Below are 72,089 nucleotides of genomic sequence, written 5' to 3'. Positions count from 1 at the left end.
AAGGACATTGAACCCATACCGAAGAACATTGAACCCATACTGAAGAACATTGAACCCATACTGAAGGGCATTGAACGCATACTGAAGGACAATGAAACCATACTGAAGGACATTGAACCCATACTGAAGGGCTTTGAACCCATACTGAAAGGCATTGAACCCATACTGAGGGACATTGAACAAATACTGAAGAACATTGTACCTATAACGAATGCATTGAACCCATACTAAAGCACATTGAACCCATACTGAAGAAAATTGAACCCATACTGAATGACATTTAACCCATACTGAAGGACATTTAACCCATACTGAAGGTCATTGAACCCATACTGAAGAACATTGTACCCATACTGAAGAACGTTGAACCCATACTGAAGAACATTGAACCCATACTGAATAACATTGAACCTATACTGAAGGACATTGAACCCATACTGAAAAACATTGAACCTATACTGAAGGACTTTGAACCCATAATGAAGGGCATTGAACCCATACTGAATAACATTAAACCCATACTGAATAACATTGAACCCATACCGAAGAACATTGAACCCATACTGAAGGACATTGAACCCATACTGAAGGACATTGAACCTATACTGAAGGACTTTGAACCCATACTGAAGAACATTGAACCCATACTAAAGGACATTGAACCCATAATGAAGGGCATTGATCCCATACTGAATAACAATGAACCCATACTAAAGGACATTGAAATCATACTGAAGAACATTGAACCCACACTGAAGAACGTTGAACCCACACTGAAAAACATTGAACCCATACTGAATCACATTGAACCCATACTGAAGGACATTGAACCCATACTGAAGGACATTGAACCCATACTGAATCACATTGAACCCATACTGAAGGACATTGAACCCATACTGAATAACATTGAACCCATACTAAAGGACATTGAAATCATACTGAAGAACGTTGAACCCATACTGAAGAACATTGAACCCATACTGAATAACATTGAACCTATACTGAAGGACATTGAAATCATACTGAATAACATTGAACCCATACTAAAGGACATTGAACCCATACTGAAGGACATTGAACCCATACTGAATCACATTGAACCCATACTGAAAGACATTGAACCCATACTGAATAACATTGAACCTATACTGAAGGACATTGAAATCATACTGAATAACATTGAACCCATACTGAAGAACACTGAACCCACACTGAAGAACGTTGAACCCACACTGAAGAACATTGAACCCATACTGAAAAACATTGAACCCATACTGAATCACATTGAACCCATACTGAAGGATATTTAACCCATACTGAAGGACATTGAACCCATACCGAAGAACATTGAACCCATACTGAAGGGCATTTAACCCATACTGAAGGACATTGAACCCATACTGAAGAACCTTGAACTCATAATGAAGAACATTGAACCCATACTGAATAACATTGAACCTATACTGAAAGACATTGAACCCATACTGAAGAACATTGAACCCATACTGAAGAACATTGAAGCCCTACTGAAGGAAACTGAACACATACTGAATAACATTGAACCCATACTGAATAACATTGAACCCATACTGAAGAACATTGAACCCACACTGAAAAACATTGAACCCATACTGAAGGATATTGAACCCATACTGAAGAACATTGAACCCATACTGAAGGACATTGAACCTATAATGAAGGGCATTGATCCCATACTGAATAACATTGAACCCATACTAAAGGACATTGAAATCATACTGAAGAACATTGAATCCATACTGAAGGATATTTAACCCATACTGAAGGACATTGAACCTATAATGAAGGGCATTGATCCCATACTGAATAACATTGAACCCATACTAAAGGACATTGAAATCATACTGAAGAACATTGAATCCATACTGAAGGATATTTAACCCATACTGAAGGACATTGAACCCATACCGAAGAACATTGAACCCATACTGAAGAACATTGAACCCATACTGAAGGGAATTGAACGCATACTGAAGGACAATGAAACCTTACTGAAGGACATTGAACCCATACTAAAGCACATTGAACCCATACTAAAGCACATTGAACCCATACTGAAGAAAATTGAACCCATACTGAAGAAAATTGAACCCATACTGAATGACATTTAACCCATACTGAAGGACATTTAACCCATACTGAAGGTCATTGAACCCATACTGAAGAACATTGTACCCATACTGAAGAACGTTGAACCCATATGGAAGAACATTGAACCCATACTGAATAACATTGAACCTATACTGAAGGACATTGAACCCATACTGAAAAACATTGAACCTATACTGAAGGACTTTGAACCCATAATGAAGGGCATTGAACCCATACTGAATAACATTAAACCCATACTGAATAACATTGAACCCATACCGAAGAACATTGAACCCATACTGAATAACATTGAACCCATACCGAAGAACATTGAACCCATACTGAATAACATTGAACCCATACTGAATAACATTGAACCTATACTGAAGGACATTGAAATCATACTGAATAACATTGAACCCATACTAAAGGACATTGAACCCATACTGAATCACATTGAACCTATACTGAAGGACATTGAACCCATACTGAATAACATTGAACCTATACTGAAGGACATTGAAATCATACTGAATAACATTGAACCCATACTGAAGAACACTGAACCCACACTGAAGAACGTTGAACCCACACTGAAGAACATTGAACCCATACTGAAAAACATTGAACCCATACTGAATCACATTGAACCCATACTGAAGGATATTTAACCCATACTGAAGGACATTGAACCCATACCGAAGAACATTGAACCCATACTGAAGGGCATTTAACCCATACTGAAGGACATTGAACCCATACTGAAGAACCTTGAACTCATAATGAAGAACATTGAACCCATACTGAATAACATTGAACCCATACTGAAGAACATTGAAGCCCTACTGAAGGAAACTGAACACATACTGAATAACATTGAACCCATACCGAAGAACATTGAACCCATACTGAATAACATTGAACCCATACTGAAGAACATTGAACCCATACTGAAAAACATTGAACCCATACTGAAGGATATTGAACCCATACTGAAGAACATTGAACCCATACTGAAGGACATTGAACCTATAATGAAGGGCATTGATCCCATACTGAATAACATTGAACCCATACTAAAGGACATTGAAATCATACTGAAGAACATTGAATCCATACTGAAGGATATTTAACCCATACTGAAGGACATTGAACCCATACCGAAGAACATTGAACCCATACTGAAGAACATTGAACCCATACTGAAGGGAATTGAACGCATACTGAAGGACAATGAAACCTTACTGAAGGACATTGAACCCATACTGAAGGGCTTTGAACCCATACTGAAGGGCATTGAACCCATACTGAGGGACATTGAACAAATACTGAAGAACATTGTACCTATACTGAAGGACATTGAACCCATACTAAAGCACATTGAACCCATACTAAAGCACATTGAACCCACACTGAAGAAAATTGAACCCATACTGAAGAAAATTGAACCCATACTGAATGACATTTAACCCATACTGAAGGACATTTAACCCATACTGAAGGTCATTGAACCCATACTGAAGAACATTGTACCCATACTGAAGAACGTTGAACCCATATGGAAGAACATTGAACCCATACTGAATAACATTGAACCTATACTGAAGGACATTGAACCCATACTGAAAAACATTGAACCTATACTGAAGGACTTTGAACCCATAATGAAGGGCATTGAACCCATACTGAATAACATTAAACCCATACTGAATAACATTGAACCCATACCGAAGAACATTGAACCCATACTGAATAACATTGAACCCATACTGAAGGACATTGAACCCATACTGAAGAACATTGAACATTGAACAAGCCTGAAGATTTGCCATTATTTCTATTTATTTTTATTATGAGTTCATATACCAATTCTAATAGGATCTGGTTTCAAATGTAACTTGATATCTGTAGGCTATTTGTAGAACACATGATATTGTCTATAATTTATTCTGTAGTTGTCATCAATGAGAAGCCCAATAAGAGTAAATGAGTACAATAATGATAATGATATTTTACTGAAAAATAATATGACCACAATAACAATCCCCATTTATATAGGTAGGTTTAATACATATAAATGGTATGTAGTTTAATAAACATAACTGTTGAGGTGGATGTACTATGTCTTCTAGGGTCTATGTTCTGTATGTATTATGTCTTCTATGGTCTATGTTCTGTGTCTTCTATGTTCTATGTGTTATGTCTTCTCTGTTCTATGTTCTGTGTCTTCTATGTTCTAATGTATTCTGTCTTCTGTGTTTCATGTCCTGTGTCTTCTGTGTTCTATGTATTCTGTGTGTTCTATGTTCTTAGAATTCTATGTGTTCTATGTCCTATGTTCTATGTCTTCTATGTCCTATGTTCTATGTATTTTATGACTTCTATGTTATATGCATTCTATGTCTTCTATCTGTTCTATGTTTTCTATGTTCTATGTTCTATGTCTTCTATGTTCTATGTATTCTATGTCTTCTGTGTTTTATGTTGTATGTATTTTATGACTTATATGTTCTATGTCTTCTATGTTCTATATATTATATCTGTTCTATGTTCTATGTATTCTATGTTCTATGTCTTCTGTGTTTTATGTTCTATGTGTTCTTTGTATTCTATATTCTATGTCTTCTATGTTCTGTCTTCTATGTCTTCTATGTTCTATGAATTCTATGTATTCTGTGTTTTATGTTCTATGTATTCTATGTGTTCTTTGTCTTCTATGTTCTATGTCTTCTATGTTCTGTCTTGTATGTCTTCTATGTTCTATATTCTATGTATTATATATTCTATATTCTATGTGTTCTATGTTATATGTGTTCTATGTATTATATGTGTTCTATTTCTTGTATGTTCTATGTTCTATGTCTTCTACGTTCTATGTATTGTGTATTCTATGTTCTATGTATTCTATGTTCTATGCATTCTGTGTTCTATGTTCTATATATTCTATGTTCTATTTATTCTATGTCTTCTATGTTCTGTCTTCTATGTTCTATGTCTTCTATCTTCTATGTATTCTATGTTCTATGTTCTATGTTCAATGTCGTCTATGTTCTATGTGTTAAATAAGAGGCCTGAGTGGTCGTCTTGTCCTGTCCTGTCCTGTCCTGTTGTGTGGCTGTGCCAGGTCAAGAGGCAGCTTGGTGGTCTGTGTGATAGAGGGGGTTAAATATCAAAGGTCAGGAGTCACGAGGAGAGTGTTTATATTTGCCTGCTGAGACTAGGTACAACAACCCTGGGAGAAGTTAGGTACAACACTGTGAACCAACAGAGTGAGAGGCCCTTTGCACACAGTTAGTTTAAAACTTAAAAAGATAGAAAACATTGATGAATAGAGTAGTTGAATCGATAACAAAATTATAGATGTTTCTATACAAGGGAAGCTAAAACTATGTACAGCGTTGGAGAAGAAACAACACAGAATTAAACAGAACTTCGGTATTATACTTGTATCGCAATGAGAACACGTCGACTGGGTGTTGAAAAGGCTAGCTAACACAATTATAAATATTTCTATGCAAGGCAACAACAACAACAACAACAACAAAACTGGAGTGAGAGAAGATGGTCAGAATACACTCTATTCAGAAGAGACACATACATATACATCAGGTGATAACTAGCATTGGTAATAGTTTAGCCAAACTTCTGAACAAAGGCTTCTCCACTCAAAATTGTAGCTTTAAACTAATGTGGATAGATACACAGTTGTCTTTTTAAAGCTGTTGAATGGATAACATCTCTATCATATAATAATAATAATAATAATAATAATAAAGACAATATTTGTTCTGAAATAAATAATAATTCATACATTAATGTAAATCATTTTTAATTAATTCTTTAATTCCTTTATAAAGTATTACAATAATTTGTTATTTGCTAGTTTCTTTATATATTAAATCCAATAATGTATTACTTTATTCTAATAAAAATGTCGACTTGATCTAAATATTTACAATTAGAATAATAATTAACTTCGAATGTTTTGTTGCTAAATAAAAAAATAAAAATTATTCCGTCGAAAAAGCGAGTCATCCCAACAGGATATAATATGCAAATGAGAGGGGTCAGATGGCTCGAGCTGAGGGCCTGACCTCTGATCTCTGATGACCGCTCATTCTTGTCTCCTAATGTCCCGTGCTTGTAAAGAGGCCCTAAGACAGAATGCCCTTCAAAAGCATCATGCTGAAAACAACCTGTCATTGAGGATGGAAATTCTAAATGTTGAGTAGAAGATTTTGTAAAGCCAGCATTTTTATATATATCTAGTAGAAATGTCGACTTGATCTAAATATTTACAATTAGAATAATAATTAGGCTTTACTTTACTCGTGACCTGTTGGCGGTAAACTAGTATAACCAAGACGCATATATTTAAACGTTAACGTTATTAGTCAGACTTGTATGAAATAAAATAGTTGATCATTATTGAAGTTGACTACAAAGTATAACAAACAAGGTGCATTTTTTAAAAACGTATACTTTTTTTCCTAACGTTATTCTACTGTCGCAACTACGTATAGGCTATAGTGTTCTATTCGTTTCATATTAGTTGTCATTATAACCTAATTGTATAGGCGTCATGCTGCACACGTTAAGGACAGTCACATACCTGAATGTGAAGGTTAAATGTATAATGTATAATATTACATGCATAATAAGCTCCAAAGGGAAGAAGTGTACATATTTTGTTCTAATTGTTGCTGTCTTACTACACGTCAATCAATAATTCAATCAAATGTTGTGATTAAAAGACCGCGCGCGCCTGAGGACATTAAATAATCATGGCGTTGAGATAGAAGACTCCTTCTTTCCTCTCCTATAAATGACGACTCCTGTGTGTAGCTGTGTGTATCTGTGTGTATCTGTGTCTATCTGTGTGTGTCTGTGTCTATCGGTGTCTATCTGTGTCTATCTGTTGCGTTTCAAGTGCCGGGCTTTCCTGTATTAAATTATTCACAATCACCATACCGGGATGTTAATTAAAATCATCGGTAATATTACACGAAAGGGTCAACAACAAAATACCACAATTATGGACATTTCTGAATCGTTAATGTTTTCAATCTGACTGACTGTAAAATGACCAATGAAAGTATTTCTGCAAATAACAACTAATTACTCCGCATTCTATGTATTACCTTCCCTGCCTTAGCAGTCACATTCTACTTTTAAATATCAGTCAAATTCATTTGTAATGTGTGTATTGTCAATAAATAAATATACGCAACATGTAAAATAAAAAAATATTACAGAAACAAGAGTGATAAGCTATAATTCATTAACTATTACCATGTTCGAAAATGAAAACGGTCAGAAAGATATCCGTGTAAGATAGTCTGAAACGCTGATAGTTAGCCTATAGTCCAAGCAACAATATATCTCCTCCTTGAGAACAGGGATGTGAATGGAGACGGCATGTGGCCACGATCTGCGGTCAAAACATGAGTTGTGTTCATCTCTCCTTATTGACGAGTAAAACATCTTCTATTGTCCCCTTGTTAAAACAGCTTTCACGCATAACATAGCACGAACAATGAGGCCGCATGTCAAAGTTTGGACAGAGAGAAAGCGAAGAAGAAGAAGAATGGGGCGGCATTTTCTTTCAGTACCTAGAAACTAATAAAGTGTCAGAAAGTTGTTGTTAATGTCGAACTATCTAAAATGGTAGATCTACATGCCGAGGTGTAGGCTACAATATATATATATACTATATATATAACAGATGGGTGAAGGATGAGGCCCACGTGTATCCTGTTGAAAATAGAGGTTATTTGCGTTTTGTATTTAAAAAACAACTTTTGCAGTAATAAAGACAATTCAATAATTTCACTAACCGGTTGTAGGCCTACCAGATGTTAGATATTATTAGTAGCCTATGCATACACTAACATGTCTGGTTGATTAATGCAATGTAACTCGTTTGGCCTAATAATAATAATACCAATAAATGCATAATATCAGGCACCGTAATGATAATAGTATTATAATGAATTACAATTATATTGGTAATAATAACATTAAGACATAAATCAAATATTTATCATCTATTTTAGGACTTCAAGTTGCATAAATCATAAAGTAGCATTAATGCATATTATTTCATGGTTCAAGCTAGGATTCGTTGGACACACACTTTAAGAGTAGCCTATTTGTGATTGAATGGAAATAACTATGGGCGACTACAGTTCAACCAAGCCATTCTAATGATTCTCTCATTTTCTTTGGTATACAATTTTACCAACGACTTTAAATTGAAACAAATACATTTTGAGTATCAACTTGGTTTCTTCACACACATTAGGATACAGCCCACAGAGTGTGTCTCCCGGCCAGTCAGTCAGTCAGTCAGTCAGTCAGTCAGTCAGTCAGTCAGTCAGCACCGTCTGTAGAAAGATTCCCGGCCTACCTATCGCCCTCTCCCCTTCTCTCTCCCGTCACTAGTCTAGTGAAGCTTTCCCTTTTCTGAACCCTTTATTTAAGAGCTGCTCATTAAATGTTTAGTCCACGAATCCAATGACAGCAATAATCATAAGCAACAACCCAGGCTGGTAACAAAGGAATGTGGGCCACTTACCTAACGCCTTCTGAAACAGGGAACAAGGCATGTAGGACGCTGGGTAATGGGCTCACATCGCGGCTAGCTATAGCAGCGTAGGGACAGATGAAAAGCACCAACTGATTGCCAGTAACGGTATAGATTAGCATGGGCTCTGCAGCACAATGATTCTAATCAATACTAGCCTACTGCACTTGCTGAGCAGATGGCAGGAGAGACCAGGACGAACATGAAAGAAGAAAATAAGAAAGAAAAAACGTCGCAATCTCAACCCGGAATTATATATACTTTATTTTTGCGTTTTGGTTAAGAAAGTACCAGACTCAGAGGGACTTGCACATTATGTTTTATTAGCTATAGGCCACCGTGTCTTCCTGATTTTAGATGTTAAGGTTAATTTGTGAGGGGGATTGGATTTTAATTTGTGGCCGACGATATTTGCACCTATCTTGTTTTCAGACAGATTTTAGTGTGTCTCTGCATAGGCATCTAATATTAGACTACTTTATAGGCTAATCGTAATTCATTTGATTAATGTGTTTGGAAACTTGTGGCTTTACAGATTGCTAAAAATGTAATATTTCGCTTCTTAAATTGATATAGACTCAGACTACAAATTAGAAGAAAAAGTCTAGTTTTCACAGACAATGTTACAAGACATGTACAATTAGTTCAGTATTGTGATTTGAATATTAGCTATAAATTACTGTACAGAGTAGTCAGCACACAACCCATGCTTTTGTCTCCATACACTGGGGGAAAATGTAGGCTACTCGGTCATATAAAATAGACTTACGGTCCATATATAGAGTAGCTTAGAAACCATGTTGATTCGGACTCATTTTGGAATAGCCTACATTGATTTGTTGACTACTGGTAAACAATTTCCTGCAGTACGTATTTTGACGCAAAGTCTAGGTTGGAGTCCCAACACGGAAATAATACAAAACCCCATCTCAAAAGATGTGAAAGCAAAAGGAGCCTAAACGTTTGTTGATCATTCAATCATAATATCCGCGGAAGGTAATTGTGTCGGTGCAGTGCACCACGCGTTGTCCAAACGACCAACAAAGGGAGAAAGGCCCCACAGGTACAATACTGTTGTTCCCCCCCAATTTGCGGTCTCGTCTGCTGCTAGCTGGAAGTTTTAGAATAGGCCCGTGCTCGAAGGGACCCCCTGCTCCTCCTTTGACAGCTGATCAAAAGAAAAATAGGACACGCTTTTTCAGACTTCTGTCCTTCTTCCTTAATTACAGTGTCTTCAAACCAAAGCAACATCTGCGCGATTTCCCCCAAAAATAGCCAGCTTCCCAAACCAAAGCAACCGCGGCTTCCGAGAAATCTGTTACTTTTAAAGCTGTTCTGTTCAAACCAAATGTGACCAATGCTGTGTCTTTGTGCCGTCTCTCAGTGCTCTCAAAATACGTTTTTGTGTCACCCAATTATAATGGTGAATTTCGACATCATACCGAGTGTACAACTTGCCTGCCTGCCTTGAAAGACCAAAGAGACAAAGATGTGGAGAATGTATAAGGGTAATCTTGAATAGGCCTGGGTAAGATGGAGAAGAGAGAACGTTTAAAGGTGATATGGTAAACTATCACATGATAGGGTGTATGTGTTTCAAGTTTCAAGTTGTATTTGTGTGTGAGTGTTGATGTGTGAGAGTGGAGAAAAACAGAGAGCGAGAGAGAGAGAGACAGAGAGAGAGAGAGAGAGAGAGAGAGAGAGTAATGTTTACTGTAAAAAAATAAGTTTTATTCACATAGGTTTATTATCTATTTCACTTGCTTTGGCAACGTTAACATATGTTTCCCATGCCAATAAAGCCCTCGAATTTGAATTGAATTGAGAGAGTTTGTTCTAGTTTTCAGAAACGGACCTTGAAAATGTGATGAAATGTGACCAGAAGGTTATCTGCACTTTGTTTTGGTGTAAAGTACTTCAAGTACAACCACTTTTAAGTACAACTTAAGTAATTTTTTGTGGGTATCTGTACTTTACTTTACTATTTATATTTTTGACAACTTTTACTTTTGCTCTACTATGTTCCTTAAATAAAATAATGTACTTTTTAACTACTTACATTTTCCCTGAGAACTAAAAGTACTCGTTACATTTAGAATGCTAAAGCAGGACAGAATTATGGCACCTGTCAATATAACACTTTGTCATCCCTACTGCCTCTGATCTGGCAGACTCACTAAACACAAATACTGCCTCTGATCTGGCAGACTCACTAAACACAACTACTGTGTCTGATCTGGCAGACTCACTAACACAACTACTGTCTCTGATCTGGCAGACTCACTAAACACAAATACTGCCTCTGATCTGGCAGACTCACTAAACACAACTACTGTCTCTGATCTGGCAGACTCACTAAACACGAATACTGTGTCTGATCTGGCAGACTCACTAAACACAACTACTGTCTCTGATCTGGCAGACTCACTAAACACAACTACTGTGTCTGATCTGGCAGACTCACTAAACACAACTACTGTCTCTGATCTGGCAGACTCACTAAACACAAATACTGTGTCTGATCTGGCAGACTCACTAAACACAACTTCTGTGTCTGATCTGGCAGACTCACTAAACACAACTACTGTCTCTGATCTGGCAGACTCACTAAACACAAATACTGTGTCTGATCTGGCAGACTCACTAAACACAAATACTGTCTCTGATCTGGCAGACTCACTAAACACAAATACTGCCTCTGATCTGGCAGACTCACTAAACACACATACTGTCTCTGATCTGGCAGACTCACTAAACACAAATACTGTGTCTGATCTGGCAGACTCACTAAACACAAGTACTGTCTCTGATCTGGCAGACTCACTAAACACAAATACTGTCTCTGATCTGGCAGACTCACTAAACACAACTACTGTGTCTGATCTGGCAGACTCACTAAACACAAATACTGCCTCTGATCTGGCAGACTCACTAAACACAAATACTGCCTCTGATCTGGCAGACTCACTAAACACAACTGCTGTCTCTGATCTGGCAGACTCACAAAACACAAATACTGTCTCTGATCTGGCAGACTCACTAAACACAAATACTGTGTCTGATCTGGCAGACTCACTAAACACAAATACTGCCTCTGATCTGGCAGACTCACTAAACACAAATACTGTCTCTGATCTGGCAGACTCACTAAACACAAATACTGCCTCTGATCTGGCAGACTCACTAAACACAAATACTGTCTCTGATCTGGCAGACTCACTAAACACAAATACTGTGTCTGATCTGGCAGACTCACTAAACACAAATACTGCCTCTGATCTGGCAGACTCACTAAACACAAATACTGTCTCTGATCTGGCAGACTCACTAAACACAAATACTGCCTCTGATCTGGCAGACTCACTAAACACAAATACTGCCTCTGATCTGGCAGACTCACTAAACAGAAATACTGTGTCTGATCTGGCAGACTCACTAAACACAACTACTGTCTCTGATCTGGCAGACTCACTAAACACAACTACTGCCTCTGATCTGGCAGACTCACTAAACACAAATACTGTGTCTGATCTGGCAGACTCACTAAACACAAATACTGTGTCTGATCTGGCAGACTCACTAAACACAAATACTGTGTCTGTAAATTATGTCTAAGTGTTGGAGTGTGGCCCCTGTCTGTCTGTAATTAAAATTAATATATGAAAATAGTGCCTTCTCGTTCGCTTAATATCAGGAATTTGATGTGTGGCATTTGCTTTTACTTTGTACTTTTACTTTGTACTTTTACTTTGTACTTTTACTTTGCATCAACTATTTAGTACTTTTTCTACCACTGTACTTAAGTACATCTAAAACCAGATACTTTTAGACTTTTACTCAAGTAGTATTTTACTGGTTATCTTCCACTTTTACTCAAGTAGTATTTTACTGGTTATCTTCCACTTTTACTCGAGTCATTTTCTGTGAATAAGGTATCTTCACTTTTACTCAAGTATGACAATTTAGTAGTAATTTAGTTTATTTTACCTTTATTTTACTAGGCAAGTCAGCTAAGAACAAATTTTTTTTTTTCAATGACGGCCTAGGAACAGTGGGTTAACTGGTCTAGGAACAGTGGGTTAACTGGCCTAGGAACAGTGGGTTAACTGGTCTAGGAACAGTGGGTTAACTGGTCTAGGAACAGTGGGTTAACTGGTCTAGGACCAGTGGGTTAACTGGTCTAGGAACAGTGGGTTAACTGGCCTAGGAACAGTGGGTTAACTGGTCTAGGACCAGTGGGTTAACTGGTCTAGGAACAGTGGGTTAACTGGCCTAGGAACAGTGGGTTAACTGGTCTAGGAACAGTGGGTTAACTGGTCTAGGAACAGAGGGTTGACTGGTCTAGGAACAGTGGGTTAACTGCCTGTTCAGGGGCAGAAGGACAGATTTGTACCTTGTCAGCTCGGGGATTCGATTTTGCAACCTTTCGGTTACTAGTCCAATGCTCTAACCAATAGGCTACCTGCCGCCCCAGTTACAGAGAGGAGATACAGAGAGGAGATACAGAGAGGAGATACAGAGAGGAGTTACAGAGAGGAGATACAGAGAGGAGTTACAGAGAGGAAGTGGTCACAGAGAGGAGATACAGAGAGGAGATACAGAGAGGAGATACAGAGAGGAAGTGGTCACAGAGAGGAGATACAGAGAGGAGATACAGAGAGGAGATACAGAGAGGAAGTGGTCACAGAGAGGAGATACAGAGAGGAGATACCGAGAGGAGATACAGAGAGGAGATACAGAGAGGAGATACAGAGAGGAAGGGGTCACAGAGAGGAGATACAGAGAGGAAGTGGTCACAGAGAGGAGATACAGAGAGGAGATACAGAGAGGAAGTGGTCACAGAGAGGAGATACAGAGAGGAGTTGATAAGACATTTAGACATTCTGACATTACACTCCAAATGCAAGAGATGCGTCTAAATCTCTACCAACCCTTATATCTGACTGGCACTCTACCCAGTAAACATGGATATGGGAGAGGCAGCCAATGAAATGCCTTTGTTTAAACCAAAGAGCGACTGTGGGTGGTCAGATCAGCCGTCCTTAACAAAGAGCCCTCCCCTGCCAGCGTGTTAGGCTGTCCGTTCAGCAAACCCATCCTGGACAGCTCCAGTGTCCTAAACAGAATACGTAGGAGGAGGAGAGGGCTCGGACATGGATCTAGGAAGACTCAGCACTGGCCCGTCTGATAGAGATCGGTAAAAAAAAAAAAGATTTATATTTAAAATAAAATAAAAACCGAGAGGCCTTGGAGAAAAGAAACCGAAGGAATTAGCAAAACCCATCCCGGCACAAAATATTAAATAGATCAATGGACTGAATGAGGGCTGAATGAAGACTGCCTATAACGCCTATCGATGCCTGTCCAAGGATCTGGATGCCTACGCCATGAACCCAGAGATGACAATGGACAGCATTGGCAATCTGCATGGCGGACTGAGCCATGACCAGGACTTGATGAACAGCCACAGCCCCCATCACAACCGGAACACGGGGGCTTCTTTACGGTTACATCAGGATCTGGCTGCTGCATCGTCGCGGTCCGCCATGGTGTCCAGCATGGCAACGATTCTGGACGGAGCCGGAGAGTACCGACCAGAATTGTCTCTCCCGCTCCATCACGCTATGAGCATGCCGTGTGATACATCCCCACCGGGGATGGGTATGAACGGCACATACACCACGTTGACTCCACTTCAACCTTTACCCCCAATTTCAACCGTTTCGGACAAATTCCACCATCCGCATCACCATCACCATCACCACCAGCGTCTCTCTGGGAACGTAAGCGGGAGTTTCACGCTGATGCGGGATGAGAGGTGTTTACCAGCAATGAACAACCTCTACAGTCCCTATCATAAGGACATGACCGGGATGGGTCAGAGTTTATCCCCCCTGGCCAGCAGCCCTCTTGGCAATGGCTTGGGTTCTCTTCATAATACACAGCAAAACCTCCATAACTATGGCACTCATGGGCACGACAAGATGCTAAGCTCCAACTTCGATGCCCACACTGCCATGCTGTCCAGGGGTGATCAACACCTCTCACGAGGCCTCGGTGGCCCCACGGCAGGTATGATGCCGCATTTGAACGGGATGCACCACAGTGGGCACCCGGGCCACCCTCAATCCCACGGGCCTGTGTTGGCTTCCAACCGGGACAGACCGCCCTCCTCCTCGGGACAACAAGGTAACAACTCTGGGCAGCTTGAAGAGATCAACACCAAAGAAGTGGCACAACGGATCACAGCTGAACTGAAGCGGTATAGCATCCCCCAGGCTATATTCGCTCAGAGGGTGCTGTGTCGCTCGCAAGGCACCCTTTCAGACCTCTTAAGGAACCCCAAACCTTGGAGTAAACTTAAATCTGGAAGGGAGACCTTTCGAAGGATGTGGAAGTGGCTGCAGGAACCCGAGTTTCAGAGGATGTCAGCCCTACGGCTTGCAGGTAAGACAAGGTATCCTCAATAAAACACAACCGTCTCTGCTGCTGTCTGTCTGTCTGTCTGTCTGTCTGCCTCTCTGCTAGTAGTCAGGCTATAGCCCTGCACTAAAATACAGTTCAGTATCTATCTATCTATCTATCTATCTATCTATCTATCTATCTATCTATCTATCTATCTATCTATCTATCTATCTATCTATCTATCTATCTATCTATCTATCTATCTCACTGCTGACAAGCCTAGATTAATGAATTTCGTCCAAATTACAGTAGTAGTATTGTTATCATTGATTCATAATAACAATCGATATCAATGACAAGGTACATTTCTCTGTCTAAAATTATTTCTCTATTTAATAATGAGCTATTTATGTAATATTCTGTGTTTATTGTAGCCTAAACCTTTTGGGGGGAATTCTCTTTTAGTGACGAGCAAGTTCTTCTGATGAAATAGTACTTGTGGTAATATTTTCATTTTTATTTGATATTATTATAAGCATAGATAGATACCACCGCTTTTCAACATGTGCAACGCTGAAAACAGCACCAGTCCCTTAATTTGAAATACCCCTCAAAATTGTATTTTCATGTTTGATTTTATGGGGGAGGCATATTAATTCATTTATTTTAAATTGTATTGTATTTGTTTATTTATTGAATAGACATATTTACACCTGGAGTAAGCAGTTTAAGGAATATTGTGTAAATGTATTGCTTGGACTTTTTCTGTGGGTGTTCGGTCAAGGAGAGGGAGAGAAAGAGAGAGAAAAACGAGACAGGGGACCGTTTCAGACAGAGAATGCCAAAAGGCTGTTGAGTGTGAGGAGCTTTTTTCCAATCAAAGCCAGAGAATGCGTTGAAAACAGGCCAAATATATCTAAGGCTGGTCTATAGTAAGGCTGGTGCCCCCTCTAGCGAGAACGCGTAGAACGACTAGACCGGCTTTCTTTTGTTCGGGCAATGCGAAAAAATGAACCGTTGGTTTCCTTTCAGAAATGATTGTGGATTGTTTTTACTAAGGTTTCTCGTTTTATTTTAGTTCACTATTCTCACCATCCTCAAAAAAATATTGTTTAAATATGTAGTAGACTATATTGACGCAAACGAACATTTGCTATTATTTCAGTAAATGCTATTTATTTATTCTTCACTGATTAATAACTTGATATAGCTACGTAATCCTAAATGTAAACTATTACAGGCGTATAGGCGGTATATTGATGTTTACAAGTATAGTGTGGAAAGTTGACTGTTTTGACTAAAACCGAAGGGGATACTGCCTAATTGAGATGAGATTTAGAGAGGAAGGTAGACCAGCGGCGAATAGTGGATCAATATTTCAAAATTGTGCGCATTTTCTAACAAGGCATTATCAAAAAAAATCCAGCCTGCTATACTGTAAGTCCCAAACAACTACAACATTAGATTTCATTTATATATAAATGGTTAATGTATTGGCGATAATGACATTTGACGAGGCTATAATGCAGTAACTGAGCACATTTGAGTAATTTAACAGATGCTCTTATCCAGAGCGAATTACACTCCTGAGTATATTTATTTTCATTCGTGCTTGTCCCCGATGGGAATCGAACCCAAAAGCCTGGCGTCCTAAAAGCCATGCTCTACCAACTGAGCCACACGGGAAAACATACTGTGTAAATGGAAAGATATTAGGTTGCTCCACATGCTCTCATATATATATATATATGTGTGTGTGTGTCCCTTCTATGATCAGTAAATTGCCTGGACCGGAATCCGGTGAATATTGAATCAGGCCGTTTTAAAACAAATATATATATTCATATTAGTTATGGAACGATTGTAAAATAATTGGCACCATTAAATTATCACCAAATATAGCCTATCACTTGGTAGCCTATTTGACAGAGGAAATGCCTTCCCTTCTTCCCCGCAGCAGAATACTATAGTTTACAGATGGCCGTAACTCTGCGGCCATGCAGCTCGGGGCTTTGGGGGAAGGTATTATGTGATCGGCTCGCGAGGCAGCAGCCAGGGAATTGAATAGAAGAACAGAAGCTGCAGCGCACGGGGCTCAATGAATTATTGATAGAAATCTCTGCGTGACCAACAGCTTGAGCACAAAAAACGTCAGCTTGTCGCGGGGTTAACCAGCCAGGCGAAATGTGGAGACAGGGCGCCCAGGCTTTTGTTCGTTGTTCGTTGTGCTGCAGGTGTAATGACGTAAATAAATATCACTGATTGAAAATGCTGAAGCATAGAATTATGTGAAAGATGTGGTTGTAAATACAATTGGAAATGCGGCATGTTTTTACTGTCCAATGAATCACCTTATATAAAATACATGTATATAGTATGCTTACAGGCGTATTAATAGGGATGTAACCATTAACAACCATTACAGTAGCTGTTGGTCGTATACTAATTATTTGATACAACAGTTTCTACTGGAGGAAATAGAACATCTCCAGGTGTCCTTTTCACTGCCGGGTCTCAGCACAGGGAAAATGGACCCTTCGCCAATTTATTAGTCTGGTCAAATCAAACGTGACACTTGACTCAAGCTTATTCCGCGCGCACTCACATTGCCGCATGCAATCAGGCTGTCCTGGTCCTGCCTGACACCTTGAGGTGCCTGCCACGGACCCGACAACATTCCCTGTTACAGTTAGCCTAGCCTACATCATTGACATGCAACTCACAAGTCCAGCTGAACTAACTTGACCAAATAAATAATCACACGGGATAGTCGTCATGATTGAATTATGGACGGTTGAGATCGACCATGTGGACCTTATAGCCTCCTTAAGAATGAAGGAACGAGTGGATATATATAGGCACAATAAACAAATGAATAGGCCTATAGAGACATAAGAAAACCAACGTTTTATAATAATGCACCACTAGACTATCGAACATTTCCTTGTTTATATTTATGTATACTCTAGGCTATAAGGCTTTTATTTAGGTGTTTAAATAAAATGTCAGATTTATTGAGATTTAGTGAACATTAGCTATGTCATAAGCCTAGAACAATTCTTACAATAGAAACATGGTCAGTAGGTTAATATCTTACCAAATGTCGTGAAAACATCAAAAGCGCCAGTAGACCACGTTTCATAATGTTTCACAATATTCCTCTGGCATCATTGTGAAATTAGACACAAACTAAAAATAGTTATTCAAAATCACATGTAACATTAAATTACATAATTTTAATTCAGTAAAGATGTAACTATGTTAATGTTATATATATATATATATATATGGACACAGAAAAACAAATGGAAACATGATTAACGAACAGAAACACAAGACCAAGCTCAGAATTAAGACAACACACATTCTTGTTTACTGTCACTCCTGTCTTTCAGTTAAGACATGCGGTTATGTCACTTTTTCAAACAAATCTGTTAGGCAGTGGATCAATGGCGATAATCCCCACAAGATTAAAAGGGCATTAATGCTGACAACAATAACATAAACGTGTAGACCCAGATCGCATTGATCTACAGAACCTGATCCGAAGCCGTTCCAGTAATGCTGACGAATCAGGCGGAGTGATACCCTCTTCCCATCACTGGGGCGATCTCTGCAGCGTCTCCTCTCCTAACACCCACATCAACCTATCCTCAGACCGAAGAATGTCTTGTTGGATTGACAGTGCACTTTGAGAAAGACTGAATTTAATCGTGTGTGTAAAGAGTATTATTGCAGCCTAAAATAACATGTTTTAAATGTGAATTGTGATGACAGTGTGTGTGGGGGGTTCCAACTCGGGCCTGTTAGTTAGGCTCGATGTTGGCATATATTCGTATAAAGTGCTCTCATCCAGAAATGGGGACATTATTAATCAATTAATATTCAACATGTTCTCCTGTTTTATTGATTTTTGATATTTTAAAATCTACATTGAAGAGTGAAGTACACTATATATATATAGATATATATATATGTGTGTGTGTGTCGTTTCTATCTCATGTACACTGAAGCGGGAAGTCCTTAATAATGACATTACAAATGCAGAGTAATAATAAATTAGTGTGTATTTATTCCTAATGTTGTAGTCGGCTAAACAAACAGCGGCCAGAGAACAGATCACCACACCAAGCCTTTTCCCTGTGTCCCTTACAGGTACCAGTAGAGAGCACGCCATGATTGGGTCAAATGGGATGCATTGTCAGACACTGACAACATTGTGCACAGGGACTCAAAACTATGGTATGTCAAAAAAACAATAAAGTAAATATGTAGTAATGCTCAACAGATACACATATACCTAGTATTATAGTATTATATACCTAGTATTATATACCTAGTATTATTATATACCTAGTATTATATACCTAGTATTATATACCTAGTATTATATACCTAGTATTATTATATACCTAGTATTATATACCTAGTATTATATACCTAGTATTATTATATACCTAGTATTATATACCTAGTATTATTATATACCTAGTATTATATACCTAGTATTATATACCTAGTATTATATACGTAGTATTATATACCTACTATTATATACCTACTATTATATACCTACTATTATATACCTAGTATTATATACCTAGTATTATATACCTAGTATTATATACCTAATGTTATATACCTAGTATTATATACCTAGTATTATATACCTAGTATTATATACCTAGTGTTATATACCTAGTATTATATACCTAGTATTATATACCTAGTATTATATACCTAATGTTATATACCTAGTATTATGTACCTAGTATTATATACCTAGTGTTATATACCTAGTATTATGTGTAGTTAGTAGATGTGTGTTTAGTATGAAATCCCACTTGAATTGATTGACTAGGATTATTGGATTCATTTCATAAAGAATATATCCGGTATTTAAATAAATGTTATGTTGTATTGGAAAAATCCAATTGTGGATAATAATCTTTAATCTGTGGTTTAAGGCCATTTTAAGGTAAACTAGACCTACTTATGATGAAAACACAACCATTATTAACCCAGACATTTATCAGATTAAAAATGATGAGAGGGTTGTTTAGAAAAAGTAAAGATTTATTTTTATATATATATATTTTTGTCAGTAGGTAACGTGTGCATGGGTTCTTTGACAGTGCTAAATTATCCAATGAGTTGATGAGTTCACATTGCTTTTGACATTAGCCAATTTGATAAACTACAATATAAAGATTAGTTTTTACTGAGCAACATGTGTTCTCTCTATCACAGTGTGTTTTCCAACCCCAGTCTAAGATAACAGAAGGCTGAGTAGCAGTATTTCTCCTCTCCAGTTAAAGCAGTAGTTATTAGATAATCTGCTAGCCTGGTCTGACTGGCCACACAGTCCAACAGTGACCCTCTGTACCGCCTTGTCATCTTCCTGCTGTCAACACACAGCTTGTGTAAAAAGGGCAAAGTTGATCCCCCCCACCCCACCCCTGCTCTCTTCTAAAACCAAAAGTACACTGACTCACTCACTCTTGGTCACATGCAACCCTTGTCTGTCTATAGACAAAACCACTGAACCAAAACCATGCTTGGATATGTGAATTATGTAGTCATCAAACAAATGATGCTTTTCAGAATCTTACTTGGCTTTGTGATTTTTTTAAAATATTAGGATATATTTGTCGGTCATATTCGACTTTGAAGCAACCGAAATGCTGGACACTTATATGTGGTCGATGCAGGTCTTTAATGTGTCAGAAGTATCAGTTATTTCTGTATTATAAGGAGTAATATACATAGTATTTTAGGCAGTATTATAAGGAGTATTATAATTGGTATTACATGGAGTACTATAATTAGCATTATAAGTAGTAATATAATGAGTATTATACAGAGTATTATGAGGAGTATTAGGAGCATTATTTTAAGTATTATAATAAGTAATATTATGAGGAGTGTTATAAGGGGTGTTATAATTAGTATTATAAGGAGTGTTATAAGGGGTGTTATAATTAGTATTATAAGGAGTGTTATAAGGAGTGTTATAAGGGGTGTTATAATTAGTATTATGAGGAGTGTTATAAGGAGTGTTATAATTAGTATTATGAGGAGTGTTATAAGGAGTGTTATAAGGAGTATTATAAGGAGTGTTATAATTAGTATTATGAGGAGTGTTATAAGGGGTGTTATAAGGAGTGTTATAAGGGGTGTTATAATTAGTATTATGAGGGGTGTTATAATTAGTATTATGAGGAGTGTTATAAGGGGTGTTATAAGGGGTGTTATAATTAGTATTATAAGGGGTGTTATAATTAGTATTATGAGGAGTGTTATAATTAGTATTATGAGGAGTGTTATAAGGGGTGTTATAATTAGTATTATAAGGGGTGTTATAATTAGTATTATAAGGGGTGTTATAATTAGTATTATGAGGAGTGTTATAAGGAGTGTTATAAGGAGTGTTATAATTAGTATTATGAGGAGTGTTATAAGGGGTGTTATAAGGAGTGTTATAAGGGGTGTTATAATTAGTATTATAAGGGGTGTTATAATTAGTATTATGAGGAGTGTTATAATTAGTATTATGAGGAGTGTTATAAGGGGTGTTATAAGGAGTGTTATAAGGAGTGTTATAAGGAGTGTTATAAGGGGTGTTATAATTAGTATTATAAGGGGTGTTATAATTAGTATTATGAGGAGTGTTATAAGGAGTGTTATAAGGAGTGTTATAATTAGTATTATGAGGAGTGTTATAAGGAGTGTTATAAGGAGTGTTATAATTAGTATTATGAGGAGTGTTATAAGGGGTGTTATAAGGAGTGTTATAAGGAGTGTTATAAGGGGTGTTATAATTAGTATTATAAGGGGTGTTATAATTAGTATTATGAGGAGTGTTATAATTAGTATTATGAGGAGTGTTATAAGGAGTGTTATAAGGAGTGTTATAATTAGTATTATGAGGAGTGTTATAAGGAGTGTTATAAGGAGTGTTATAATTAGTATTATGAGGAGTGTTATAAGGAGTGTTATAAGGAGTGTTATAAGTAGTGTTATAAGGAGTGTTATAATTAGTATTATGAGGGGTGTTATAAGGAGTGTTATAAGGAGTGTTATAAGGGGTGTTATAATTAGTATTATGAGGAGTGTTATAATTAGTATTATGAGGAGTGTTATAATTAGTATTATGAGGAGTGTTATAAGGGGTGTTATAATTAGTATTATGAGGAGTGTTATAAGGAGTGTTATAAGGAGTGTTATAAGGGGTGTTATAATTAGTATTATGAGGAGTGTTATAAGGAGTGTTATAAGGAGTGTTATAAGGAGTGTTATAAGGGGTGTTATAATTAGTATTATAAGGAGTGTTATAAGGGGTGTTATAATTAGTATTATGAGGAGTGTTATAAGGGGTGTTATAATTAGTATTATGAGGAGTGTTGTAATTAGTATTATGAGGAGTGTTGTAATTAGTATTATGAGGAGTGTTATAAGGAGTGTTATAAGGAGTGTTATAAGGAGTGTTATAAGGAGTGTTATAAGGGGTGTTATAATTAGTATTATGAGGAGTGTTATAAGGAGTGTTATAAGGAGTGTTATAATTAGTATTATGAGGAGTGTTATAAGGAGTGTTATAATTAGTATTATAAGGAGTGTTATAATTAGTATTATGAGGAGTGTTATAAGGGGTGTTATAATTAGTATTATAAGGAGTGTTATAATTAGTATTATAAGGAGTGTTATAATTAGTATTATGAGGAGTGTTATAATTAGTATTATGAGGAGTGTTATAAGGAGTGTTATAATTAGTATTATGAGGAGTGTTATAAGGGGTGTTATAATTAGTATTATAAGGAGTGTTATAATTAGTATTATAAGGAGTGTTATAATTAGTATTATGAGGAGTGTTATAAGGAGTGTTATAATTAGTATTATGAGGAGTGTTATAATTAGTATTATGAGGAGTGTTATAAGGGGTGTTATAATTAGTATTATGAGGAGTGTTATAAGGGGTGTTATAATTAGTATTATGAGGAGTGTTATAATTAGTATTATGAGGAGTGTTATAAGGGGTGTTATAATTAGTATTATGAGGAGTGTTATAATTAGTATTATGAGGAGTGTTATAATTAGTATTATGAGGAGTGTTATAAGGAGTGTTATAATTAGTATTATGAGGAGTGTTATAATTAGTATTATGAGGAGTGTTATAATTAGTATTATGAGGAGTGTTATAATTAGTATTATGAGGAGTGTTGTAATTAGTATTATGAGGAGTGTTATAAGGAGTGTTATAATTAGTATTATGAGGAGTGTTATAAGGAGTGTTATAATTAGTATTATGAGGAGTGTTATAATTAGTATTATGAGGAGTGTTATAATTAGTATTATGAGGAGTGTTATAAGGAGTGTTATAATTAGTATTATGAGGAGTATTATAATTAGTATTATGAGGGGTGTTATAAGGAGTGTTATAAGGAGTGTTATAATGAGTGTTATAATTAGTATTATGAGGAGTGTTATAAGGAGTGTTATAATGAGTGTTATAATTAGTATTATGAGGAGTGTTATAAGGAGTGTTATAAGGAGTGTTATAATTAGTATTATGAGGAGTGTTATAAGGAGTGTTATAATTAGTATTATGAGGAGTGTTATAATTAGTATTATGAGGAGTGTTGTAATTAGTATTATGAGGAGTGTTATAAGGAGTGTTATAATTAGTATTATGAGGAGTGTTATAATTAGTATTATGAGGAGTGTTATAAGGAGTGTTATAATGAGTGTTATAATTAGTATTATGAGGAGTGTTATAAGGAGTGTTATAATTAGTATTATGAGGAGTGTTATAAGGAGTGTTATAAGGAGTGTTATAATTAGTATTATGAGGAGTGTTATAAGGAGTGTTATAATTAGTATTATGAGGAGTGTTATAATTAGTATTATGAGGAGTGTTATAAGGGGTGTTATAAGGAGTGTTATAAGGGGTGTTATAATTAGTATTATGAGGAGTGTTATAATTAGTATTATGAGGAGTGTTGTAATTAGTATTATGAGGAGTGTTATAAGGAGTGTTATAATTAGTATTATGAGGAGTGTTATAAGGAGTGTTATAATTAGTATTATGAGGAGTGTTATAAGGAGTGTTATAATTAGTATTATGAGGAGTGTTATAATTAGTATTATGAGGAGTATTTGTCATAGAAAAGCACAAAACACTGCAAACTGAGTTTATCCTGATGTGTGTGTGTGTGTGTGTGTGGTGTGTGTGTGTGTGTGTGTGTATGTGATGTGTGTGCGTGCGTGTTTGGTGTGTGTGTGTGTGTGTATGTGAGGTGTGTGCGTGCGTGTGTGCGTGTTTGGTGTGTATGTGATGTGTGTGCGTGCGTGTTTGGTGTGTGTGTGTGTGCGTGCGTGTGTGCGTGTTTGGTGTGTGTGTGTGTGTGTATGTGATGTGTGTGCGTGCGTGCGTGTGTGCGTGTTTGGTGTGTGTGTGTGTGTATGTGATGTGTGTGCGTGCTTGCGTACGTGTGTGTGTGTGCGCGTGTGCAAAAACCCTGACGGTAGATAAATGGAACAGGATTTTATTCCCCCAAATCCCTCTGAGACTATTTCCTTATCAGTACAGTGACATCACTAAAAGTCAATGAGAGGGAGCTGTGATTGGTTGTTTCACAGAGCTAATAAATAAGTCTGGTTACGAACCTTTGGACTGTTGGCTGTGTGGACACTGTGATTCCTTGATAGGCTGCCGGGCTCCAACCATCATCCTGTTGATTAGAGAAAGAGGGAGACACTGTGTGTGTATTTGTGTGTGTGTGTGTGTGTGTGTGTGTGTGTGTGTGTGTGTGTGTGTGTGTGTGTGCCTGCGTGCTTGCGTGTGAGGTAAACAACCTCACTATCCATCCTCAGTCTTTGATATGGTTGAATGCAGTGAAATGATGTCAGTTAGACTCTCAATGCAAATGTAAAAACTGAGTAGGAACTGTCTGCCTGTCTGTTGTTAGCAGGAAGTGTCTGCCTGTCTGTTGTTAGCAGGAAGTGTCTGTCTGTCTGTTGTTAGCAGGAAGTGTCTGCCTGTCTGTTAGCAGGAAGGGTCTACCTGTCTGTTGTTAGCAGGAAGTGTCTGCCTGACTGTTAGCAGGAAGTGTCTGCCTGACTGTTGTTAGCAGGAAGTGTCTGCCTGTCTGTTGTTAGCAGGAAGTGTCTGCCTGACTGTTAGCAGGAAGTGTCTGCCTGTCTGTTGTTAGCAGGAAGTGTCTGCCTGACTGTTAGCAGGAAGTGTCTGCCTGACTGTTGTTAGCAGGAAGTGTCTGCCTGTCTGTTGTTAGCAGGAAGTGTCTGCCTGTCTGTTGTTAGCAGGAAGTGTCTGCCTGACTGTTAGCAGGAAGTGTCTGCCTGTCTGTTGTTAGCAGGAAGTGTCTGCCTGTCTGTTGTTAGCAGGAAGTGTCTGCCTGACTGTTAGCAGGAAGTGTCTGCCTGTCTGTTGTTAGCAGGAAGTGTCTGCCTGTCTGTTGTTAGCAGGAAGTGTCTGCCTGTCTGTTGTTAGCAGGAAGTGTCTGCCTGTCTGTTTGCAGGAAGTGTCTGCCTGTCTGTTGTTAGCAGGCAGTGTCTGCCTGTCTGTTGTTAGCAGGAACTGTCTGCCTGTCTGTTGTTAGCAGGAAGTGTCTGCCTAACTGTTGTTAGCAGGAAGTGTCTGCCTGTCTGTTAGCAGGAAGTGTCTGCCTGTCTGTTAGCAGGAAGTGTCTGCCTGTCTGTTGTTAGCAGGAAGTGTCTGCCTGTCTGTTAGCAGGAAGTGTCTGCCTGTCTTTTTGCAGGAACTGTCTGCCTGTCTGTTGTTAGCAGGAAGTGTCTGCCTGTCTGTTGTTAGCAGGAAGTGTCTGCCTGTCTTTTGTTAGCAGGAAGTGTCTGCCTGTCTGTTGTTAGCAGGAAGTGTCTGCCTAACTGTTGTTAGCAGGAAGTGTCTGCCTGACTGTTAGCAGGAAGTGTCTGCCTGTCTGTTGTTAGCAGGCAGTGTCTGCCTGTCTATTGTTAGCAGGAAGTGTCTGCCTGTCTGTTAGCAGGGACTGTCTGCCTGTCTGTTGTTAGCAGGAAGTGTCTGCCTGTCTTTTGTTAGCAGGAAGTGTCTGCCTGTCTGTTGTTAGCAGGAAGTGTCTGCCTGTCTGTTGTTAGCAGGAAGTGTCTGCCTGTCTGTTAGCAGGAAGTGTCTGCCTGTCTTTTTGCAGGAACTGTCTGCCTGTCTGTTGTTAGCAGGAAGTGTCTGCCTGTCTGTTAGCAGGAAGTGTCTGCCTGTCTGTTGTTAGCAGGAAGTGTCTGCCTGTCTGTTGTTAGCAGGAAGTGTCTGCCTGTCTTTTGTTAGCAGGAAGTGTCTGCCTGTATTTTGTTAGCAGGAAGTGTCTGCCTGTCTGTTGTTAGCAGGAAGTGTCTGCCTGTCTTTTGTTAGCAGGAAGTGCCTGCCTGTCTGTTGTTAGCAGGAAGTGTCTGCCTGTCTGTTAGCAGGAAGTGTCTGCCTGTCTGTTGTTAGCAGGAAGTGTCTACCTGACTGTTAGCAGGAACTGTCTGCCTGTCTGTTGTTAGCAGGAAGTGTCTGCCTAACTGTTGTTAGCAGGAAGTGTCTGCCTGACTGTTAGCAGGAAGTGTCTGCCTGTCTGTTGTTAGCAGGCAGTGTCTGCCTGTCTGTTGTTAGCAGGAAGTGTCTGCCTGTCTGTTAGCAGGGACTGTCTGCCTGTCTGTTATTAGCAGGAAGTGTCTGCCTGTCTTTTGTTAGCAGGAAGTGTCTGCCTGTCTGTTGTTAGCAGGAAGTGTCTGCCTGTCTGTTATTAGCAGGCAGTGTCTTCCTGTCTGTTGTTAGCAGGAAGTGTTGGTCAGTCAATCTCATCCAAGAGCTAAGAGCTACAGTACATTAAGGACATCTGCTAGCTAGCTAGGCTGGAGAGCTAAGAGCTACAGTACATTAAGGACATCTGCTAGCTAGCTAGGCTGGAGAGCTAAGAGCTACAGTACATTAAGGACATCTGCTAGCTAGCTAGGCTGGAGAGCTAAGAGCTACAGTACATTAAGGACATCTGCTAGCTAGCTAGGCTGGAGAGCTAAGAGCTACAGTACATTAAGGACATCTGCTAGCTAGCTAGGCTGGAGAGCTAAGAGCAGCAACATTATGCACTGACTGTGTTATTGGCATTCAGTACAGAGTACAGCAATGTAGAACTATTTCTCTGAAGGAATGTGTAAAACTACATATATTTGTATTTATTATGGATCCCCATTAGCTGTTGCCAAAGCAGCAGCTACTCTTCATGAGGTCCAGCAAAATTAATGAATTTTATACCATTTTAAAACATTACAATACATTCACAGGTTCTACAACACACTGTGTGCCCTCGGGCACCTACTTCACCACTGCCACATATCTACAGTACTAAATCCATGTGTATGTATAGTGCGTATGCTATCGTATGTGTGTGTGTGTGTGTGTGTGTGTGTGTGTGTGTGTGTGTGTGTGTGTGTGTGTGTGTGTGTGTCTTTGCCAATGTTTGTGTTGCTTCACAGTCCCCGCTGTTCCATAAGGTGTTTTTTAATCTGTTTTTTAAATCAAATTTTTACTGCTGCATCAGTTACTTGATGTGGAATAGAGTTCCATGTTGTCATGGCTCTATGTAGTACTGTGGAATAGAGTTCCATGTTGTCATGGCTCTATGTAGTACTGTGGAATAGAGTTCCATGTTGTCATGGCTCTATGTGGAACTGTGGAATAGAGTTCCATGTAGTCATGGCTCTATGTAGTACTGTGGAATAGAGTTCCATGTTGTCATGGCTCTATGTAGTACTTTGGAATAGAGTTCCATGTTGTCATGGCTCTATGTAGTACTGTGGAATAGAGTTCCATGTTGTCATGGCTCTATGTAGTACTGTGGAATAGAGTTCCATGTAGTCATGGCTCTATGTAGTACTGTGGAATAGAGTTCCATGTAGTCATGGCTCTATGTAGTACTGTGGAATAGAGTTCCATGTTGTCATGGCTCTATGTAGTACTGTGGAATAGAGTTCCATGTTGTCATGGCTCTATGTAGTACTGTGGAATAGAGTTCCATGTTGTCATGGCTCTATGTAGTACTGTGGAATAGAGTTCCATGTTGTCATGGCTCTATGTAGTACTGTGGAATAGAGTTCCATGTTGTCACGGCTCTATGTAGTACTGTGTGCCTCCCATAGTCTGTTCTGGACTTGGGGCCTGTGAAGAGACCTCTTGTGGCATGTCTTGTGGGGTATGCATGGGTGTCTGAGCTGTGTGCCAGTAGTTCAAACAGACAGCTCAGTGCATTCAACTTGTCAATACCTCTCATAAATAAAAGTAGTGATGAAGTGATGAAGTCAATCTCTCCTCCACTTTCAGCCAGGAGAGGTTGACATGCATATTATTAATTTTAGCTCTCTGTGTACATCCAAGGGCCAGCCGTGCTGCCCTGTTCTGAGCCAATTGCAATTTTTCGAAGTCCTTTTTTGTGGCACCTGACCACACGACTGGACAGTAGTCAAGGTGCGACAAAACTAGGGCCTGTAGGAGCTGCCTTGTTGATAGTGTTGTTAAGAAGGCAGAGCAGCGCTTTATTATAGACAGACTTCTCCCCATCTTAGCTACTACTGCATCAATATGTTTTGACCATGACAGTTTACAATCTAGTGTTACTCCAAGCTGTTTAGTCATCTCAACTTGCTCAATTTCCACATAATTTAGTTGAGGTTTAGGGTTTAGTGAATGTTTTGTTCCATATACAATACTTTTAGTTTTAGAAATATGTAGGGCTAACTTATTCCTTGCCACCAACTCTGACACTAACTGCAGCTCTTTGTTGAGTGTTGCAGTCATTTCAGTCGCTGTAGTAGCTGATGTGTAATAGTGTTGAGTCATCCGCATACATAGACACTCAGGCTTTACTCAAAATCAGTGGCATGTCGTTAGTAAAAGTTGAAAAAAGCCAGGGGCCTAAACAGCTGCCCTGGGGAATTCCTGATTCTAACTGGATTATATTTGATAGGCTTCCATTAAAGAACACCCTCTGTGTTCTGTTAGACAAGTAACTCTTTATCCACATTATAGCAGGGGGTGTAAAGCCATAACGCGTATGTTTTTCCAGAAACAGACTATGATCGATAATGTCAAAAGCTGCACTGAAGTCTAACAAGACATCCCCCGCAGTCATTTGATCATCGATTTCTCCTCAGCCAATCATCAGTCATTTTTATAAGTGCTATGCTTGTTGACTATTCTTTCACTCAAATATATTTCTGGAATTTACAATACAGTAAACAGCCTTTAAGCGATATACAGTATACAGATGTTTTGAAATCAGAGGCGTGGCAAGCCAGTGGCTTTTAGAGACATATTTTATGCCTCCTCTGGAATTTACAGAAACGGCCTTTTAAGGAATATAAAGTGATGCTTTGAAATCAGAGAGAAAAAGCCAGAAGTTTTTTTTTTTTAGATAAGCTATGTATGGTCTTCTTAAAGCTTTCCTGATGCTTGTATAAAAGCTGATAAACGTGACCCTGCTGTGTTGTGTAACTACGCCTGGTCGGTTTTGTGTCTCTCTGTGTGTCCGTGTGTCTGTGAACAAGAGCAGACATCATTACTGCTTATGTTTCGTGGTAGAATATTGATCTATCTCCAGGACACCCTCCATCCTCCCATGTCACTACTCTAGCCATCCTCTCCTTTATGAACTTATTGATTGCGTCCTCTAATGGCACCCTATTCCCTATTTAGTACACTTATTTTGACCAGGGCCAATAGGGCTTAGGGGCTTTGGTCAAAATTAGTGCACCGTATAAGACCTAGGTAAAAGGGTGCCACTTGGGAAGCAACCATACAGCTGATCTCAGGCCTATTAGCTGACTTTACATGGCTGAATCTTAACTGGAATGTAATGTGAAGTAACTCTGACTCGCTGTACCGATATCATGTTTTTATTGTTCTGTTCATCTTACTGTATATAGTTTTAATGGTCCATGTTGAATCTAAGCATCATGTTAATTTGGGAGTCATTCTGAAAATACAGTGTCTTGTTGATGGTCTGAGAACAATAGAGGGATTCTCTCTCTTGTAGCTTGGTAGTAAGATAGACCTTATGAAAGGATAGCATGTCAATTCAAATCAATTTATATAGCCCTTCGTACATCAGCTGATATCTCAAAGTGCTGTACAGAAACCCAGCCTAAAACCTAAAACCTAAAAAATAAAACTCCCTAGAAAAGCCAAAACCTAGGAAGAAACCTAGAGAGGAACCAGGCTATGAGGGGTGGCCAGTCCTCTTCTGGCTGTGCCGGGTGGAGATTATAACAGAACATGGCCAAGACGTTCAAATGTTCATAAATGACCAGCATGGTCGAATAATAATAATCACAGTAGTTGTCGAGGGTGCAGCAAGTCAGCACCTCAGGAGTAAATGTCAGTTGGCTTTTCATAGCCGTTCATTAAGAGTATCTCTACCACTCCTGCTGTGTCTAGAGAGTTGAAAACAGCAGGCCTGGGACAGGTAGCACGTCCGGTGAACAGGTCAGGATTCCATAGCCGCAGGCAGAACAGTTGAAACTGGAGCAGCAGCACGGCCAGGTGGACTGGGGACAGCAAGGAGTCATCATGCCAGGTAGTCCTGAGGCATGGTCCTAGGGCTCAAGTCCTCCGAGAGAGAGAAAGAAAGAGAGAAAGTGAGAATTAGAGAGAGCATACTTAAATTCACACAGGACACCGGATAAGACAGGAGAAGTACTCCAGATATAACAAACTGACCCTAGCCCCCTGACACAAACTACTGCAGCATAAATACTGGAGGCTGAGACAGGAGGGGTCAGGAGACACTATGGCCCCATCCGATGATACCCCTGGACAGGGCCAAACAGGAAGGATATAACCCCACCCACTTTGCCAAAGCACAGCCCCCACAACACTAGAGGGATATCTTCAACCACCAACTTACCATCCTGAGACAAGGCCGAGTATAGCCCACAAAGATCTCCGCCACGGCACAACCCAAGGGGGGGGCGCCAACCCAGACAGGAAGATCACGTCAGTGACTCAACCCACTCAAGTGACGCACCCCTCCTAGGGGCGGCATGAAAGTGCACCAATAAGCCAGTGACTCAGCCCCTGTAATAGGGTTAGAGGCAGAGAATCCCAGTGTAGGGAGGGGAACCGGCCAGGCAGAGACAGCAAGGTTGGTTCGTTGCTTCAGAGCCTTTCCGTTCACCTTCACACTCCTGGGCCAGACTACACTCAATCATATGACCCACTGAAGAGATGAGTCTTCAGTAAATACTTAAAGGTTGAGACCGAGTCTGCGTCTCTCACATGGGTAGGCAGAACATTCCATAAAAATGGAGCTCTATAGGAGAAAGCCCTGCCTCCAACTGTTTGCTTAGAAATTCTAGGTACAATTAGGAGGCCTGCGTCTTGTGACCGTAGCGTACGTGTAGGTATGTACGGCAGGACCAAATCAGAGAGATAGGTAGGAGCAAGCCCATGTAATGCTTTGTAGGTTAGCAGTAAAACCTTGAAATCAGCCCTTGCATTAACAGGAAGCCAGTGTAGGGAGGCTAGCACTGGAGTAATATGATCAGATTTTGGGGGTTCTCGTCAGGATTCTAGCAGCCGTATTTAGCACTAACTGAAGTTTATTTAGTGCTTTATCCGGGTAGCCGGAAAGTAGAGCATTGCAGTAGTCTAACCTAGAAGTGACAAAAGCATGGATACATTTTTCTGCATCATTTTTGGACAGAAAGTTTCTGATTTTTGCAATGTTACGTAGATGGAAAAAAGCTGTCCTTGAAACAGTCTTGATATGTTCGTCAAAAGAGAGATCAGGGTCCAGAGTAATGCCGAGGTCCTTCACAGTTTTATTTGAGACGACTGTACAACCATCAAGATTAATTGTCAGATTAAGACCTCATATAATCACTTTGCTGACCAGGGCAATGTTAATGCTGGGGAAAAATTCAACCATTTAATGTGGTGAGCCAAACAAACAGTCCTTTCTGTTCTCGTTTATACATAAACACTCTTACTTGGCATATAATAATATGTAGAGTCAGGCTCTAAAACATGTGGTTTCCACTACAGTATGTAATGTCAGGCTCTAAGACATGTGGTTTACACTACAGTATGTAATGTCAGGCTCTAAGACATGTGGTTTACACTACAATATGTAGATTCAGGCACTAAAACATGTGGTTTACACTACAGTATGTAGAGTCAGGCTCTAAAACATGTGGTTTACACTACAGTATGTAGAGTCAGGCTCTAAAACATGTGGTTTCCACTACAGTATGTAATGTCAGGCTCTAAAACATGTGGTTTCCACTACAGTATGTAGTCAGGCTCTAAAACATGTGGTTTCCACTACAGTATGTAGTCAGGCTCTAAAACATGTGGTTTCCACTACAGTATGTAGTCAGGCTCTAAAACATGTGGTTTACACTACAGTATGTAATGTCAGGCTCTAAAACATGTGGTTTACACTACAGTATGTAGAGTCAGGCTCTAAAACATGTGGTTTACACTACAGTATGTAGAGTCAGGCTCTAAAACATGTGGTTTACACTACAGTATGTAGAGTCAGGCTCTAAAACATGTGGTTTACACTACAGTATGTAGAGTCAGGCTCTAAAACATGTGGTTTACACTACAGTATGTAGAGTCAGGCTCTAAAACATGTGGTTTACACTACAGTGTGTAATGTAGTAAACATACATAATATACAGTAAAGTATGTCATGTCAGGCTCTAAAACATGTTCGGACGAGACCAAAAATCAATGTCCGTGGACGTGGAAATCAAGGGTGGTTCGGACCAGACCAAAAATAGACGTCCAAAAGGCGTAGGCGTCGGTCCGTGCTTAATGAGGTGTAGCCTACAGTGTTGCCTAACTTTTCATTGTATGAATGCCTGTCTACGTGGTGGGCCTCGTATTTGTAAAACAGGCCGTTGTATTGACTTTATCAGTCCTGATTCCCGTGACTAATCATTTTGTCTATTTAAGCTCTGAATACCAGCTAACCAACTTTATCAGGAGGTATCGTGACTCTATTTGTAATGTGTTTTACACAGCGGGAAATGTAGAAGTATTTATTTTTTGTTGCTATGATCATTTACATTACATTTACATTTACATTTAAGTCATTTAGCAGACGCTCTTATCCAGAGCGACTTACAAATTGGTGCATTCACCTTATGACATCCAGTGGAGCAGCCACTTTACAATAGTGCATCTAAATCTTTTAAGGGGGTGAGAAGGATTACTTTATCCTATCCTAGGTATTCCTTAAAGAGGTGGGGTTTCAGGTGTCTCCGGAAGGTGGTGATTGACTCCGCTGTCCTGGCGTCGTGAGGGGAGTTTGTTCCACCTTTGGGGGCCAGAGCAGCGAACAGTTTTGACTGGGCTGAGCGGGAACTGTACTTCCTCAGTGGTAGGGAGGCGAGCAGGCCAGAGGTGGATGAACGCAGTGCCCTTGTTTGGGTGTAGGGCCTGATCAGAGCCTGGAGGTACTGAGGTGCCGTTCCCCTCACAGCTCCGTAGGCAAGCACCATGGTCTTGTAGCGGATGCGAGCTTCAACTGGAAGCCAGTGGAGAGAGCGGAGGAGCGGGGTGACGTGAGAGAACTTGGGAAGGTTGAACACCAGACGGGCTGCGGCGTTCTGGATGAGTTGTAGGGGTTTAATGGGACAGGCAGGGAGCCCAGCCAACAGCGAGTTGCAGTAATCCAGACGGGAGATGACAAGTGCCTGGATTAGGACCTGCGCCGCTTCCTGTGTGAGGCAGGGTCGTACTCTGCGGATGTTGTAGAGCATGAACCTACAGGAACGGGCCACCGCCTTGATGTTAGTTGAGAACGACAGGGTGTTGTCCAGGATCACGCCAAGGTTCTTAGCGCTCTGGGAGGAGGACACAGTGGAGTTGTCAACCGTGATGGCGAGATCATGGAACGGGCAGTCCTTCCCCGGGAGGAAGAGCAGCTCCGTCTTGCCGAGGTTCAGCTTGAGGTGGTGATCCGTCATCCACACTGATATGTCTGCCAGACATGCAGAGATGCGGTCGCCACCTGGTCATCAGAAGGGGAAAGGAGAAGATTAATTGTGTGTCGTCTGCATAGCAATGATAGGAGAGACCATGTGAGGTTATGACAGAGCCAAGTGACTTGGTGTATAGCGAGAATAGGAGAGGGCCTAGAACAGAGCCCTGGGGGACACCAGTGGTGAGAGCACGTGGTGAGGAGACGGATTCTCGCCACGCCACCTGGTAGGAGCGACCTGTCAGGTAGGACGCAATCCAGCGTGGGCCGCGCCGGAGATGCCCAACTCGGAGAGGGTGGAGAGGAGGATCTGATGGTTCACAGTATCGAAGGCAGCCGATAGGTCTAGAAGGATGAGAGCAGAGGAGAGAGAGTTAGCTTTAGCAGTGCGGAGCGCCTCCGTGATACAGAGAAGAGCAGTCTCAGTTGAATGACTAGTCTTGAAACCTGACTGATTTGGATCAAGAAGGTCATTCTGAGAGAGATAGCGGGAGAGCTGGCCAAGGACGGCACGTTCAAGGGTTTTGGAGAGAAAAGAAAGAAGGGATACTGGTCTGTAGTTGTTGACATCGGAGGGATCGAGTGTAGGTTTTTTCAGAAGGGGTGCAACTCAGCTTTGTCAAAAAAAAATTATAGGCTACACACTTGAAACCACTGATCATAACCATTTAGCGCACAGGATGAATTTCCTGGACAGCAGTTGTGAGTAGACTGATTGTCCCATTCCATATTAAAACCACTAGTAGACTGATTGTCCCATTCCATATTAAAACCACTAGTAGACTGATTGTCCCATTCCATATTAAAACCACTAGTAGACTGATTGTCCCATTCCATATTAAAACCACTAGTAGACTGATTGTCCCATTCCATATTAAAACCACTAGTAGACTGATTGTCCCATTCCATATTAAAACCACTAGTAGACTGATTGTCCCATTCCATATTAAAACCACTAGTAGACTGATTGTCCCATTCCATATTAAAACCACTAGTAGACTGATTGTCCCATTCCATTTCCATATTCCATATTAAAACCACTAGTAGACTGATTGTCCCATTCCATATTAAAACCACTAGTAGACTGATTGTCCCATTCCATATTAAAACCACTAGTAGACTGATTGTCCCATTCCATATTAAAACCACTAGTAGACTGATTGTCCCATTCCATATTAAAACCACTAGTAGACTGATTGTCCCATTCCATATTAAAACCACTAGTAGACTGATTCCATATTGTCCATTTTACTTTGACCTGTTGTGTTTTTAGGATATGTTGTTTGTTAACATGTCAGCACATTTTGGCCACCATCCAGGTTAGGCTATTTGATTGGCCACCATTCAGGTTAGGCTATTTGATTGGCCACTATTCAGGTTAGGCTATTTGATTGGCCACCATTCAGGTTAGGCTATTCGATTGGCCACCATTCAGGTTAGGCTATTTGATTGGCCACCATTCAGGTTAGGCTATTTGATTGGCCACCATTCAGGTTAGGCTATTTGATTGGCCACCATTCAGGTTAGGCTATTTGATTGGCCACCATTCAGGTTAGGCTATTTGATTGGCCACCATTCAGGTTAGCTATTTGATTGGCCACCATTCAGGTTAGGCTATTTGATTGGCCACCATTCAGGTTAGGCTATTTGATTGGCCACCATTCAGGTTAGGCTATTTGATTGGCCACCATTCAGGTTAGGCTATTTGATTGGCCACCATTCAGGTTAGGCTATTTGATTGGCCACCATTCAGGTTAGGCTATTTGATTGGCCACCATTCAGGTTAGGCTATTTGATTGGCCACCATTCAGGTTAGGCTATTTGATTGGCCACCATTCAGGTTAGGCTATTTGATTGGCCACCATTCAGGTTAGGCTATTTGATTGGCCACCATTCAGGTTAGGCTATTTGATTGGCCACCATTCATTAGGCTATTTGATTGGCCACCATTCAGGTTAGGCTATTTGATTGGCCACCATTCAGGTTAGGCTATTTGATTGGCCACCATTCAGGTTAGGCTATTTGAGGCCACCATTGATTGGCCACCATTCAGGTTAGGCTATTTGATTGGCCACCATTCAGGTTAGGCTATTTGATTGGCCACCATTCAGGTTAGGCTTGATTGGCCACCATTCAGGTTATTTGATTGGCCACCATTCAGGTTAGGCTATTTGATTGGCCACCATTCAGGTTAGGCTATTTGATTGGCCACCATTCAGGTTAGGCTATTTGATTGGCCACCATTCAGGTTAGGCTATTTGATTGGCCACCATTCAGGTTAGGCTATTTGATTGGCCACCATTCAGGTTAGGCTATTTGATTGGCCACCATTCAGGTTAGGCTATTTGATTGGCCACCATTCAGGTTAGGCTATTTGATTGGCCACCATTCAGGTTATTTGATTGGCTATTTGATTGGCCACCATTCAGGTTAGGCTATTTGATTGGCCACCATTCAGGTTAGGCTATTTTTTGATTGCTATTTGATTCACCATTCAGGTTAGGCTATTTGATTGGCCACCATTCAGGTTAGGCTATTTGATTGGTCACCATTCAGGTTAGGCTATTTGATTGGCCACCATTCAGGTTAGGCTATTTGATTGGCCACCATTCAGGTTAGGCTATTTGATTGGCCACCCAGGTTACCATTGGCCACCATTCCGGTTAGGCTATTTGATTGGCCACCATTCAGGTTAGGCTATTTGATTGGCCACCATTCAGGTTAGGCTATTTGATTGGCCACCATTCAGGTTAGGCTATTTGATTGGAGAAACCTGCATGATGTAAAATGCATGATGTGTCCGTCTCATTCCATTGTCATCCATTTTATCTCCAGCCTGAAGGCTACAGAAAAGGCCACAGTCTTTCTACCACATCCTGTATCTGCTACATGATTGATGTTAGATGATATTATTTTGACGGACTGTTAGTGGAGCGCAGCAGCGATGGATCCCTCCAACAGCACAGAGGCATGCTGGGAATGGACAAGATTCCTATTTTGGGTCCCTTTGACAAAGTGGGCACTGCTTACCACAGGGCGGCATTAGTGCTCACCTAAAAAGCCCATATGGTTGAGATAAATTCTTATTTTGGGGCAGAATTATGTTTATAGTTAATAGGTTATATGTGTTTTTTGGAGGTGTGTCTTGGTTCAGTTTAGCTCAGAAAATGTCGCCCTCGTCATTCTGCCACTGTAGGCAGCCGCCTAATCCTGACTGATAATGCCTGTTCCAACTTCAACCGGTGGATCTCGCTATGCGCTTGGCAGTGTGCCAGTAGAAATGCATCACATCCTGATATACACTGGGTGTACGAAACCTTAGCAACACCTGCTCTGTCCATGTCATAGACAGACCAGGTGAATCCAGGTTAAAGCTATGATCCCTTAATTGATGTCACGTGTTAAAACCACTTCAATCCATGTAGGTGAAAGAGAGGAGACTAAAAGGTTAAAGAAGGATTTTAAAACCTCAACAGTTTCCTGTGTGTATCAAGCAGGGGCCTCAAAACAAAGGACATCCAGACAACTTGACCACAACTGTGGGAAGAATTGGAGTCAACATGGGCCAGCATCCATGTGGAACGCTTTCAACACCTTGTCGAGGTCATTGTAAATATGAATTTGTTCTTAAAGGTTAAATAAAAATAAATTAAATAAAAATAGAATCCCATGCCCTGACGAATTGAGGCTGTTCTGTGGGCAAAGGGAGGGGTGGGGTGAAACTCAGTATTAGGAAGGTGTTCCTAACCATGAGTAAGAAGGGCCGTTATCCTTCCGATAAAAGAGAGGGGAAACACTACCTTATCGATCATAGGCTATTAATTGAACCTTATAAAGAAAACCCCTAAGTTAACGCCTAATTTTCCTCTCCTCTGGAAACGGTAAACCCTTCTCCCTGAATAATATAATTACGTTTTTGATCCTACTGTAACCTGTCCTCCGTGGAAAGAAACCTTGATTGAATCACTGGAGTGTGGACTTTCATTGTCAGAGGTGATTTCTCCTTTTACACGTAGATGTGTAGGCAGCTTTGGTGCGTCCTGGGTTAGCAATTGCTCGGGGGTTCGGCGACTGTAGCCTAAGCGTAATAGAAAATTATGAGAGATAATTTCATCATCACACAAAGGTGTTGGCCTTGGTGTTGTGGTTATATCAGGAAGCCTTGTTGATGTTTTTTAAAAAAAATCAGTAATCTGAAGGAAACCTAGGCAACAGTAGCCTATTGTGACATCATTTACGGCCATGAAATGTAAATTGAGATTTGTTTGATGCGATAGTTAGAATAGCAATAACAAATAGGCTACGCTCCCATTTCTAGTATTCAAGATGAATCACAAAGACGAAAGTTTGCATCCACAGTGTGAATAGCCTTAGTTTTATTTTTATTTATTTCACCGTTTAGTAAAAAGGAATTGAAAGCCTTGACACTCGTGAGGCAGTTGTGTTAAAAAAAATTGCCCAAGAAAAAAATGTAAATACATAAAATAATTTATCTTTCTAACTGTCTGTGTTTGATCATTTTATTTTCAATTTGCAAGAGACTGAATGTATCTCTACCGGAGAAAGCATCTGAGCGAGCGAAACAGCGCCCCCCTCTGTCTCAGTATGTGTAGGACATCTATCTGATGCTGTCTGGTCCAAAAGAGTAGGACATTGTTGCAGCCCGTAGCATTGAATGCAAGGGAAGCCAGCGAGCATTTGACTTTCCTTGATAAAAAAAGTATAAAACATTTGCCAATCAGCATTGAGCTAGCTAAAACTGTCCCTTTCCTGAATTAGCCATGGTTGGAGATAGGGATTTGGACTTGGGTTTTACTTAATTCTCCACACTGGCCAATGATTATAACGGAGATTCTGATCCAACCATTAATTCATACATTGTTGTGCCCCTGACCTGAGAGGATGGAAGTTCAATATGTAACTAGATGTAAAAGGCTAATGTTAACTAGCTAACGTTGCCCATAAATGGAAGTTAGGCTAGCGATCAAGCATTTTAGCCAAGTGGCCTAGGACAACAACAAATACAAGCATGTACTGTATGACAGAGGGATAGACTGTTTCCTCAACATGAAAGATGGGAGGATGGAATTGGCGTTTCTCTACATGTTTTTTACTTGCCCGAACAAGCACGCACGCACGCACGCACGCACGCACGCACGCACGCACGCACGCACGCACACACGCACACACACACACACACACACACACACACACACACACACACACACACACACACACACACACAGACACAGACACACACACACACACACACACACACACACACACACACAGAGAGAAATCAGAACCACGGATAGCCACATCATATTTAGCGTACGTTGATTGGACTAAATCGTTTTGGGTGTATTTTAATGGTCACTGTATTAGACTAAAGCAGAGGTGATTTGATGATGTTGAAATGTTGAAGTCGAAATGTTGCTGGAATAAGTGAAGGCAGCTCCTGTTGTTGAAATGGTGCTGGAATAGTGGAGGCAGCTCCTGTTGTTGAAATGGTGCTGGAATAAGTGAAGGCAGCTCCTGTTGTTGAAATGTTGCTGGAATAGTGGAGGCAGCTCCTGTTGTTGAAATGTTGCTGGAATAAGTGAAGGCAGCTCCTGTTGTTGAAATGGTGCTGGAATAGTGGAGGCTGCTCCTGTTGTTGAAATGTTGCTGGAATAAGTGAAGGCAGCTCCTGTTGTTGAAATGGTGCTGGAATAGTGGAGGCAGCTCCTGTTGTTGAAATGGTGCTGGAATAGTGGAGGCTGCTCCTGTTGTTGAAATGGTGCTGGAATAGTGGAGGCTGCTCCTGTTGTTGAAATGGTGCTGGAATAAGTGGAGGCTGCTCCTGTTGTTGAAATGTTGCTGGAATAAGTGAAGGCAGCTCCTGTTGTTGAAATGTTGCTGGAATAAGTGAAGGCAGCTCCTGTTGTTGAAATGTTGCTGGAATAAGTGAAGGCAGCTCCTGTTGTTGAAATGTTGCTGGAATAGTGGAGGCAGCTCCTGTTGTTGAAATGTTGCTGGAATAAGTGAAGGCAGCTCCTGTTGTTGAAATGTTGCTGGAATAGTGGAGGCAGCTCCTGTTGTTGAAATGTTGCTGGAATAAGTGCTGGAATGGTGCTGGAGGCTGCTCCTGTTGTTGAAATGGTGCTGGAATAGTGGAGGCTGCTCCTGTTGTTGAAATGGTTCTGGAATAGTGGAGGCTGCTCCTGTTGTTGAAATGTTGCTGGAATAAGTGAAGGCAGCTCCTGTTGTTGAAATGTTGCTGGAATAAGTGAAGGCAGCTCCTGTTGTTGAAATGTTGCTGGAATAGTGGAGGCAGCTCCTGTTGTTGAAATGTTGCTGGAATAAGTGAAGGCAGCTCCTGTTGTTGAAATGTTGCTGGAATAAGTGAAGGCAGCTCCTGTTGTTGAAATGTTGCTGGAATAAGTGGAGGCAGCTCCTGTTTTCTTTGCGACTTGCAGTAACTCTCTGTGGTTCGTAATCAATAGTTGTTTAGTGGTCCGATAATGTCTCAACCAGTAACTTGTTTGACCAGGCTGTAGATCATGTTACTGTCTGTTACTGCACATGCAATATGCTTTGTGGACTTCACTGGACAGAGGTTGCTATCCGGTTTTGTCAGAAAACAAAGGTGCGGTTGAATTCATTCTGCCACTCTGTTTTCCTATTGTCTCGGCCTTTAGGCCTATAGTACATATATATATATATATCACTGTCGAAAGGCATATGAATTAGTAGGTTAAAGAGCAAACCATGCAATTATCACAACACAGACAGAATGCCAAGAGGGTGTCGTCAGGGCAAAGGGTGGATACTTTGAAGAATCTCAAATATAAAATATATTTTTTATTTATTTAACACTTTTATGGTTACTAAATGATTCCATATTGTGTTATTTCATAGTTTTGATGTTTTCACTATTATTCTACAATGTAGAAAATAGTTTTTAAAAAATAAAGAAAAACCCTGAAATGAGAAGGTGTGTCCAAACTTTTCACTGGTACTGTAGACTGTAATATGTCTATGGGGGGGGAGGGGTGTAGACTGTAATATACCTATGGGGAGGGGGTAGACTGTAATATGTCTATGGGGGGGGGTAGACTGTAATATGTCTATGGGGGGGGTGTAGACTGTAATATGCCTATGGGGGGTGTAGACTGTAATATGTCTATGGGGGGGGTGTAGACTGTAATATGCCTATGGGGGGGGTGTAGACTGTAATATGTCTATGGGGGGGGTGTAGACTGTAATATGCCTATGGGGGGGGTGTAGACTAATATGTCTATGGGGGGGTAGACTGTAATATGTCTATGGGGGGTGTAGACTGTAATATGTCTATGGGGGAGGGGGATGTAGACTGTAATATGCCTATTGGGGGGTGTAGACTGTAATATGTCTATGGGGGGTAGACTGTAATATGTCTATGGGGGGTAGACTGTAATATGTCTATGGGGGGGTAGACTGTAATATGTCTATGGGGGGGGTAGACTGTAATATGTCTATGGGGGGGGTAGACTGTAATATGTCTATGGGGGGTGGGGGGTAGACTGTAATATGTCTTATTTTTTATTTTATTTTTTTCTGGGGGGGGGTGTTACCCATGCACCGCTACTGTTGTCATGTTATGTGCCCCTTTATACAAATCTATACAAAAATATGTAGCTTGAACACAACAATTAAAGACAACAATCACTGAAACAAGCGTAACACTGAAACAAGCTTAACACTGTGACAAGCGTAACACTGAAACAAGCTTAACACTGTAACAAGCTTAACACTGTAACAAGCTTAACACTGTAACAAGCTTAACACTGTAACAAGCTTAACACTGCAACATGCTTAACACTGTGACAAGCTTAACACTGAATCAAGCTTAACACTGTAACAAGCTTAACACTGAATCAAGCTTAACACTGTAACAAGCTTAACACTGTGACAAGCTTAACACTGTGACAAGCTTAACAATGTGACAAGCTTAACACTGTGACAAGCTTAACACTGTAACAAGCTTAACACTGTGACAAGCTTAACACTGTGACAAGCTTAACACGGAATCAAGCTTAACACTGTGACAAGCTTAACACTGTGACAAGCTTAACACTGTGACAATCTTAACACTGCAACATGCTTAACATTATGACAAGGTTAACACTGTAACAAGCTTAACACTGTGACAAGCTTAACACTGTGACAAGCTTAACACTGGATCAAGCTTAACACTGTGACAAGCTTAACACTGTGACAAGCTTAACACTGTGACAAGCTTAACACTGAATCAAGCTTAACACTGTAACAAGCTTAACACTGAATCAAGCTTAACACTGTAACAAGCTTAACACTGTGACAAGCTTAACACTGAATCAAGCTTAACACTGAATCAAGCTTAACACTGTGACAAGCTTAACACTGTAGCAAGCTTAACACTGAATCAAGCTTAACACTGTAACAAGCTTAACACTGTGACAAGCTTAACACTGTAACAAGCTTAACACTGTAGCAAGCTTAACACTGAATCAAGCTTAACACTGAATCAAGCTTAACACTGTAGCAAGCTTAAAACTGTAACAAGCTTAACACTGAATCAAGCTTAACACTGTAACATGCTTAACACTGTAACAAGCTTAACACTGTAACAAGCTTAACACTGTAACATGCTTAACACTGTAACAAGCTTAACACTGTAACATGCTTAACACTGAATCAAGCTTAACACTGTAACAAGCTTAACACTGTAACAAGCTTAACACTGAATCAAGCTTAACACTGTAACATGCTTAACACTGTAACAAGCTTAACACTGTAGCAAGCTTAACACTGAATCAAGCTTAACACTGTAACAAGCTTAACACTGTGACAAGCTTAACACTGTAACAAGCTTAACACTGTAGCAAGCTTAACACTGAATCAAGCTTAACACTGAATCAAGCTTAACACTGTAGCAAGCTTAAAACTGTAACAAGCTTAACACTGAATCAAGCTTAACACTGTAACATGCTTAACACTGCTTAACACTGTAACAAGCTTAACACTGTAACATGCTTAACACTGTAACAAGCTTAACACTGTAACATGCTTAACACTGTAACAAGCTTAACACTGTAACAAGCTTAATGTTTATGCACTGTTAAATATGTCCGTTTCTATATCCTGATAATATATATTGTCTGAACATGATCATTATTATTGACTTTTTCCCCCTCTAATAACTGGCCTAGGCGACCTGCCGTTGCGTTATTGTGAACGCTGTCTAATGACTGTGAAATAATCTATCATATCCAGATGGAAAGGGAGCGTTGTTTTTGAATCTGTTTTAATGAAGCCCTTTAGGTAAAAGACCCAGTTAGCAAGAAGACACTCACTATTGCCATTACAAGCATATCAGTGGTGTCACTCTGAGATAATATTGTCAGTGAATACTGCCACCTTCTGGTAGAATCTTGTTTGTTTCACATTTCACAGCAAGAGTGATGGGAGAGCTCGGTGGTGACAGAGAGAGAGAGCTCTCGGTGGTGACAGAGAGAGAGAGCTCAGTGGTGACAGAGAGAGAGCTCGGTGGTGACAGAGAGAGAGTTCGGTGGTAACAGAGAGAGAGAGCTCGGTGGTAACAGAGAGAGAGAGCTCGGTGGTGACAGAGAGAGAGAGAGCTCGGTGGTGACAGAGAGAGAGAGAGCTCGGTGGTGACAGAGAGAGAGAGCTCGGTGGTGGCAGAGAGAGAGCTCGGTGGTAACAGAGAGAGAGAGCTCGGTGGTGACAGAGAGAGAGAGAGCTCGGTGGTGACAGAGAGAGAGAGTTCGGTGGTGGCAGAGAGAGAGAGCTCGGTGGTGACAGAGAGAGAGAGAGCTCGGTGGTGACAGCGAGAGAGAGCTCGGTGGTGACAGAGGGAGAGAGCTCGGTGGTGACAGAGAGAGAGAGAGCTCGGTGGTGACAGCGAGAGAGAGCTCGGTGGTGACAGAGGGAGAGAGCTCGGTGGTGACAGCGAGAGAGAGCTCGGTGGTGACAGAGAGAGAGCTCGGTGGTGACAGCGAGAGAGAGCTCGGTGGTGACAGAGAGAGAGAGCTCGGTGGTAACAGAGAGAGAGAGCTCGGTGGTGACAGAGAGAGAGACCTCGGTGGTGACAGAGAGAGAGAGCTCGGTGGTGACAGAGAGAGAGAGCTCGGTGGCGACAGAGAGAGAGAGCTCGGTAGTGACAGAGAGAGAGCTCGGTGGTGACAGAGAGAGAGAGCTCGGTGGTGACAGCGAGAGAGAGCTCGGTGGTGACAGAGAGAGAGAGCTCGGTGGTGACAGCGAGAGAGAGCTCGGTGGTGACAGAGAGCGAGCTCGGTGGTGACAGCGAGAGAGAGCTCGGTGGTGACAGAGAGAGAGAGCTCGGTGGTAACAGAGAGAGAGAGCTCGGTGGTGACAGAGAGAGAGAGCTCGGTGGTGACAGAGAGAGAGAGCTCGGTGGTGACAGAGAGAGAGAGCTCGGTGGCGACAGAGAGAGAGAGCTCGGTGGTGACAGAGAGAGCCCGGTTGTGTCTGTCATAAAGAATCAACATACAAATGCGTTTTTCTATGAAAGGTGTAATACGCTATCCTTTCTAGGTTAACTGATGTCATGCTGTCGTTTCTTCATCTTTAGTCACACTTCCTATAGTAGCCTACTGTTTACTGGCTGTATATTCAATAGGACTCCATACTTTTGCCATGGTGTCAGCAGTATATACTAATGTCCAGAGCTAGGTATAGGCTAGGACTATATGTTCGAGGTTAACTCAGAACTAAGATGTGTTGCACATTAAGAACCTGCAGTACAGAAATAATTCTGAATGGGCCACAGCATTCTGAATGGGCCACAGCATTCTGAATGGCCCACAGTATTCCGAATGGGCCACAGCATTCTGAATGGGCCACAGCATTCCGAATGGGCCACAGCATTCTGAATGGGCCACAGCATTCCGAATGGGCCACAGCATTCTGAATGGGCCACAGCATTCCGAATGGGCCACAGCATTCTGAATGGGCCACAGCATTCTGAATGGGCCACAGCATTCCGAATGGGCCACAGCATTCTGAATGGGCCACAGCATTCTGAATGGCCCACAGCATTCCGAATGGGCCACAGCATTCTGAATGGCCCACAGCATTCCGAATGGGCCACAGCATTCTGAATGGGCCACAGCATTCCGAATGGGCCACAGCATTCTGAATGGGCCACAGCATTCTGAATGGGCCACAGCATTCTGAATGGCCCACAGCATTCCGAATGGGCCACAGCATTCTGAATGGACCACAGCATTCTGAATGGGCCACAGCATTCTGAATGGGCCACAGCATTCTGAATGGGCCACAGCATTCTGAATGGCCCACAGCATTCTGAATGGGCCACAGCATTCCGAATGGGCCACAGCATTCTGAATGGGCCACAGCATTCTGAATGGGCCGATGTTACCTGACAAGTTTTCAATTAAAGAAAGACTCCGAAATATTAACATTCGCAGATATGAATGTAGTCTACATGATCGTGTCACGGCAGCGAAGAGGCTGGTGGATAGTATATTATAGCAATGCCATGTTGTCAATGTCTTGTTTTTTTTAGGCTGTTAATTAACTTGTGTTCATTCTTCAAAAAATGTGAGAATTTAACAAGAGAGAAAGAGGTAAAAAAAAATGATCCTGTTTCTATTGTATAAGGATCTTGGGCAGTCCATGTCTCCCTATGTGTTGGCGATACGGATCAGAGGATAGGAGATGCCTGGATAGACCTTGTGTTTATTTACAACCAACTCTATTGGATAGTTTCCACCTTCTCAAAATAGTTTTGTACTCAATTGAGTTCTTCAACCTGATTCATATTGATCTCTCTCTGGGTCTCAATTGTGCATACTTAATTCAGGGAGGTAATCAAATCAACCCAGGCCGGCGGTGATGAGTGACAGGGATACAGTGCCATGGATACAGTTCCAGGGATACAGTGACAGGGATACAATGACAGGGATACAGTACCAGGGATACAGTTCCAGGGATACAGTGCCAGGGATACAATGACAGGGATACAGTACCAGGGATACAGTTCCAGGGATACAGTGCCAGGGATACAGTAACAGGATACAGTACCAGGGATACAGATACAGGGATACAGTGACAGGATACAGTGCCATGGTACAGTGACAGGGATACAGTGACAGGGATACAGTACCATGGATACAGTATCAGGGATACAGTACCAGGGATACAGTGCCAGGGATACAGTGCCATGGATACAGTACCAGGATACAGTGCCAGGGATACAGTACCAGGGATACAGTACCAGGGATACAGTGCCAGGGATACAGTGCCAGGGATACAGTAACAGGGATACAGATACAGAGCCAGGGATACAGTACCAGGGATACAGTACCAGCGATACAGATACAGGGATACAGAGCCAGGGATACAGTACCAGGGATACAGTACCAGGGATACAATGACAGGGATACAGTGACAGGATACAGTACCAGGGATACAGATACAGGGATACAGATACAGGGATACAGTGACAGGATACAGTGCCACGGATACAGTACCAGGGATACAGATACAGGGATACAGTGACAGGATACAGAGCCAGGGATACAGTACCAGGGATACAGTACCAGGGATACAGTACCAGGGATACAGTACCAGCGATACAGATACAGGGATACAGCGCCAGGGATACAGTACCAGGGATACAGTACCAGGGATACAGTACCAGGGATACAGTACCAGGGATACAGATACAGGGATACAGATACCAGGGATACAGTACCAGGGATACAGTACCAGGGATACAGTACCAGGGATACAGTACCAGGGATACAGATACAGGGATACAGATACAGGGATACAGTACCAGGGATACAGTACCAGGGACGTACAGGGTCTCAATATGTTTCTGTCTCCACTGGGCAGTTATATTATATATACAGAATAATGGTTATATACAGAATAATGGTTATATATAGAATAATGGTTATATACAGAATAATGGTTATATACAGAATAATGGTTATATACAGAATAATGGTTATACAGAATAATGGTTATATACAGAATAATGGTTATATACAGAATAATGGTTATATACAGAATAATGGTTATACAGAATAATGGTTATACACAGAATAATGGTTATATAATAATAGTTATACAGAATAATAATGGTTATATACAGAATAATGGTTATATACAGAATAATGGTTATATACAGAATAATGGTTATACAGAATAATGGTTATACAGAATAATGGTTATATAGAAAATAATATGCATAATAATGGTTATATACAGAATAATGGTTATATACAGAATAATGGTTATATACAGAATAATGGTTATACAGAATAATGGTTATACAGAATAATGGTTATATACAGAATAATGGTTATACAGAATAATGGTTATATACAGAATAATGGTTATACAGAATAATGGTTATACAGAATAATGGTTATATACAGAATAATGGTTATACAGAATAATGGTTATACAGAATAATGGTTATACACAGAATAATGGTTATATAATAATAGTTATACAGAATAATAATGGTTATATACAGAATGGTTATGGTTATATATACAGAATAGAATAATGGTTATATACAGAATAATGGTTATACAGAATAATGGTTATTACAGAATAATATACAGAATAATGGTTATATACAGAATGGTTATACAGAATAATGGTTATACAGAATAATGGTTATACAGAATAATGGTTATACAGAATAATGGTTATATACAGAATAATGGTTATACAGAATAATGGTTATATACAGAATAATGGTTATACAGAATAATGGTTATACAGAATAATGGTTATACACAGAATAATGGTTATACACAGAATAATGGTTATACAGAAAATAATGGTTATACACATAATAATGTTCAGAATAATATACAGAATAAGAAGTTATACACGTACAGAATAATGGTTATACAGAATAATGGTTATAGACAGAATAATGGTTATACAGAATAATGGTTATACACAGAATAATGGTTATACAGAATAATGGTTATACAGAATAATGGTTATACAGAAAATATGCATAATAATGTTCATATACAGAATAAGAAGCGTAACAAGTAAGATGGTGCCGGAGGGAGGGCTGCCGTCTTATCGGCTCTTAACCAAACATGCTATTTTGTTTATTTTTCCGCGTTGTTCGTAACTTGTTTTGTACATAATGTTGCTGCTTCCGAAAAGAGCTTCTGGACATCAGAAGTGGGATTACCCACCTCAAATTGGAGAGGAGTTTTTCTTCAATGAGTCGGACGCGAGGGATATACTAAGGACACCCGACCAGGCCCAGATCCCCGGGATTCACTGGAAATGGAATCATAGGTTTTGCGGAAAGAGATCAGGATCAGGCGACGAGTGGCTAATCTGCCCTTCCCTTCTGCTAGCAAAAAAACAGTGGTCATATGAAGCAGATGCTAAACTACAGGACTGTTTTGCTAGCACAGACTGGAATATGTTCTTTGATTATTCCAATGGCATTGAGGAGTACACCACATTAGTCACTGGCAACATTCACACTGAGGAAAAGGGTAGAGCTGTTGGTTTCAAGGAGCGGGACTCTAACCCGTAAGCTTATTAGAAATCCCGCTATGCCCTCCGACGAACCATCAAACAGGCAAAGTGTCAATACAGGACTAAGATTGAATCCTACGACACCGGCTCCGATGCTCATCGGATGTGGCAGGGCTTGCAAACCATTACAGACTACAAGGGGAAGCACAGCTGAGAGCTGCCCAGTGACACGAGACTACCAGACGAGCTAAATTACTTCTATACTCGCTTCGAGGCAAGTAACACTGAAACATGCATGAGAGCATCAGCTGTTCCGGACGACTGTGTGATCACGCTCTCTGCAGCCGATGTGAGTAAGAACTTTAAACAGGTCAACATTCACAAGGCCGCAGGGCCAGACGGGTTACCAGGACGTGTGCTCCGGGCATGAGCTGAACAACTGGAAAGTGTCTTCACTGACATTTTCAACCTCTCCCTGTCTGAGTCTGTAATACCAACATGTTTCAAGCAGAAAACCATAGTCTCTGTGCCCAAGAACACTAAGGTAACCTGCCTAAATAACTACCGACCCGTAGCACTCACATCTGTAGCCATGAAACGCTTTGAAAGGCTGGTCAGTGCTCACATCATTATCCCAGAAACCCTAGACCCACTCTAATTTGCAAACCGCCCAAACAGATCCACAGATGATGCAATCTCTATTGCAAGGCTGGACAAAAGTGAACACCTATGTGAGAATGCTATTCAAGCACCAGTCTATCCAAGAGGCTTCTAAACCCTAGACCCACAAGCCATAAGACTCCTGAACAGCTAATCAAATGGCTACCCCCATCAACAGATCCTGTTATTATCAGATGATGCAACTCTACCTACATGTACACACTCCACGCTGCCCCCTTTCCCACCTGAACTGTAAAGCCTCCACATTGAACACCCCTGTATAGATTGAATGCTATTCATTGAGCGGTACCATAGCGCACATTGACTCTGTCTGGTAGGCCTCCAAGAGGCTTCTAAACACCGGTACTTCTACCCTGTATATAGCCATAAGACTCTGAACAGCTAATCAAATGGCTACCCAGACTACTTACATACCCCTGTATATAGCCCCCATTGACTCTGTACCGGTACCCCCTGCCTCCACATTGATACTACCCTCTGTAGCCTCCACATTGACTCTATACCCCTGTATATAGCCTCATTGACTCTGTAACAAGCCTCTGACTCTACGGTACCCCCTGTATATAGCCTCCACATTGACCTACCCCTGTATATAGCCTCCACATTGGTGCCCCCTGTATATAGCCTCCACATTGACTCTACCGGTACCCCCTGTATATAGCCTCCACATTGAACACCCTGTATATAGCCTCCACATTGACTCTGACTACCCCTGTATATAGCCTCCACATTGACTCTGTACCGGTACCCCCTGTATATAGCCTCCACATTGACTCTGTACCGGTACCCCCTGTATATAGCCTCCACATTGACTCTGTACCCCCGGCCTCCACATTGACTCTGTACCGGTACCCCCTGTATATAGCCTCCACATTGACTCTGTACCGGTACCCCCTGTATATAGCCTCCACATTGATTGACGGTACCCCCTCTAGCCTCCACATTGACTCTGTACCGGTACCCCCTGTATATAGCCTCCACATTGACTCCCCCTGTATATAGCCTCCACATTGACTCTTGACTCTGCACAGGTACCCCCTGTATATAGCCTCCACATTGACCCCCTGTATATAGCCTCCACATTGACTCTGTACCGGTACCCCCTGTATATAGCCTCCACATTGACCCTGTATGTAGCCCTGTTACTGTTATTTACTGCTGCTATTTAATTATTTGTTATTCTTATCTTACTTTTTCTTAAAACTGCATTGTCAATTAAGGGCTTGTAAGTAAGCATTTCACTGTAAGGTCTACTACACCTGTTGTATTTGGGGCGTGTGACAAATACAATTTGATTTTGAACAATGGTTATACACAGAATAATAATTTGGAAAACCAAGGATTGATTGAAGGGCTCAAAGGAAGGATAAAGGATATGATTCATTCATGTCAGCCGGTATATTAATCAAAAATAGAAAATACTACATTTAAATGATTTATTCCATATGAAGGATTGTGATTTCAGGCAGTATATTTCATTGTATTTTGTTCACGGCACATTGTGAGTAATGCTACGTGTGTTTTGTCTTATGTCAGTCCGAAGGCTTGTTTGCTAGTCTGTGTGTGTACTTTTGTGTGGGAGGCATGGCAACCATCTTGCAACGGAATGTTGACATTTGATGACATACTTCCTCTGTCAACAAAGAGAAGCTATTTCTTTATCCTTTATCTTCAACCGCATTCCTAGCCCACAGACTGAAGACTACTGTATGGGTAGTGTTGGGTTGTAGCCCACAGACTGAAGACTACTGTATGGGTAGTGTTGGGTTGTAGCCCACAGACTGAAGACTACTGTATGGGTAGTGTTGGGTTGTAGTCCATAGACTGAAGACTACTGTATGGGTAGTGTTGGGTTGTAGTCCACAGACTGAAGACTACTGTATGGGTAGTGTTGGGTTGTAGTCCATAGACTGAAGACTACTGTATGGGTAGTGTTGGGTTGAGCCCACAGACTGAAGTATGGGTAGTGTTGGGTTGTAGCCCACAGACTGAAGACTACTGTATGGGTAGTGTTGGGTTGTAGTCCATAGACTGAAGACTACTGTATGGGTAGTGTTGGGTTGTAGTCCACAGACTGAAGACTACTGTATGGGTAGTGTTGGGTTGTAGTCCACAGACTGAAGACTACTGTATGGGTAGTGTTGGGTTGTAGTCCACATACTGAAGACTACTGTATGGGTAGTGTTGGGTTGTAGCCTGCTGACTGAAGACTACTGTATGGGTAGTGTTGGGTTGTAGCCTGCTGACTGAAGACTACTGTATGGGTAGTGTTGGGTTGTAGCCCATAGACTGAAGACTACTGTATGGTTACTGTGAGTTTAGAGACAAACAAATGGTTGCTCTGAAAGTGTCTGGACACATGGTAGAATGAGGTCAAATATGTTGTTGTTTGTGTGTACTACATTTAAAGGGGATTTTGACTTCAGATTTAATAATAATAGAAATCTTCAATTTATTTAGACTCTGCAGGTTTTACGTCAATAATCATGTTGCTATTTATAGCACATACAGTTCATTCAGAAAGTATTCAGACCCCTTGAATTTTCCCAGATTTGATTACGTTACAACCTTATTCTAAAATTGATTAAATCATTTTTTTCCCCACAACACCCCATAATGACAAAGCAAATAAAAAACATTTACATAAGTATTCAGACCCTTTACTCAGTACTTTGTTGAAGCACCTTTGGCAGCGATTACAGCCTCCAGACTTCTTGGGTATGACGCTACAAGCTTGGCACACCTGTATTTGGGGAGTTTCTCCCATTCTTTTCTGCAGATCCTCTCAAGCTCTGTCAGGTTGGATGGGGAGCGTCGCTGCACAGCTATTTTCAGGTCTCTCCAGAGATGTTCGATCACATTCAAGTCCGGGCTCTGGCTGAGCCACTCAAGGACATTCATAGACTTGTCCTGAAGCCACTCCTGCGTTGTCTTGGCTGTGTGCTTAGGGTTGTTGTCCTGTTGGAAGGTGAACCTTCACCCCAGTCTGAGGTCCTGAGTGCACTGAAGCAGGTTTTAATCAAGGATCTCTCTGTACTTTGCTCCGTTAATCTTTGCCTCGATCCTGACTAGTCTCCCAGTCCCTGCCGCTGAAAAACTTCCCCACAGCATGATGCTGCAACCACCATGTTTCACCGTAGGGATGGTGCCAGGTTTTCTCCAGACGTGACGCTTGGCATTCAGGACAAAGAGTTCTTGTTTCTCATGGTCTGAAAGTCCTTTAGGTGCCTTTCGGCAAGCAGGCTGTCATGTGCCTTTTACTGAGGAGTGGCTTCCATCTGGCCACTCTACCATAAACGCCTGATTGGTGGAGTGCTGCAGAGATGGTTGTCCTTCTGGAAGGTTCTCCAGTCTCCAGAGAGGAACTCTGGAGCTCTATCAGAGTGACCTTGGTCACATCCCTGACCAAGGCCCTTCTTCCCCGATTGCTCAGTTTGGACCGGGCGGACAGCTCTAGGAAGACTCTTGGTGCTCCCAAACTTCTTCCATTTAAGAATGATGGAGGCCACTGTGTTCTTGGAGACCTACAATGCTGCAGACATATTTTGGTACCCTTCCCCAGATCTGTGCCTCGGCACAATCCTGTCTCAGAGCTCTACGGACAATTCCTTCGACCTCATGGCTTGGTTTTTCCTCTGACATGCACTGTCAATTGTGGGACCTTATACAGACAGGTGTATGGCTTTCCAAATCATGTCCAATCAATTGAATTTAGCACAGGTGGACTCCAATCAAGTTGTAGAAACATCTCAAGGATGATCAATGGAAACAGGATGAACCTGAGCTCAATTTAGAGTCTCATAGCAAAGAGGCTGAATACTTATCTAAATAAGGTGTTTCTGTTTTTTAAATAAAACCAGTTTTCTCTCTGTCATTATGGGGTATTGTGATGTCATTATGGGGTATTGTGATGTCATTATGGGGTATTGTGATGTCATCATGGGGTATTGTGTGTAGATTGATATGAACAAAAATGCATAAGGCTGTAATGTAACAAATTGTGGAAAAAGTCAAAGGGTCTGAATACTTTTCGAATGCACTGTAGAAATGCTTGACTTGCATGAAGCAAATTATATAAACATGCAGAAAACGTTAACAAGACCCACGCACGCATGCACACACACACACGCACGCACGCACGTAGGCACACACACACACACGCATGCACGCACGTAGGCACACACACACACACACACACACACGCACGCACGCACGCACGCAGGCACACACGCAGACACACACGCACGCACGCAGGCACACACACACACACACACACACACACACACGCACGCACGCACGCAGGCACACACACACACACACACACACACACACACACACACACACTAGTCATATAGGGTCTGTTATAAGTTTATAAGACTGTTATAAGTTTATTGAGACTTACCTAAGACAGGTACACTTGTCTGTTCTACCTCACCCAAGATCACATCTTCATCTCTCTCTCTCTCTGTAGGATCATTGCTACGTATGACTACTAACATATTCTCTCTCTTCTTCCTCACACCCTGTCTCTCTGTGTTTTGTCTTCCCTTCCCTCCCTTCCCTCCTAAAGCGTGCAAAAGAAAAGAACAAGACCCAAGCAAGGAAAGGAACAATACACCAAAGAAATCCCGCCTGGTTTTTACTGACCTGCAACGTCGCACCCTGCTGGCCATCTTCAAGGAGAACAAGCGTCCGTCCAAAGAGATGCAGATGACCATCTCCCAGCAGCTGGGACTGGAACTCACCACCGTCAGCAACTTCTTCATGAACGCCCGCAGGCGCAGCCTGGACAAATGGATGGACGAGGGGAGTCCGGGAGGAGCCTCCACAGCCTCCAGCTCTTGTACCAAAGTGTGATGGATAGGGGGGGGGAGTTAGGGTTGGGGTTCGGGGATGGTTAGGTGAGGGTTGGGGTTGATGGGTGGGGTGAGGGGCTGAGGGGGGGGAGGGGGCACTTCGCGGCACCGCTGGGAAAACCAAAACGTTTTACATTTTGATTTTTGAGGATGAGTTAGAAAAAGGAAAGGGGTTGTTTACTGGCTGATTTAGCAAAAAATAAGTCAGATCCATTTATAAAACATTGATGAAGCACTATAGAGTAATATAGAGTAATATAGAGTAATCCCCCCTGCACACTGCCTGAATGATACCACCAGTCCAAGGCTATTCATGACTAATGTCTATCTATAGCTTTATTATAATGAAACACAGTTAATCTGCCCTATTCTAGTTTTTTTATGTCACTCAAAACATTTAGCCCCATAAAAACCAAAGACCAAGTATAATATGCTAACATATATATAATGTAAATGATCTATATGTAATATTGGATTGAAACCACAGGGTTAGCTAACCCACCAAAGACAGAATGTACCTAGCCATCTCCCGGTAAAGGACTTCTTTGAGATCGTCATGTAGAATAGTTATATTAAATCATAATAATCGCCTCCAAATACCTAGTATTATCTCCAATGATGGAGACAAGTTCTGATATGTTTTGGATGAATGTTGTTGACACAAGTCAAGGTAAACAAAATGCCAAAAACAGAAAAAGACTGACTATATACAGGTATTGATCTTACCCATGTCAATGGAATAATATCCATGTTTAGCCAGCTTTACAATTTAGTTGTGCAAACAGAGGGTAGAGAAATCCTGTATAGATGTGGTCTACCTCTAGTTAGCCTGCTATTTCCCTGGGGTTTTTTTTCCCAGAAAACCCGGTTGGAAGTTCCCGGAGTCGGGAGGGAATTTAGCAGGAAATCCGAAACCCTCTATCCATGATTTCTGGGAAAACCTGATAATTTTGAGAAAGTAACTCTAGTGTGATTTCAGAACTTGAGAACAGACCCATAGACAGCAAGTAGAGAGAGGCATGATGTTAGAGTGGATGGCTGAGACGTCATCAACATCATCAGAGAATCTTCTGAGGGGAAAGGGATTTAGGACATAGAGACATTTCCACAGCCAGCTACTGGCAAGTATGCAAGCACAACACATGACCAACACACACACGACACACACACACACACACACACACCACACACACACACACACACACCCTCTCCCTCAACATATGTAGTGGTCTGTGACGTATGTGAGCACAATCTTGAAGCACATTTTATTTGCAATAGAACTGGAGCTGCAGCTCAATGTAGAATGTTCTTCACATATTAGAAAACTCAGGATGCCATTTCTAAACAGCGGCTGAAGAACACTGACTACTACTACTAATACTACTACTAATACTACTACTAATACTACTACTACTACTAATACTACAACTACTACTATACTACAATTACTACAACGACTACTAATACTACAACTACTACTAATACTACTACTAATACTACAACGACTACTAATACTACAACTACTACTAATACTACAACAATTACTACAACTACTACTACTACTACTACACCTACTACTAATACTACAACAACTACTACTAATACTACAACTACTACTACTACTACACCTACTACTAATACTACAACAACTACTACTAATACTACAACTACTACTATACGACCCACTCTTGCACACACACAGTATAGTACTATACTCTCTATAGTATAATCACAACAAACCACACATGTCCAAATAAACACTAAGTAGGACAGTAGGCCACAACCCTGAGGAGCCATTTCCCCTGTTTCCTAACTTTGTATTATAGAAGCTTTCTGGTAAGACTAGTTATTATTCTACCCTGGCATAACATGGTTTATCTCAACATAGTAACCATAGTAACCATCAATTCTATTTTAATGACAATATCAATCAACTCCTCCACTAGTCTCTACTAGTCTCCACTAACCTCCACTAGTCTTCTCTAACATCCACTAGTCTCCACTAACCTCTACTAGCCTCTACTAGTCTCCACTAACCTCCACTAGTCTCAACTAATCTCCACTAGTCTCCACTAACCTCCACTAACATCCACTAGTCTTCACTAACCTCTACTAGCCTCTACTAGTCTCCACTAACCTCCACTAGTCTCCACTGACCTCCACTAGTCTCCACTAACATCCACTAGTCTCCACTAACCTCAACTAGCCTCTACTAGTCTCCACTAGTCTCCACTAACCTCTACTAGTCTCCACTAACCTCTACTAGTCTCCACTAACATCCACTAGTCTCCACTAACCTCTACTAGTCTCCACTAGTCTCCACTGGACTCTACTAGTCTCCACTGGACTCTACTAGTCTCCACTAACCTCTACTAGTCTCCACTAATCTCCACTGGACTCTACTAGTCTCCACTAACCTCTACTAGTCTCCACTAGTCTCCACTGGAGTCTACTAGTCTCCACTAACCTCTACTAGTCTCCACTAATCTCCACTGGACTCTACTAGTCTCCACTAGTCTCCACTGGACTCTACTAGTCTCCACTAACCTCTACTAGTCTCCACTAGTCTCCACTGGAGTCTACTAGTCTCCACTAGTCTCCACTAGTCTCCACTGGACTCTACTAGTCTCCACTAACATCCACTAGTCTCCACTGGACTCTACTAGTCTCCACTAACCTCTACTAGTCTCCACTAGTCTCCACTAACCTCTACTAGTCTCCACTAGTCTCCACTGGACTCTACTAGTCTCCACTAACCTCTACTAGTCTCCACTAGTCTCCACTGGAGTCTACTAGTCTCCACTAGTCTCCACTGGACTTTACTAGTCTCCACTAACATCCACTAGTCTCCACTAGTCTCCACTAACCTCTACTAGTCTCCACTAGTCTCCACTAACCTCTACTAGTCTCCACTAGTCTCCACTAGTCTCCACTGGACTCTACTAGTCTTCACTAGTCTCCACTGGAGTCTACTAGTCTCCACTAACCTCTACTAGTCTCCACTAGTCTCCACTGGACTCTACTAGTCTCCACTAACCTCTACTAGTCTCCACTAGTCTCCACTGGAGTCTACTAGTCTCCACTAGTCTCCACTGGACTTTACTAGTCTCCACTAACATCCACTAGTCTCCACTGGACTCTACTAGTCTCCACTAACCTCTACTAGTCTCCACTAGTCTCCACTAACCTCTACTAGTCTCCACTAGTCTCCACTGGACTCTACTAGTCTTCACTAGTCTCCACTGGAGTCTACTAGTCTCCACTAACCTCTACTAGTCTCCACTGGAGTCTACTAGTCTCCACTAACCTCTACTAGTCTCCACTAACCTCTACTAGTCTCCACTAGTCTCCACTGGAGTCTACTAGTCTTGTAGAGGCAACACCCTGGGCGCCAGGCTAAGAAAGAAACAGACCAAGAAACAAACCGGGAAGAGTGTGTCTGTACCCCAAATGGCACCCTATTCCCTATATAGTGTATTACTTTTAGTGCACTATGTAAGGAATAGGGTGCAATTTGGGACGCAGCCCCAAGAGTCTGCTTCTTAACTGCTGTGCTGATACTCCACCTGTATGATACACCAATGATTATTGTCCACTTAACACAGTAGCAATCATTCATTATATGACACATTCTGTAAATATATACAACCTCCTACTTTTCTAGTCAACCCCACACATAAGATCTTTAGAGTTCAATCATGTCAAACTCGTCTATCCTTCTATCAGCCATCGATGAAACAACCAAAGCAAAAAGCCCGGTAAGCAGCCCCTTGTCCAGTAGAACACAGGTTTTTCGTGATATATACAGTGAGCCGAAGGCTTGACGGACCAGAAATGGACACTTGAGACTTTTTTCTATTTATTGACAAATCAAAACCAAAGAAACTTTTTCTGCACCAAACTGTTCTACAACAAAACTGTTCTAAAGAGGATGATAATTATAAATGTGAGCAGCGATGATGATGATGATGATGACGAAGAAGAGGAATAGGAGGAGGACAGACATCAGGGGGAACGGAGAAGTAGCTTTGTTCTGTTCTGATTGGTCAGGACATTTTAAGGGGAAGCAGGATGAGACTGAAAGGGTTTAAAACACGCGGGGGGAAACCACGCCGCTGCGGCACCTGTTTCCTAAGGCAGAATGACGCGTCTCTGAAAGTTGGAAGGTTGTCTTTAACGTGTGCCTATGCAGTTTTTCAAGAAAAATGGAAAAGAACAACGGAAACCTCATCAGCTACAAAACCAAAGATTCATAATTATTCCTACAGAAGTTTTCCCCCAAAGTTTATTTTCCTGACAATGTCGACCACACATACAGACACATACGTATACATGCATGCACACTGTATAGCTAGCGCTACCCAGTACATGCGTGCATATTAGTACATGTATGTGTGATTTTAAGGGTACGCTCCTTCTTCAACATGACACTGTGTGATTCAGTAGGTATGATACATCCTCTACATCACTCCCTTTCACTGGACACTGACTACCTCGGTTTCTCCGTCTGTCCGGTCCACTAGGGAACATCATGCCCGGAGGATTCAGGTGTATCTGTCACTGCAGTCTGTAGAGAAACATGATTCTGTGAAACTATGTGAAACTACAGTACACACCAAAGATAACTGGTGTACAGCACACCACAATCCTTCCAGTTCCACTAACTACCGTGCTGTTGTACTCAGACTCACATGTGGTAGACTACACACATCTCTCTCTCTCTCTCCCTCCCTCCCTCTCTCTCATCTACTCACCTCACTCTCCAGTCCACTGCTGAATCACAGCGTCCGTGTTAGTGAAGGAGGGTACAGTAGGGGACAGAGGGGTTGGGTGCTCATAGGCACATCCTGTATGACTTCAGTTCTTTTTGGGGAAAACAAACTCTACTACTCCACACGTTCACAATAAGCAAAACCAAAAATACAAAACAGACTAGTAGTTCAACCTTTTGAGAGAAACTGCTCAAATATCGGTCAAATAGCTTTATCCTTTCCTAGTTGTCTCTCTGTGAGGCTTCTGGTACAAAGATGCTCCGCCACAGCCCTAGCTCTCCTGGTCCTGGTCCTGGCCCTGAGGCTCGGAGCCTGGCGGAGTCCATTTTCATACTCAGTCTGGTCTTGAGGAACAAGCACCAACCATGGGTATGAAACTAAAAATCCAAAGAGGTTTTCATTGCTTGTCTTTAGTGCTTACGTTCGTTTTTACCAATGTACAATTATGTTGTCTCTCCTAGGTTTATGTAATATATGATTTTATTTATGTAATTTATATTTGTTTTTAATTAATTGAGAATTAATTTAAATTGCCAAATGTCTCTTGGAACCATTTACCCTGATTAGCTTGCCAAAGTTTACATCGTTTGTCCTGTTTTCTTTTGATGACACTGTCAAACTATTTATGAGGTGTGTTAGTACACATGATAGTTTTTTACTTAATTATTTAATGTTATTTAATTAGATGTAATTTTTTTTGGGGGGGGTGAATATTTATGGGTATTTAAGAGAGTTAGAGAATCAAAGATGCAGTGCTTATGTCCTTAGGGTTGGGGTTCGGGGACGGTTAGGTGAGTGTTGGGGTTCGGGGACGGTTAGGTGAGTGTTGGGGTTCGGGGACGGTTAGGTGAGTGTTGGGGTTCGGGGACGGTTAGGTGAGTGTTGGGGTTCGGGGACGGTTAGGTGAGTGTTGGGGTTCGGGGGACGGTTAGGTGAGTGTTGGGGTTCGGGGACGGTTAGGTGAGTGTTGGGGTTCGGGGACGGTTAGGTGAGTGTTGGGTTCGGGGGGTTGAGTGTTGGGGTTCGGGGACGGTTAGGTGAGTGTTGGGGTTCGGGGACGGTTAGGTGAGTGTTGGGGTTGGGGTTGATTGGTGGGGTGAGTGTTGGGGTTCGGGGGACGGTTAGGTGAGTGTTGGGGTTCGGGGACGGTTAGGTGAGTGTTGGGGTTCGGGGACGGTTAGGTGAGTGTTGGGGTTCGGGGACGGTTGAGGGTGGGTGTTGGGGTTCGGGGACGGTTAGGAGTGAGTGTTGGGGTTGGGGTTGATTGGTGGGGTGAGTGTTGGGGTTCGGGGACGGTTAGGTGAGTGTTGGGGTTCGGGGACGGTTAGGTGAGTGTTGGGGTTGATTGGTGGGGTGAGTGTTGGGGGAGGACGGTTACGGGGTGAGGGGCTGGGGGGGAGGGACCCCGGTTAGGGTGAGGGCTTGGGGGAGGAACCGGTTACGGGGTGAGGGCTGGGGGAGGGACAACCCACGGGGTGAGTGTTGGGGGGGGGGAACCCCGGTTACGGGGTGAGGGCTGGGGGGGGACGGGGTGAGGGGCTGAGGTTGGGGTTCAGCCCACGGGGTGAGGTGAGCTGGGGGGAACCCCAACCCACGGGGTGAGGCTGAGGGTTGGAACCCCAACCCACGGGGTGAGGGGCTGAGGGGGGAGTGTTGGGGTGAGGGGCTGGGGGAGGAACCCCACCCACGGGGTGAGGGCTGGGGGAGTGGAACCCCACCCACGGGGGTGAGGGTTGAGGGGGTTGAACCCCAACCCACGGGGTGAGGGTTGGGGGGGGAGGGGCTTAGGTGAGTGCTGGGGGGAGGGACGGTTAGGTGAGTGTTGGGGCTGAGGGGGGACGGTTACGGGGGGTGAGTGTTGGGGACCCCAACCCACGGGGTGAGGCTGGGTGTTGAACCCCAACCCACGGGGTGAGGGGCTGAGGTGAGTGGGGGTTGGTTGGTGGGGCTGAGGGGGAGTGTTGGGGCTGAGGGGGAGGACGGGGTGAGGGGCTGAGGGGGGGTGTTGGGGTTGGCTGGTGGGGTGAGGGTTGGGGCTGGGAACCCCAGCCCACGGGGTGAGGGGTTGGGGGAGGAACCCCGGTTACGGGTGAGTGCTGGGGGGAGGGGTGAGGGGCTGAGTGGGGGGGTTGGTTGGTGGGGTGAGGGTTGGGGGGGGAACCCCGGTTACGGGGTGAGTGCTTGGGGTTGGTTGGTGGGGTGAGGGGCTGAGGGGGGACGGGGTGAGGGGGCTGAGGGGGGAGGAACCCCAACCCACGGGGAGGGGCTGAGGGGGAGGGGCTGAGGGGGGGGTGAGGGGCTGAGGGGGGGGAGGAACCCCAACCCACGGGGAGGGGCTGAGGGGGGAGGGGCTGAGGGGGAGGTGTGGTGGGGCTGAGGGGGGAGGAACCCCACCCACGGGGTGGGGAGGGGGGGCTGACCCACGGGGAGGGGCTGAGGGGGACGGGGTGAGGGGCTGAGGGGGGGGAGGAACCCCAACCCACGTTATTTTATCATTAGTACGTTTACTTTAAAAAGCAACAGAGGGTTTTCAATTGTTTAGTGAATAATGACAGAACAATGTTTTAAAAATGTAGTAATGTCGTCATTATATTTAGTTAAATCTTTTTCCAAATATAGATTTTTTTTCCATTAAGTTTATTCTTCGTGATGAAAACAATCTGTTGATTTAAAAGATAACGAATGAGCACTGCATTGTTTTGTTAAAAAAAAAATCCTTCTGTGATTTATGATTAATTCATTTATTTTGTTTTTCATTTGCGAGTCCTTTTGCATTAATTTTGTTTACCAGTGACGGACAAGCAATGAATTTCAGACTGATGTTTGTGCCACTGATAGAGGAGGGTCACACGTTGATTGAGACAAGTCAGACTCACCAAAGATAACTGGAACACTTGAGAGGTTGGTCGTTGTTTCACTTGATAGAGAAGGAAAACTAGCTGCTTCCAAGACTGGCTTGGGAAAAAAAGAAAAAAAAAGGAAAAAACAAACAAAAAAACTATTTCTAAAGTGAGAACCAGAAAAACCTCACTGACTTTCCCATTTGTCATTTGAATCGTGTTGATGAAACCAAAGATACCAAAGATTTGTTTTCTCTAGTACGGTCTGCGCTTGGCCCATGCTTTCATTTAGATATTATCTCTCTTTCTCCTTTCTCCTTTCTCTCTCGAACACATGCCTTCTACTCCCCTAAAATAATAGGGACGAAGGGGGAGGGGTTAGGGTTAGGGTAGGGGAAGGGTTAGGGAAGGGGAGGGTGTGTGTTAGGGTTAGGGAAGATAAGGGTGTGTGTTAGGGTTACGGAAGGTGAGGGTGTGTGTTTTGGGGTTAGGGAAGGTGAGGGTGTGTGTTAGGGTTAGGGAAGGTGAGGGTGTGGGTTAGGGAAGGTGAGGGTGTGTGTTAGGGTTAGGGAAGGTGAGGGTGTGTGTTAGGGTTAGGGAAGGTGAGGGTGAGGGTGTGTGTTTTGGGGTTAGGGAAGGTGAGGGTGTGTGTTAGGGTTAGGGAAGGTGAGGGTGTGTGTTAGGGTTAGGGAAGGTGAGGGTGTGTGTTAGGGTTAGGGAAGGTGAGGGTGTGTGTTAGGGTTAGGGTTAGGGAAGGTGAGGGTGTGTGTTTTGGGGTTAGGGAAGGTGAGGGTGTGTGTTAGGGTTAGGGTTAGGGAAGGTGAGGGTGTGTGTTTTGGGGTTAGGGAAGGTGAGGGTGTGTGTTAGGGTTAGGGAAGGTGAGGGTGTGTGTTTTGGGGTTAGGGAAGGTGAGGGTGTGTGTTTTGGGGTTAGGGAAGGTGAGGGTGTGGGTTGGGGATATATGCTGGATTTCAGAAAGCCCTTCACCAGATCACAGTACACATTGTGTCCAAACCACACATTGAGTTGTGACAAACCCTCAAGTCAACGCCGTTTTTGCACTGAAGCATTGAGACAACCTAGAGGCTGGATAAAATACATCCACATACTCTATATAAAGAACGTATATATATATACTAATATAATTCCCAGACATCTAGCGATGAACTTTTCTCCTTGATTTTTTATTTTATTTATTTTTTAATGTAATGACCAAAAAAGAAGTGGCGGGTTTTGGAAATCTACAAACACAGGAGAATGATTAGCCCCCCGAAAAAACCCCAGTGTCCACTTTTATCAAACTGCCATTATAGTAGCTGTCTTTTTACTCGTGCCTGTGCAAAGAAAGCCACAGTCAATACATTAGAAAATGCTTCCCTCAATCTCCCCCCCCCAGGTATCGCTCCTAAACAATCAGACTTAATGGAAATAAAAACAACGGACAATATACTGTTAATGGACTTTAAACAGTCAGTCAGTCCTCCCTGCCTATTGTTCCAGTGCAACGTTGTGATTTAAACCAAACCAAACCAAAGAAAACCTCAAAACAAAGAAACCAAAGGAACTGGGGAAAAGGTCTCTCTGAAAGACACATATCAGAATGTAACCCTGATATATTCTGGTTCGGACCAAACAGAACAGCTGTAAACATTATAGTAGCGGTAGTGTACTCCTTGGGACTTATTGCTGTGTTCGTAACCAAGTGGGAAGTGGGCATTTACCAGTTGTGAAGTCGTAAATACCAGTTGGATGCTTTCACGTGCTTTGAACTCATTGAGAAACGCAGATTGGCTAAAAAGGTCAACAAGCTACTTAACCATGGACTAAAAGTACAACGAACATGCTCGTTAACAAATTATAGTGTTCACAAAACCATATGAATAGATTGCTTTTTATAAGTAATGTTTTGTTGTTGTATTTAACTGCTGGAAATGTTGTTATAGAGGCCATTCTCTTAGTAGGGAGCCACTGGGGCTCGGTCTAAGGCACTGCATCTCAGTGCTAGAGGCATCACTACAGACACCCTGGTTCAAATCCAGGCTGTATCACAACCGGCTGTGATCGGGAGTCCCTTAAGGGCGGTGTACAATTGGCCCAGCGTCGTCCGGGTTTGGCCGGTGTAGGCCGTCATTGTAAATAAGAATTTGTTTTTAACTGACTTGCCTAGTTAAATAAAGGTTAAATACTTTTTTTTTTTTAAGTAGGTGATGTCAAAGGTCAGCATGTGGGAGAAGTGGGAGGGACGAGTTTCCCACAAGTAATTACCAGAGGGGCCTTCAATGGGATTTTTCCCCCCAGTTACATGTGAGAAATTCCCACTTCCCACTTGGTTACGAACACATCATTATACTAATCATTCTCTAGCTCCTGTTTGGAAAGGTAATATGGAGTTGAAATGAGAGAGAGAGAAATAATGTTGAATCTAGTGGGAACTTGGGACCATTGTCATTTATGAATGTACGGGAGTTCATCACGTGTTGCCACCTTCATCTATGCCTATACACATTAGCATATAATAAATTATGCAAATATACTTAAGATATGGGAGTGGCAACAGTTGATGTGAGACTCCGGGAACCATATGACAATTTTGACTCCAATGGATTCTCTCTCTAGAGCTGATATGATAGGCTTTTACGCCTATATTACTAATAGGGTTAGAGGCCTATATTACTAATAGGGTTAAAGACCTATATTACTAATATAAAGGCCTATATCACTAATAGGGTTAAAGGCCTATATCACTAATAGGGTTAGAGGCCTATATCACTAATAGGGTTAGAGGCCTATATTACTAATAGGGTTAGAGGCCTATATCACTAATAGGGTTAGAGGCCTATATCACTAATAGGGTTAGAGGCCTATATTACTAATAGGGTTAGAGGCCTATATTACTAATAGGGTTAGAGGCCTATATCACTAATAGGGTTAGAGGCCTATATCACTAATAGGGTTAGAGGCCTATATTACTAATAGGGTTAAAGGCCTATATCACTAATAGGGTTAGAGGCCTATATCACTAATAGGGTTAAAGGCCTATATTACTAATAGGGTTAGAGGCCTATATCACTAATAGGGTTAGAGGCCTATATTACTAATAGGGTTAAAGGCCTATATCACTAATAGGGTTAGAGGCCTATATCACTAATAGGGTTAGAGGCCTATATCACTAATAGGGTTAAAGGCCTATATCACTAATAGGGTTAAAGGCCTATATCACTAATAGGGTTAGAGGCCTATATTCAGCCAGCTATATTACTTTTCCACTGGGGCTTCTTTAACAAAGACGTAAACAGCGCTTTTGTTGCAAAGTATGAGATAACCATGGGACGAGTGCCTTGCTTGAACCAAAGCAAAGTGGAGACCTCTCTGTACTTACCTCAGCTTCTAGCCCGCCGTCACGTTGATGACAATGTATTAGGACTGGCTCTGTGGTGCTTTGCAATGCAATCACTAAGCAAACAACTAAGAGAAATGATTACCAAAGGCTTTCCAAATATATCTGTTTCCTCTCCTCTTCTTTTATTCTACCAAATGGTTGCAAAGCTTTACATTTAAAACATTTAAAAAATGAAAAAGCTGTGGCATGTTGACAGCGCAGACCGTGCTCTCCTTAATGTTCTCAGATATACCTCAGAGATACTAGTGGTTAGGGTAATGTTATTCTAGCGTATGTAATACATTATTATTTTGGTAACTGTGACTTTACGAAACAAAAACAAAACAAAAAAATATTTTTTACATTTTAAGTTGTGATTTCTGTAATAGTTGAAGAGGTGCGCTTACCAAAAACAAAATGCTTGTCTTTTTGTGGTTTGGGTTTTTAATTGTTTCTGCTTTTATTTTTTTGTTGTTGTTGGAGGGGCTCTGGTTATTCACTCAGCTTTCTGGAATGAGGATAGATGCAGATTAAGCCCACAGTTTACATGTTACAATGAAGAAAAGAAAAAAAAGAAAGAAAAAAAAAAAAGGACAAAACCCCCCCCTGTTCTTCTGTTCTAGTTTCTGACCACCATTTTGTAAATGTTTCCTTCTTTTGTCTTATGACCTAGTTTCTGACCACCATTTTGTAAATGTTTCCTTCTTTTGTCTTATGACCTAGTTTCTGACCACCATTTTGTAAATGTTTCCTTCTTTTGTCTTATGACCTAGTTTCTGACCACCATTTTGTAAATGTTTCCTTCTTTTGTCTTATGACCTAGTTTCTGACCACCATTTTGTAAATGTTTCCTTCTTTTGTCTTATGACCTAGTTTCTGACCACCATTTTGTAATGGTTTCCCTCTTTGTCTTATGACCTATTCTTCTGTGTTGAAGTGTAGCATTATGTTTAGCAACTGCCAAACAGCAGTGCTATAGCCCAGACTTTATGCATGAGTATATTTACAATTAGCTAGCAGTGTAATGCATTGTGACTTCATTACTTTTTAAGTTCAGAATCCGTACCACTCTATGGACTGCATGTGGTTGCTGAGAGTGTGGCTCAGTTGTGTATATATTGGCCCTCCACTGTCATAGTGCACCCTCTGGGTAATAAGTGAATTAGCCGAAGGGTCCATATTCCGAGTAGAAGGTTATGAGCACAAGGCTAACTGTTAACATACTGCACAAGGCTAACTGTTAACATACTGTAAAAGAGTGACAGATGAGATATTTATAGAATGAGTAAAAAACAAAAACTGTTCCCGAGGCCTATTTGAGACAGTAGTCCACAACTTTGATATAGCCTTCGTACAGTAACTTACACAGCGCCGAATTTGACATCGATGGACAAACCATGTAGTATTTTAAAGAACCACAATAGACCTGAAAACACAGTAGAATAAATAATCTTTCAAAGAATATTACTGAAAAAGCCTCAACCTAACGACGTCACAGAAGGTACTGTGCCTGACAATCTATGCCTCTCTTTTACCTTCCACTTAGATAACCGACAAAATAAACCCCCATTATTAGACAACAGCACCCAATCAGTGTCTGATGAAAATACAACAAATGAGTTTAGGATGAAGTGAATGTACTGTACTCTGGTCCTTACTGGGTTAATAATAAACATTTAAAACATTTAAAAAACAACACAAAGAGATCTACAGCCAGGCTACTAGCCTACCTCAGGGGGTCGGAGGTGAAGCGTCAGACAGTCTGACGACCACAGGGGGTTAGAGGTCAGAGGTCAGTGTGATGATAACCAAAATAAACTCGATGAATCAAGTCACTCGTTCATTTAGTAGAACATGAGAATATTGAACAATAACTTTTTTTAAACTTTTGCATCCATCAATCTCACATCTCCACAGTTTGGATTATCTTTATGTATCTATGCTTGATGGAACGTAAACATACTGTACATCGGCTCAGTAAGGGTCTTATATAAGCCTTTTCACACGACTGAGCCGAACCGGACTGAGCCGAGCTGTACTGACCTGGTTTGTTCAGGTTTGTTCAGGTCGGCATGATAGTGTGAAAAGGCTACTTAAGAGAGGAAGTGTGTTGAAACCAAAGGCAAAGTGGTGTTAGAATCTGATGATCTCAGTAAATTACACCCGCAAAGGATGACCTCACAGAAGGTGGTTTAGAAACCTGGTCCCAGATCTGTTTGTGACGACCACCATAGGAGTTAGATACACAGCGCTAACAGATCTGGGATCAGGTTAGACTGTGTGATAGTGGTTGAATATTCTAAGCAAAAGCTTCATTCCAAAGACGAAAACAAAGCCAATATGCTGTCTATCCCAAAGTACAATTATACATTTTACCATTTTCTGTAGATTTTTACTCATTTGTTTCTGTTGATGTTTTTGTAAAAGAAAAACATGATTTTTCTTTATTTTCATTCGTTGGAACACAAATGGAAGCTGGTATTAAAAGTGTGGTGTTGTATTGGAATCGTATGGATAAACCTATTGATAAGCAATTCAATTATGATCAAAATGAAGGAAATATTCAGAGTTAATGTTGTTTCGCTTACCCTGTCTGTGTAAAGACAAAATAAACCCTGTCTGTGTAAAGACAAAATAAACCCTGTCTGTGTAAAGACAACATACATTTGTCCTCATGACTTGAAAACCCCCCCAAAAATGCATTTTTTTCAGATGAAAATGATTGTATACCTCTTTCTTTGTTCCATGTCTCAAATAGACTGAAATATTGCACTTCTGCATTTTATTTCTTAAAACAAGGAGGGGGAAATAACACCATTTAAAATAACGCATTTAAAGTTTATTTCCTTTTTGAATTGAAGCATTTTGAACAAAGAGATAGTAACAATGTATATATCGGGGCCTGAATCACCTCGACCACCGTAGAACAATTAAACTGCTTTTAAAACACATCATTTTAAAACACATCATCTCTCACTTTACCCGTGTCGATGAGACCACAGCATTTATAGTAACCTGGGTGTCGTGATACTGACAGATAGCTGGGTAGTGAGTGTCCCTACTGCCTAATATTGCTAGAAGTGTTTTCTGTGGTGGGAAATAAAGACTGGAGTTCGTGATCTCAAATCTCAAAGCCCTTGGAAACAGTACGTCCTAAAATGTAAAAGCAACAACTAATGTGTAGCATAAATGTGCATTGACGGGGTAATATTTTTGTTTTATACATAAACCTTTATTTTACCAGGTAAGACTGAGATGAGTCAATGTGATGAATACCAACAACAACAACAACAGAACAACCACAACAACAACAACACTGACATACATTATGGCCAAATCCCCGAGCTGACAAGTCACACATCTGTCGTTCTGCCCCCTGAACAGGCAGTTAACCCACTGTTCCTAGACCAGTTAACCCACTGTTCCTAGACCAGTTAACCCACTGTTCCTAGACCAGTTAACCCACTGTTCCTAGACCAGTTAACCCACTGTTCCTAGACCAGTTAACCCACTGTTCCTAGACCAGTTAAGCCACTGTTCCTAGACCAGTTAAGCCACTGTTCCTAGACCAGTTAACCCACTGTTCCTTGACCAGTTAACCCACTGTTCCTAGACCAGTTAAGCCACTGTTCCTAGACCAGTTAACCCACTGTTCCTAGGCCAGTTAACCCACTGTTCCTAGACCAGTTAAGCCACTGTTCCTAGACCAGTTAACCCACTGTTCCTAGACCAGTTAACCCACTGTTCCTAGACCAGTTAACCCACTGTTCCTAGACCAGTTAACCCACTGTTCCTAGACCAGTTAACCCACTGTTCCTAGTCCAGTTAACCCACTGTTCCTAGACCAGTTAACCCACTGTTCCTAGACCAGTTAACCCACTGTTCCTAGACCAGTTAACCCACTGTTCCTAGACCAGTTAACCCACTGTTCCTAGGCCAGTTAACCCACTGTTCCTAGACCAGTTAACCCACTGTTCCTAGACCAGTTAACCCACTGTTCCTAGACCAGTTAACCCACTGTTCCTAGACCAGTTAACCCACTGTTCCTAGACCAGTTAACCCACTGTTCCTAGACCAGTTAACCCACTGTTCCTAGACCAGTTAACCCACTGTTCCTAGACCAGTTAACCCACTGTTCCTAGACCAGTTAACCCACTGTTCCTAGGCCAGTTAACCCACTGTTCCTAGACCAGTTAACCCACTGGAAGGTAACAGTACAGCTATCGTCACATTAACCTACAGATACACATTAACCTACAGATACACAATAACCTACAGATACACAATAACCTACAGATACACATTAACCTACAGATACACAATAACCTACAGATACACATTAACCTACAGATACACATTAACCTACAGATACACATTAACCTACAGATACACAATAACCTACAGACAGATACACATTAACCTACAGATACACATGAACCTACAGATACACATTAACCTACAGACAGATACACATTAACCTACAGACAGATACACATGAACCTACAGACAGATACACATTAACCTACAGACAGATACACATTAACCTACAGACAGATACACATTAACCTACAGACAGATACACATGAACCTACAGACAGATACACATGAACCTACAGACAGATACACATGAACCTACAGACAGATACACATTAACCTACAGACAGATACACATTAACCTACAGACAGATACACATGAACCTACAGACAGATACACATGAACCTACAGACAGATACACATTAACCTACAGACAGATACACATTAACCTACAGATACACATTAACCTACAGACAGATACACATTAACCTACAGATACACATTAACCTACAGATACACAATAACCTACAGATACACATTAACCTACAGATACACATTAACCTACAGATACACAATAACCTACAGATACACAATAACCTACAGATACACATTAACCTACAGATACACAATAACCTACAGATACACATTAACCTACAGATACACATTAACCTACAGATACACATTAACCTACAGATACACAATAACCTACAGACAGATACACATTAACCTACAGATACACATTAACCTACAGACAGATACACATTAACCTACAGATACACATTAACCTACAGATACACATTAACCTACAGACAGATACACATTAACCCACAGACAGATACACATTAACCTACAGACAGATACACATGAACCTACAGACAGATACACATTAACCTACAGACAGATACACATTAACCTACAGACAGATACACATTAACCTACAGACAGATACACATGAACCTACAGACAGATACACATGAACCTACAGACAGATACACATGAACCTACAGACAGATACACATTAACCTACAGACAGATACACATTAACCTACAGATACACATTAACCTACAGATACACATTAACCTACAGACAGATACACATTAACCCACAGACAGATACACATTAACCTACAGACAGATACACATTAACCTACAGATACACATTAACCTACAGATAGATACACATGAACCTACAGACAGATACACATTAACCTACAGATACACATTAACCTACAGATACACATTAACCTACAGATACACATTAACCTACAGACAGATACACATTAACCTACAGACAGATACACATTAACCTACAGATACACATTAACCCACAGACAGATACACATTAACCTACAGACAGATACACATTAACCTACAGATACACATTAACCTACAGATACACATTAACCTACAGATACACAATAACCTACAGACAGATACACATTAACCTACAGATACACATTAACCTACAGATACACATTAACCTACAGACAGATACACATTAACCTACAGATACACATTAACCTACAGACAGATACACATTAACCTACAGACAGATACACATTAACCTACAGATACACATTAACCTACAGATACAGGTTTTAACTCCAACCCCAGTCTAGAACACCTGATGCTAATAATTAGCTGGTTGATAAACTGATCCAGGTTAGTTACAACTGGGGTTGGAGTTAAAACCTACAGGAGGGTCTCTCTCCAGGAACAGAGTTGGAGTTAAAACCTACAGGAGGGTCTCTCTCCAGGAACAGGGTTGGAGTTAAAACCTACAGGAGGGTCTCTCTCCAGGAACAGGGTTGGAGTTAAAACCTACAGGAGGGTCTCTCTCCAGGAACAGGGTTGGAGTTAAAACCTACAGGAGGGTATCTCTCCAGGAACAGGGTTGGAGTTAAAACCTACAGGAGGGTCTCTCTCCAGGAACAGGGTTGGAGTCAAAACCTACAGGAGGGTCTCTCTCAAGGAACAGGGTTGGAGTTAAAACCTACAGGAGGGTGTCTCTCCAGGAACAGGGTTGGAGTTAAAACCTTACAGGAGGGTGTCTCTCCAGGAACAGGGTTGGAGTTAAAACCTTACAGGAGGGTTTCTCTCCAGGAACAGGGTTGGAGTTAAAACCTACAGGAGGGTTTCTCTCCAGGAACAGGGTTGGAGTTAAAACCTACAGGAGGGTTTCTCTCCAGGAACAGGGTTGGAGTTAAAACCTACAGGAGGGTTTCTCTCCAGGAACAGGGTTGGAGTTAAAACCTACAGGAGGGTTTCTCTCCAGGAACAGGGTTGGAGTTAAAACTTACAGGAGGGTTTCTCTCCAGGAACAGGGTTGGAGTTAAAACCTACAGGAGGGTTTCTCTCCAGGAACAGGGTTGGAGTTAAAACCTACAGGAGGGTCTCTCTCCAGGAACAGGGTTGGAGTTAAAACCTACAGGAGGGTATCTCTCAAGGAACAGGGTTGGAGTTAAAACCTACAGGAGGGTCTCTCTCCAGGAACAGGGTTGGAGTTAAAACCTACAGGAGGGTGTCTCTCCAGGAACAGGGTTGGAGTTAAAACCTACAGGA

At 41.5% G+C, this 72,089-nt stretch overlaps 2 protein-coding genes across 2 annotated transcripts; one reads left to right on the top strand and one right to left on the bottom strand.

Moving 5' to 3' along the window:
* Positions 1-13,858: 13,858 nt before the first annotated feature.
* Positions 13,859-54,222, top strand: LOC115128835 (one cut domain family member 2). The gene is made up of 3 exons (XM_029658959.2): positions 13,859-15,166; positions 19,280-19,366; positions 53,936-54,222. Exons 1-3 carry the CDS (start codon positions 14,050-14,052, stop codon positions 54,220-54,222), a joined length of 1,491 nt encoding a protein of 496 aa, XP_029514819.1. The 5' UTR covers positions 13,859-14,049.
* Positions 54,223-60,495: 6,273 nt separating this feature from the next.
* LOC135571350 (uncharacterized) lies at positions 60,496-66,391 on the bottom strand. The gene is made up of 3 exons (XM_065017126.1): positions 66,279-66,391; positions 60,902-61,426; positions 60,496-60,691 (listed from the first exon to the last, which is right to left on the bottom strand). Exons 1-3 carry the CDS (start codon positions 66,389-66,391, stop codon positions 60,496-60,498), a joined length of 834 nt encoding a protein of 277 aa, XP_064873198.1.
* Between the last annotated feature and the right edge of the window lie 5,698 nt (positions 66,392-72,089).

Source organism: Oncorhynchus nerka, linkage group LG4 (assembly GCF_034236695.1).
Source record: "Oncorhynchus nerka isolate Pitt River linkage group LG4, Oner_Uvic_2.0, whole genome shotgun sequence".
Classification (NCBI taxonomy): domain Eukaryota; kingdom Metazoa; phylum Chordata; class Actinopteri; order Salmoniformes; family Salmonidae; genus Oncorhynchus; species Oncorhynchus nerka.
The sequence above is the reverse complement of the archived record's forward strand: the minus strand, read 5'-3'. Positions and strand labels throughout refer to the sequence as shown.

Bases quoted from the DNA above. Each gene is read 5' to 3' on its own strand.
- LOC135571350 (XM_065017126.1), bottom strand. From the start codon at position 66,391: ATGGACCCTTCGGCTAATTCACTTATTACCCAGAGGGTGCACTATGAC. The intron at 61,427-66,278 runs GTACGGATTCTG...CGTCCCCCTCAG, and splicing joins CACATGCAGTCCATAGAGTG to CCCCTCCCCGTGGGTCAGCC. The intron at 60,692-60,901 runs GTGGGTTGGGGT...CCACTCCCCCAG, and splicing joins TCACCTCAGCCCCTCACCCC to CCCTCACCCCGTGGGTGGGG.
- LOC115128835 (XM_029658959.2), top strand. From the start codon at position 14,050: ATGAAGACTGCCTATAACGCCTATCGATGCCTGTCCAAGGATCTGGAT. The intron at 15,167-19,279 runs GTAAGACAAGGT...TGTCCCTTACAG, and splicing joins GTCAGCCCTACGGCTTGCAG to GTACCAGTAGAGAGCACGCC. The intron at 19,367-53,935 runs GTATGTCAAAAA...TCCCTCCTAAAG, and splicing joins CACAGGGACTCAAAACTATG to CGTGCAAAAGAAAAGAACAA.